This window comes from Pistacia vera, unplaced genomic scaffold, assembly GCF_008641045.1.
Source record: "Pistacia vera cultivar Batoury unplaced genomic scaffold, PisVer_v2 Contig2, whole genome shotgun sequence".
Classification (NCBI taxonomy): domain Eukaryota; kingdom Viridiplantae; phylum Streptophyta; class Magnoliopsida; order Sapindales; family Anacardiaceae; genus Pistacia; species Pistacia vera.
The window spans coordinates 485,735-547,735 of record NW_022196001.1 but is presented as its reverse complement, the minus strand read 5'-3'; the positions used below and the strand labels follow the sequence as shown (position 1 = coordinate 547,735).

The 62,001-nt window shown below is 32.8% G+C and overlaps 3 protein-coding genes across 6 annotated transcripts; 1 reads left to right on the top strand and 2 right to left on the bottom strand.

The window, feature by feature from the left end:
- Positions 1–3,347: 3,347 nt before the first annotated feature.
- LOC116128345 (ABC transporter C family member 13) lies at positions 3,348–29,656 on the bottom strand. Of its 3 annotated transcripts, XM_031414057.1 has the most exons (35): positions 29,574–29,656; positions 28,653–28,878; positions 27,230–27,385; positions 26,998–27,129; positions 26,240–26,340; positions 25,418–25,478; positions 23,779–24,027; positions 23,339–23,408; positions 22,151–22,211; positions 20,677–20,764; positions 19,917–20,035; positions 18,198–18,295; positions 17,626–17,692; positions 16,608–16,725; positions 16,384–16,500; positions 16,148–16,228; positions 15,802–16,053; positions 13,971–14,072; positions 13,816–13,883; positions 13,464–13,595; positions 13,198–13,345; positions 12,707–12,987; positions 12,425–12,581; positions 11,528–11,703; positions 11,278–11,389; positions 11,102–11,155; positions 10,102–10,224; positions 6,647–6,745; positions 6,320–6,412; positions 6,068–6,178; positions 5,838–5,999; positions 5,528–5,715; positions 5,201–5,390; positions 4,270–4,437; positions 3,350–3,704 (listed from the first exon to the last, which is right to left on the bottom strand). In XM_031414057.1, the coding sequence occupies exons 2-35, from the start codon at positions 28,869–28,871 to the stop codon at positions 3,624–3,626; spliced, it is 4,434 nt and encodes a 1,477-aa protein (XP_031269917.1). In that variant the 5' UTR covers positions 28,872–28,878; positions 29,574–29,656; the 3' UTR covers positions 3,350–3,623. The 3 variants fall into 3 exon arrangements, with proteins under 3 accessions (XP_031269918.1, XP_031269917.1, XP_031269919.1); XM_031414058.1 differs by lacking the exon at positions 6,320–6,412 and having other exon boundaries at positions 3,348–3,704; XM_031414059.1 differs by lacking the exons at positions 25,418–25,478; positions 26,998–27,129; positions 27,230–27,385; positions 28,653–28,878; positions 29,574–29,656 and having other exon boundaries at positions 3,415–3,704; positions 26,240–26,297.
- A 5,296-nt stretch (positions 29,657–34,952) lies between these two features.
- On the top strand, positions 34,953–42,163 carry LOC116128416 (protein LOW PSII ACCUMULATION 3, chloroplastic). Of its 2 annotated transcripts, none has more exons than XM_031414142.1 (12): positions 34,953–35,305; positions 36,949–36,979; positions 37,357–37,449; positions 37,530–37,592; positions 38,086–38,197; positions 38,901–38,986; positions 39,782–39,840; positions 39,944–40,046; positions 40,159–40,219; positions 40,789–40,871; positions 40,961–41,041; positions 41,873–42,163. In XM_031414142.1, the coding sequence occupies exons 1-12, from the start codon at positions 34,986–34,988 to the stop codon at positions 41,930–41,932; spliced, it is 1,152 nt and encodes a 383-aa protein (XP_031270002.1). In that variant the 5' UTR covers positions 34,953–34,985; the 3' UTR covers positions 41,933–42,163. The 2 variants fall into 2 exon arrangements, with proteins under 2 accessions (XP_031270002.1, XP_031270003.1); XM_031414143.1 differs by lacking the exon at positions 34,953–35,305 and adding an exon at positions 36,048–36,390.
- Positions 42,164–42,354: 191 nt separating this feature from the next.
- Positions 42,355–51,354, bottom strand: LOC116128395 (putative cyclic nucleotide-gated ion channel 8). Its single transcript, XM_031414105.1, has 7 exons — positions 51,205–51,354; positions 49,189–49,774; positions 47,033–47,242; positions 45,076–45,383; positions 44,442–44,553; positions 43,552–43,788; positions 42,355–43,259 (listed from the first exon to the last, which is right to left on the bottom strand). Exons 1-7 carry the CDS (start codon positions 51,261–51,263, stop codon positions 42,537–42,539), a joined length of 2,235 nt encoding a protein of 744 aa, XP_031269965.1. The 5' UTR covers positions 51,264–51,354; the 3' UTR covers positions 42,355–42,536.
- Between the last annotated feature and the right edge of the window lie 10,647 nt (positions 51,355–62,001).

The following is a 62,001-nucleotide window of genomic DNA, read 5'->3' as shown; positions in this document are numbered from 1 at the left end:
TGCTCAGAGGCTGGTGTCCACTGAGTTTTCTTGTGGTACATCCATATACTGGCAATAGAACTAAATGTAAGTAATCAGATGGGAATCATACAATGAGAATAAGATATCTCCGTACCCCAAGCATCTCTCAAATGAAACCATTTCCTTCTCTGTTTCAGTAAAAACTTGTCAAAAAACTCCCCAACAAAGAAACAATCGGTGCTGCATATGAGAGTGCCAATCCTACCTGTAAAGTAAAATAACATATAAAATCATTTGATCAGTTCAACATGTTACATTATTGATGCAATAACTCAAGTGGTATGCATATCTCAAAATGAGGACTAAACATGTAAAAAGTTAAGAAATGAGGGAAAACAAGATACCAGCCCTGGGGTACCAAAACTAATGGGCAAATTGCCACCAGATCCAATAACAGCCATTGTCGCAACAAAAGAGATGATAAATGCTGCTAATAACTGAAAGAAGATCACTAATCACTAAAAAATCACAGCAGATTACAAATATAATCATATAATATCAAATGCATTTGAAGTTAAAGCTTCAAAATGTCATAGTGAAATTGCAAATAATCCTTCAAATCAATGATAGCTTCAGTGTATTGACATCAAATGTCAGCACAAAGAGTTACTGTATCTTTTAGGATATTTATCACCTTATTATAGACAAATATTTCAGTTCTGCAATATACCTGAAGGCGCAAGGAAAGCCATAAACTTTTAAAAAAACATTTTCTTCTTCCCCTAAATAGAAATCAATATATGAGAGCGAGCTGATGGCATTAGTCTTTGCTGTGCATAAATGGACTCAGTACTTGATAGGCAAAAAATTCATCATAAAAGCTTATCAAATGAGCCTAAAGTTCTTGATGGAGCAAAAGCCAATTACATTGGAGCAACAAAATGAATTTCTAAACTATTGGGATACAAGTTAGAGATACAATATTACCCCTGAAAGCTAAAAAAAGGTGGTAGATGCACTCATGAGTGTTTTAGTGGTTCTCCTTGGGTTGGGTTGGGGGAGGGTATTGATAGAATAGCAAGATCAATTACTCAAACATTTATAAGATGAAGAAGAAAGGGTTAAGTAGTCATTAGACCTTTAGGAAGTTAGTTAGCCACCTAAAAATAACAATGAAAATAGTGTTATTGCTTGGGTATAAATCTAGGCGCATGATCTACAAAGGGTAGGAAATACCTTTAGTAGGAATTTTGGTTTGGAGGTCTCTAGCTACTCAAATTGCTAGGCTATCCATAATTTTCTTTTCGTCATCTTTTATACTTGTTCATGATTAGCTTGCTTTTCCTTTTTCACTATCAGATCAATATAAAATATATCTTAATTATTCAGTAACAGTTGTTCATTGATTTGTTTATCTGTGTTGAGTGTGTGTTAGTCCTAGGTTCTTAACTACAACAAAGACCAATGTTTTGAAACCCGACTGGTTCAACTGGTTCGATTGGAAAAACCAGGGGTGTGAGTTCACTAGGTATGACCTGCGGTTGGGCCGGGTTCACTGTAGCAAATCGCCAGTCCAACCGATTTTGGGGGCAAATCAAGTGAATCAAAATTCAAATCACTACGAATTTCAACTGGCGTTCAACGGGCAAACATGAATCGGGGTTAAGGGGTTTTGGAGGGTGGATCATGGTGAGTCGCAAGGTGGTGTCCGATTAAGTTTTAGTAGCCGAAATCGCTGAAATTTGGCCAAGAAACGGTGAAACCCTAGCTTCTGATTGTCGACGATTGCTAGGTGGAATGGCTTGGGAATTTTGTGGGTTTTGTGGGGGAGTAGTCGATGAGTCTAAGAGTGGTGCTGGTTCGAGTTGTCGTCTCTCGAAATGATCAAAAACTGATAAATGAAAATTGATTAATGCTATTGTTGTGGCCATCGATCAACGAGTGATAAGAGGGGATAAAGGGTATGGTTTTGAAGAGGAGAGGGTGGGGCTTCCAATGGTGGTGACATAAGTGATTTTGGGTGAGAAAACAACCCCAAAAAAGGGGAAGAAAAGCCGATGTCAACGTGTGCCAAAAACAGCTACCATGCTAACATGCACCGATACAAATATTTTGAAATTTTTTTATGTGACATGTAACTGGTTTGACCGGTTAAACCGGTCAACCTAGGACCCAACCACTTTGCCGGGTTTAGCCTCAAGTTATTAAAACATTGACAAAGACTACCTAGTACCATTGTCCAAGGCAATAAGCTGTCTCCTAAGTTGCTATCTTGATTCTTGAGACCAAATAATAAGAAAGGTGTTCTACCGTGAATTCAAAATTTTGAAGTATTAGGCAACGACAATTATCATCATCAAAATTAAATTTGAAATTTTACTACAACATTCAATCAAGCTTAACAACTCGTATTTTTATTGCTTAATTGGTTAGTAACACACAAAAGTTTGTCAGACAGCCAACCAATCTACTAACTACTGAAAGGGATTTCCTACTATGCTGTGAAACTTGCTTCATAACCAATAAGTAAAGGTGCATTATATGTAAAGTGCTAAGCAAGGTTGCATATATATTTGTATTGCAATAATACTAGCGTGACAAACGTCTCTCACTAATTTCTCTCACAAACTACACACCTGACACTGAGTTGACAGCTCCCACTAGAACGGTCGCAAAATGATTTCGACTACGCCTAAAAAATGGTCGTTCTTCCATAGGGAACGATTGTTATGAAATAGGAACGACCATTCCTTAGATGAGAAACAACCGTTCTTTGGATGGAACGACTGTTCCTTGGATGAGGAATGGTCGTTCTTGGTTGAGGAACGACCATTCCAAATGGGCTTATGGAACCCCCATTCATTCTTATGGAATGAGGGTTCCACATGGAACACCTGTTCTATAAGATGGAACACCCGTTCCATCTCATGGAACATCCATTCCTTACGAGAACAACTGTTCTTTATAAATGGAACGATCGTTCCTTATGAATGAACAATCGTTCATGTTTAGTCAAAGTTCGTGATTTGACGTGTAAAGCCAACTCAGTGCCACGTCGGGTGTTTGTAAGAGACGTTTGTCAGCGCAGTGTTACTCATTTTTATTGTAGCCAAACCCCTGCTAAAGATAAAAAAATAATTCAAAATGTAATTTTTGGAAGTGAGTGAAGCCACTATAATTTATTTTACTCACAAATAATACAAACACGGTTCTTTTTTATCAACAAAAAATAAAATAAAATAAAAGAATGGAAGAAAAACATGATTCAATGTATCGGCAAGGTTAGTTCACTTTCACTTCTTCCATAACTTGGATAACAATCATGATGAATATTTATTTATCTCCATCATCTTAAGTTTCCTCAAGTAATAGGTTTCATTTCATTTGAATAAAATTTTGTGGAAACAATCATATACTTTATCATCACTAGTGAAATAACATTTCAACAGCCGAAGTTAAAAATAAAAAACAAAAGTTTGAACTAGTTATACTGAATACAGATTATATCTATCACTAGTAGAATTAGCATTTTACAGTGAGCAGATTCAAGATCAGATTCAATTGCTAAAAGGGCATACTTAAGTTATTAATGATCTATAAAGTTACAACAAAAGGTCAGTTACGGCACAAACCTACTTGAGATGAATAATAAGATATCAGCATTACATCGTTGAAGCCCTAGCAAATTTTGAAAATATGGAGGATTCATCTTGCATAAGAGTTTGAGGGTTTCCTTCTTCAACCTACACAGCAGAAAGAATATTCATTCAACTCTTAGGCAATTTCAAGGGGCAATTTAGCACTTGGACCTAATTATTTTAGATCACAAAACTGAAAATTGCTTGGATGCTTAATGCTTGTTTCAAATTATGCAACCACCAAAAATATAGTGTTCCCACCAATTTACCATAAAAAACTTTCCCATTTCCATGTCAATTACTGAAAGCAGAGATACAAACTATTTACTTTTGAGGATTAAAGACTATTTTCATCCTTCACAGCAGATTTCAAAAGAGGTCTGCTATTGGCCTATCATGCCATACTCAGCAACGTAATTGGTATTATCCTACCAATCTTCTCTATGGTAAAGGAACTCACAATCCATGATTCTCCTATTCACAACCTCACAATAACCTAATTTGCTCTATTGAACAATGATCAACAGAAAGATACTATGCTTTGAGCAAATTTGTTTTAAAAAAATTACTTTTCACCTAGAGTATATTACAGTCATCAACATGTCCAAAACCTTTAAATATTTTCTCCTCCCTAAAGGCGGAAAAAAACAATGGCAATGAAGAAGCATACCAGGTTTCCATGATCAAGAATTAGGATCTTGTCCATATTCAAAATTGTCGAAATTCGATGAGCAATTGTGATAACTGTCATGCCTCTACATTCACTAGATATTGTATTTTGTAGGATTGAAGCTGTTTGAGTATCAACATTAGCTGTGCATTCATCCAAACAGAGTACCTGAAATTTTCAATATTGTGAGTACTATTTTCACTCTTTTTCATGGACACACAAACGAATAAGCATTTTCCCCTCAGAAACTGGTTTACAAAGCCAACTAAACCAACATATTTGTAGAATGTCTTTGAAACTCGTGATGAATCATGATACCCAAAACTAAACTTTCAAAAAATCACATATACAACAAAATCTCCCTTTTTCTGTTCCTTTCTTGTTTTTATCTATTATCAATTCCTTGTTTTGGTATTTTTTTTGCGAAAACCATAAGCTAATTTATAGTATAACGAAAACAGAAGGGACTAGAGGAATATAAAACAAGATTAAGCTTAATCAAGGAGATGAAATACTATCCAAATGGTGAAATGGATGACTGAGCAGTAAGCACCATTAAAATGGTTCAGGTGAATTCAAGAAAACCAACAACACCACTTGAAAATAGATAGCTTGGTGCAAGTAGAAGGTCCAAGAAGAGGGAAAGAGATGTCAAACATGCTCAAAATGCAGGTCTTGATATGGTTGCAACCCTTTTAGTTGGAATAAAAGTGATGATGTAACTTTCAGGTGAACAATCATACTACTTCAACAAACATAAAGATCATTTTCATATCAGCAAAAATGTTGTAAGTGCTTGCTAAGTAAAAAGTCAGCAATGATAAGTTTCTTTTGCACATTTGCCAAACTACATTTAATGAAAACTTATTTACATCTTTGAAAGAGTCTAGGATCATTTCAAGTTGATGCAATAAAAATATCCCTCTTTTACCTTCGATGATTTCAGAAGAGCACGTGCAAGACAAAGAAGCTGCCTTTGCCCAACAGAAAATGACATCCCAGATTCCTTCACATGAATATCCAATCCACCTGCTGCTTCAACTTCCTCCTTCACATGGCATTTCTCCAAAATATTCCAAATTTTCAAGTCATTGCACATCCGCAGTGGATCTAGGTTGTCCCTAGAAAATTACATGGCATACACACATGTATGGGATATGTTGTTCAAATGATTCTAAGCTGTAGCATCAATGTCTACCTTACACCAAAAGAAAGCACATCCACATTAAATGGAGAAAATGAAATAATGAATTTGTACCTTAATGATCCCTGAAATAAGAAGGGACTCTGAGGAACAATGGCTAAATGTGCACGAAGATCTCTCAAAGGGGCACTGTTTATGTCAAGTCCATCCACCAGAATCCGCCCACCACATATAGGGGTGAGGCGAAAAAGGGCATTCAGGACACTAGATTTTCCAGCACCCGTTCTTCCAATAATTCCAACCTAATTGAAAATAAATGTACAATGAGAAGAGCCAACTATTGAGAACTTTACTTCCAAACACAGAATTATATTACTGAATGCAAACTGTACAGTTGTGCATATCAAGTTTTATGTGTCCTGACCTGTGTTCCTCCCACTATAGTGAATGTGACATCATGCAGTGCAGCTGGTAACGAACGCTTATATCTCATGGTAACATTCTGAAACTCAATCAATCCATGAAATGGCCAATCTGTGCTCAGAGGCTGGTGTCCACTGAGTTCTTCTTGTGGTACATCCATATACTGGCAATAGAACTAAATGTAAGTAATCAGATCGGAAGCATACATACGAGAATAAGATCTCTCCGTACCTCAAGAACTCTCTCAATTGAAACCATTTCCTTCTCTGTTTCAGTAAAACTTGTCAAAAAACTCCCCAACAAAGAAACAATCGGTGCTGCATATGAGAGTGCCAATCCTACCTGTAAAGTAAAATAACATATAAAATCATTTGATCAGTTCAACATGTTATGTTATTGATGCAATAACTCAAGTGGTATGCATATCTCAAAATGAGGACTAAACATGTAAAAAGTCTAAGAAATGAGGGATAAACAAGATACCAGCCCTGGGGTACCAAAACTAATGGGCAAATTGCCACCAGATCCAATAACAGCCATTGTCGCAACAAACGAGATGATAAATGCTGCTAATAACTGAAAGAAGATCACTAATCACTAAAAAATCACAGCAGATTACAAATATAATCATATAATATCAAATGCATTTGAAGTTAAAGCTTCAAAATGTCATAGTGAAATTGCAAATAATCCTTCAAATCTAATGATAACTTCAGTGTATTGACATCAAATGTCAGCACAAAGAGTTACTGTATCTTTTAGGATATTTATCACCTTATTATAGACAAATATTTCAGTTCTGCAATATACCTGAAGGCGCAAGGAAAGCCATAAACTAGCTGTCAACTCTGAATAAGAAGTTCGCTGATACAAGGCCACATGCTCATTGAATTTGGCCAAGAAGTATTCCTGTCCACCACTTATATTTTTGTTAGCAACACATACAAATTCGATTACTTTTGGAAGCATTTAGTGTAATAATCAAATTAGTATTGAATTTCATCAAAAAATTATTGAACTAAAACTTTAATTATGATAAATCATGCAAGGTTTTATGCCTGGGCGCTTCCTTCTAGTGTGGCCAAAGGATACTGCTAGAAATTATATCATTGATATCTTAAATCACTTGAGCGTTATGCTGCACATTCTTTAAGCAATATCAGTCTCTCATGTCTTTTAGAATATTCTCAATGCTTTATATGTTTTCCTCTTACGAAAACATGTTTATATCATGCTTGACATCTCAAAGATTCAAAACTAACAATCCAGCTAGCACGCTACTTCAAAAAATTGGAATCAAAGGACTTTTGTGGTCATTATCATTTTCAAAAACAGAATTTGAAAATTTAAAATGGAGAAAACACGTTCACTAATTATAATACAAAATGAGTTATATGAAAAAAGATTATTTTTATTTTTATTTAATATGTGAAAAATAAAAATAGAACAATTTAATTTTTTAAGTTGGACCAAATTATACAAAAAATCAAATAAAAGGAATACAAATTGACTTAAAATAATCAATGAACATCTTTAATAATTTTAAAAATCAAATTAAAATTTTTATTAAGAGCATTAAAATTAAAACATAAAACATAGTATTTGATGAGAACTCACTCCCAAAACTCAACAAAACAGTAAAATAATAACAGCGAACAGCCAAGAAATAGGAAGAAAATAAATATGTGTATTGATATTCAACAAATTGATAACAATGGTAGCAAACAACAAAATATACCCAGCACATCAACCCAAAAGGACAAAATCAAACTATGAAAGGAAAAACAATGCTGGACTTCAAGGGCTAGCTCCTCCCTAATTGTTAACTTCAAGGGTTAGCTCCTCCCAAATTTCCCTATATTCTTCTCTGCCCTAATCAGCTCTCTGCCTCTCTTTTTATCCTCCAGAGCTCTCTCTCTCTCTCTCTCCCTAACTGAATTCCTTTGCTATCCTAACCCCCAATCGCCACCTGTCCTAGCGTAAACCCATGGAAGTTTCCACCCAACATCCTCTCAATCCACTACTTTGCCATCTTATTTCACTTTTCCTACACCCTCATTATCCAAGTCCCATCATTACCCTCCCCAAGCACTACCACCTTGTCCTCAAGGTGGGAAGATGGAGATTGTTTACCCGACACCATCCCGCTCCTCCACTCCTTCACCGCCCTCTTCTTCTTTACCCAACTATTCCTCATCTTCTATCGTTCGCCAGAAAGGGGTCGATTCGTTGTTGATCATGGGCATTGACCCTGAACTGGAATGATTTTCAGTGAAGCTTCGTCGAATATGAGTCTGATTTGGGAAATGGGTATTAATCTGGCTATTAGATCCGGGTGGGTCAAACTTGAATTGGGTTTTGGGCTGGTCTTCAAGCCTACAGAGACTAGAATAACTTTGCAGCCCAATTATATTTGTTTTCCCATGTTTGCTCAGCCCAAATTTTAAATCCTCCCAAGCCCAATTTTTTTCCTCTATTCTTTAGGCCAACTTAATTAATCGGACTATTGAGTTGGATTGACCCAATCTTACTTTAACCCTAATTTTAGGTTTCAGCCCAATTACAATAGCAGCCCTCAAAATTTCTTCTTTCTCTTCACTTAACAGGGCTGAAACAACCTCAAACTTACTCTGGTCTTCCTCCAACACGTCTAGGTGCTGAATAGATTCATAAGTTCCTCCTGCCTCCGTTTGATTTCCTAGATTTTGATTGTAAATAGTTCTCGATGACTATAGAACTTCCGGTGATTTCTCTCGATCTCTTCTCCTTACTTCTTCTTCATCTTTCCTTCTCATCCAAGCTCGTATTTCCATCAAACCATCCAAAACAACACCAATATCTCTCCCAAGTTTTGACACTTCCCTCTCAACATTTGATATTCTAACTTCCATTCTTGTACCAACCATCCCACAACCAAACTGCTCTAATACCAATTGATGAGAACCCAGTCCCAAAACTCAACAAAACAGTAAAATAATAGCAGCCAACATCCAAGAAATAGGAAGAAAATAGATGTGTATTGATATTCAACAAATTGATAACAATGGTAGCAAACAACAAAATATGCCCAACACATCAACCCAAAAGGACAAAATCAAACTATGAAAGGAAAAACAATGCTGGACTTCGAGGGCCAGCTCCTCCCTAATTGCTAACTTCAAGGTTTAGCTCCTCCCAAATTTCCTTATATTCTTCTCTGCCCTAATCAGCTCTCTGCCTCTCTTTTTATCCTCCAGCTCCCTCTCTCTCTCCCTAACTGAATTCCTTTGCTGTCCTAACCCCCAATCGCCACCTTTCCTAGCCTAAACCCATGGAAGTTTCCACCCAACATCCCCTCAATCCACTACTTGTTATCTTATTTCACTTTTCCTACACCCTCATTATCCAAGTCCCATCAGTATTCTTAAATACCAATTTTGAAAATTTTGTTATTTATAATACAAAAGTCTTCAATATTCCTTTCACTTTCAATACAATTTATCATATAAAATATTTTATAATTTTTTTTTTGTCTTTCATCAATTTCTAGGCATCACATTGATGCACGAAATGGTCCATTTTTGGATTTTAAGCCTTAAAGGCTGATTTCCTGAATTTTTCATTTTCAAGAACCAAATTTGGTTTTGGTTAGTGAACAAAAAATTGCACATATTACAAAGAAAAAAAACTACAAAAAAGGGAAATGAAAATGGAAATGAACGGCCCTTAACTTTCTATTCTAGACATCCTTTACAAACTATTTCAGACATGGAGCACAGTGTTAAACATAATTTTATTCAAAAAGAATTATTTTAATCGTCCGACACACTACACTTGAATGGAACTTCAAGAAACAGCAAGACAAACAAATTATATGGTGTTCAGTGATTCCTTGACCCAAAACAAGATTAAGCTAGGTAAAACTCCAACAATAGTATTCAAGCTCTAAACTCCCCCTAATGTGCAATACATTTAAATCTAATACTACCATATTCACAGCAGTTACACATAACAATAAGCAAGCATGACTACGCATGATTAAATGATGTAATGCAGGGATTCAAACAAATGACCACTTGGTTGACTTGGTTTGAACTCTATGTTAAGAAACTATCATCCCAAAAGCTAAAGTTGATGGGTAAGGTCAATAACATATTTAGGCTGTAACATATTGAAAAATTTCAAAAATTGTTTGTTTTGAAAATTCTTCCTCAAGTCTGCCAAAACAGACAAACGACTATTATCTAATGCAAGAGACCCAGAAAAATAATAATACAAACATCTACCTCAGACTTGAAAGCCCTTATAGTTGATGAACCATCAAGTGTCTCAGTAAACGATGTATATATTGGAGAACGAGAAACACTGTCCAGCCTCCGAAGTTCCCTTGATGTTGACCTGTAGAAGAACTGAAGAATTTCTAGCTAATTAGAAGGATTTGAACATGAATCTGATTCCCTTCCATTGAAACTCAATTTAAAATGAAAATTTGTCATACAATGTGCCTCAAAATTCCAGCTCAAAATAGTTGTGTTTAAAGTAAAAATCAAGTCAAACAAAAAGCTAGGAAACATATTCTTGATGGCAAATTTAAATCCTTGTACTCAGATTTTCTAGAAGTAATATTAGTTTATGATTTCAGAAGCCTTAAATCAAAGCCTAATGGGGTTGAATATATTAAAAAAAAAAAAAAAAACAAAACAAAAAATAATGCATCAGCTAACATCATAATATTGTCTAAGAAACATTGCCATAAAATCAGATTCCAAAGGTAGAAAGGCTATGGGTGATGAATTGAAAACAATGCCTGTACTGCGATTTAGGATCTAAACAAACATCTTCTATATCCTTCATAAACAGCAAAGCAGTTGTTTTCATACCTGTTTTCTCCTAGTGCTATTAAAATGAAAAGCATAAATAAGTTCTAATTGTTCAAACTTAAGCAAGTCCCTCATCTGTCAAGCATCCATTGTTCTTCAAAGGGTGTTATACAACCATTCAGAGAACACATAATTCAAGCTTTCATAGTCTATATGATGTAAATTCTGTGGAACCTCTACTAAAGATTTGAAAGGTTTTATATCCACAACTGATGTGAAAAATCTCTCTTTCTTCAGAAATGGTTGAGCCATCAGAAAACTTCACATTTTCTTCTATTCTAACTCTTCAAGAATTACACAAATGTGCACCCATATGCAGCTACAAGCACTTAACTCTTTTCAGGTATCATATTTGATCACAAAATTTAATTTTGAAACCTGAAGATTACCAAGTAAAAACAAATACCTGTAGCTTGCTATATATGTACCAAAACGGTAGAAGTAGAAGCAAGAAGAAGACCTACACATATACAACCACCCTTTAAAACAACAGTTTTTTCTCAGAATATATAGTTAAAAAGATAGATTTCTATCAGAGAATAGCATTACAGAAGAAAAAAAAGAAGGTTTTTATTACAGTACCTGCACATATGACAAAACTACTGCAATCCCCAATAGGCCAACAAAATTAGCTACGAGAATGTTGAGGATGAATGGAAGAGAATCATCAATTGTGTAGAGATCTGAAGAAAATCTACAAAATGCAAAAATGCAGGGTAAATATACTACAGAATCAGTGAACAGGGCACCAATAGAGGAAAAAAAACTGTTCAGTAAGAGGAGTAAGACATAACACAAGTGGCATGATCCAAAGCAATACCCCCATTCTAACCTGTTAAGTATTCGTCCACCTGGTGTCTGATCAAAGAATAGAACAGGAGCATTAATGATTTTATTAATCAGTGTGTTGTGCACCTGAACTGCAGCTTGTAAGCCACCATATGCAAATGAGAAAGCCCTCAGCAACGTAAGAAATGAATTTGCGATACAAAAGGTGCAAAGGATGACCTGCACCATCAATTAGTAAGTCCACAGAATTAGAAATAACCTCTCAAAGTCAGCAAGTTTACTGTCCCAATGTGGGATACTAGTGAAGAAATGAACATAACCACAAAACACAGAAATTCTTACAATCAAGAGCAATTTTTTCCACATGTTAAATGGAAAAGTATTAAGGCTTTGTACAGTTTAGGTGAGTTTAATATCTTCCAGAACTGAGACCATGAATTTCCAACAGAACTTTGTAGCAACTCATTTTCAGTTATTCTTTGATCTACCTAAACTATGATGAAACGGAAGTTCAAATTCATAATATAATTTTTTTTTATTTTTAAAAAAAAAAAAAAAAAAGACCTGCATAACTCAGCTTTATAACTGTAATACCCAGTATAATCTTATTATTTCACAAATGTAAAGACATTTAAACACAAAGTTGAAACAACTTATACAACCTAATAGATAGATAAGTTTGCAAAAACTTAAACTTTCATAAGTTTGCAAAAACTTAAACTTTCAACAAGATCAAACTTGTTCTACAGCTAATAGATAGCGGTTTGAAAAATATAGAAGTAAGGATCTCATCAATTCTAATCATACTGATTTTTTGTACATTTGATATTGACTCATAGCAACCCCGAAAAAAAAAATTATCTTCTAAACAAAGGTTTTAAAGGACATGTATACATGCATGCAAATTAGCATCATAGAGAAAATGAGGGAAACTAATTACCAAATAAAAGGATGTGGAGTATTGTGTCTCATTGCTCCCTGTTGTATCAACCCAATATGACAGCCACAGGTCATTTCCATTACGAGAAGCTTGCATTAATATGGCTGAGAGACATATTACAAATGTAATGACCCAGCCAGAAAATGCGGCATAATTTCTGCAAGATAACAATTAAAAAATTGTAAATGTTAACAGAAAAATGGCCTGTGACATTATAAAGTAGGGAACGCCTAGACACCTCTATTTCCAGTACTAAAATTTCCTTTACATATCATGTCTTACTTGTATACAGTAAGTTCGACTCTACCCTCTTTTCTCTGCTCAACTTCAAGTATGTCTTGAGCTCCATCTAACATAGAGACAACATCTTTCTCCTCCGGATGATTTGGTTTGTCTTGAGTGCAAGCACTTGTGCTGCATTCTTGTCTTTGCAAGTGTAATGTATCAAATTCGTTCAGTGAAGAGAAACCCGAATACATAGAAACTGCCAACTCATCTGAATTTCCCACCCACGTCACATGGCCTTTGTCCATTACAATAATCATATCAGCAGAAGATATTGCCTGTGAGGTTTAAAGGCAGATTACATCCATTTTAGAAACTGCATGACACTGGAATTTAAAATACACATAAAGCCAGGAAATTGGTCTTTAGATCTATTGCTGCACCGGTTCAATACAGAAAACTTTGAAATCAATTTAAATTTCATATGAGTATCTGAGCAAAGACATATATGGATATCTAAAGAAAACCAGAGAAACTCACGGAATTACCTGAACATTATGGGTACAAAGAATACGGGTCTTTTGAGCCATCAAAGGGCCCATAATACCATTTGATAAAATCCATCTAGCAACTTGTGCATCAACTGCACTGAGGACGTCATCAAGCATATATATGTCAGCGCCATGATAGATAGCCCTGTTAGTTACAGGCCAGTAAGCCAAGTATGAAAATTTAGGCTAATTCATTACAAAGTATGAAAATTTAGGCTAATTCATTACAAAGTAAGAAAAAATGAGCACATATATGATACAACCTTGCCAAAGCAAGACGAGCTCTCTGTCCACCAGATAAGTTAAGTCCTTTCTCTCCAATATAAGACATGTCATTTCCAATCATTAATGAGATATCAACATCAAGTGCACATGCCCTTACAACATCAGAATATCTGCTCCATATAAAATAATTTTCTACAGTTAAAAGAAGTAGGAAAATATCCTTTCAAAAGTCTTCTTAAAAAATAAATAAATAAATAAAGATCTTATGAACTAGTTGATACTAAACATATTCCACTAATGGAAAGAAATGGAGCAAAGAAGCCACGTAATACAAGAAGAAAAAAGATAAGGAATTTTTTTTTTCTTTTTATGTAGAAGATAGATTTACACCTTCCTGGATCATAATTCTTCCCAAACAATACATTATTACGTATAGTTCCTGACAAAATCCAGGGGACCTACAGTTCAGAAAATGCAAATGTATGAATATTCTGTATTCAGTGTTCTTAGACATTGCAAGCTCAATCTACAGAAAGTTTATAAACCTGTGGAACATATGCTATAGAGCCACTTGAATGTATTGATCCGCAGACGAGCAGAGTCTCTCCCAATATAGAATTTAAGAGGGATGATTTACCAGAACCAACCTGTGTACATGCAGATAGCTGAGAGAAAAATATATACAGGAAAGGAAATAAAAGCTTGCACAGAGCACAAGATTTGTACTATCAGAAATTTGATCAAATTTATATCTATTGAGAACCTGCATTCATTATTTCATAATTATAGTTTTAATTCTATGATTTCTAGATGTCACATCTAGCATTCCATAGTGTTGCCAATAAGATTCCTTTCTTGGCTGAACCAATATTAGATAAACTCTACATGGTAAAGCGAGAGACATTAATTGTCCAAAGAAAAGATTACAACGATACACACAATTTAAATTATTAGTCTCTCTCAATACAACCATTTCCATTCAAAGGATAAAAAATTAGTCAAATCCTTAAGAAATAAATCTAACAGTGAAAAAATGAAAGGGTCTATAGAGTTCAAAGAATTGAATAAAAGACCTATCCAACCCCACTCTACCCTTACACCACTTTAGCCAAACCCCAAGTATAGGATGGTAGTTTCATCACTCATGCTATAGATACACACGCACACGCACACGCGCACACACACACACATCAAAAGATCTACCTAGATTGTTTTGTATATATAAAACATTTCTACCTGAATAGAAGCTTCTAATGTAGCTTGTATTATATCAGATTATTAGAATTCATTTCTGTTTCATCATTTCCTATTGCCTTAAGCAAGGATGACGATATATTTGTTAAAAGAATTATTCACTTGCTTCATGGAAGCAAAATACCCTTCCAGAAGTCCACTCCTTGATGGGAAACTCATCTGAAAACCATTAACTAGCTCGTTCAAAATACTGAGTATGTTTTTCATTGCCATTATAGATATTGAACATTTAAGAAATCTGAAAACTAAATCATATGATCAAAGGAAAAATAGATTTGGAAAAAAAAAAAAAAACAAAGCAAAAAAAAAAAATTTAGTTGCTTGATCTGCTGACAAAAACTGACTGCTTCATCATACATTATATCCCCAATTATCCATTAATTTTTGACACAAACTAAATCATATGTTTAGTGCACCATAAATTAAATTTAATCAAAGCTGAAGACTAACCGATTGCGCGTTGGTCTTACTATATAAACATATCAACTTATATTTGCATGATACAATGTACATTATCACTTCCATGAAAATATATGATAAACATAAGTATATTCCATAAACAAGATTTTTAAGGAAATGCTAAGATCTCCATTCCCTTGCCAAGATATTTGGGATCAAGACAAGGCACTATCAGATTGAAAAAAAAAAGGTTCTTAAGTTTTATAGCACCTAACCAAATAAAATTTAGTTGCTTGATCTGCTGACACAAACTAACTGCTTCCACATACATTATAACTCTAATTATCCATTTTTTGACATAAACTAAATCATATGTTTAGTGCACTATAAATTAATTTAAACAGAGCTGAAGAGTAACCGATTGCATGTTGGTCTTACTATCTAAACATATCAACTTATATTTGCATGATACAATGGACATTATCACTTCCATGAAAATATATGATAAACATAAGTATATTCCATAAACAAAGATTTTTAAGGAAAAGCTATGGTCTCCATTCCCTTGCCAAGATATTTGGGAACTCAAGAGAAGGCACTATCAGATTTAAAAAAAAAAAAAAAATGATTCTTAAATTTTATAGCACCTAACGTACTGCAGTTGTATGTATAAAACAACAATAAATAAATAGAATAATCAAAGTTTGCAGGCAGATACTTAACCTCCCCAATAACTGCAATAAAAGAACCCTTTGGTAGGTGTAAATTGACATGATTTAGCACCAAATTTAGATCCTTTTCATCACCACTAGACCAAGAACAGGATGCGTCATGCATGATAACTGCCATATCTTCAAAGGTAGAATCATATTGGTCAGTTGATAAACATGATGGAGAATTAACTTCCAGTTCCCTTTCAGATTTGGAATCAGCACAACAGAGGAACCTGCTCAACCGTCTGGCCGATATGAAGGCCTGGGATCAAGTAAACAGAAAGAGTAGCAGCTTCATCAATAACTTTAATATGAAACGATTATAACTCAATGCTAATGGAACATGGAAAACTCACATCAATCAATCCATTAATGACCCATGGAAATGAATTGAGAGGAGAGATCAAACTATTAAACAAAGCTAGACAAGTGAAGACCTGCAATAGTGATTCTCAGAGAGATCAATTACACCAGTTAAAACAATGCTGTTGTGAGCATGCCCAAAAAAAATGGAAATTAAAGATAGGAATTGAAAAAAATAAAGAACTTTTTCCATTAAGTTCTCACAAGTAGCTTGAGAGTTTCAGCATACCGTTGCTGCATCAAGATCATACCCCATCAACACAAAGAGTCCAAATGTGAATAAAGAAAAAAGCGTTGGTGTAGTAGCCCAAAAGAATACACACCATGCATCCAAATACTTCCGAGTCTAGAAAGGAGTCAAAGATAATGGTTGAGAACTATATAAGAATTATAGAATACAAAAGATGTATCATGTTTCCTATATCATTCTTTAAAGCATTAGCAGTATCATACCGATAGGTGCTGCACTTCTGAGGATCTTGTCTCCATCAACCAGCAAGAAAATAGATGCTCCCAGCCATACATCTTTAGAGTGCGAATATGCGTCAAAATTTCTCCTGTCCTTCTAATCCTGTCGGAGAAAATTAGAATGTAAATATTTTCAAATCATAAAAAGTGCTTCACATGACATTTCTTTTACATGCAGTAACTGCTATCATATATTTATTGGAATTTTATATGAACTTCACAACCATAACAATTGGAGTTTTGAGTGTTCTCATTGTCACTGTAATTGCTACAATTTTTCCATTGAATTTCAATTAACGGCAAATACCAAGCTATCAAAATCAATGCATAAAATATAGGGCCAGGCCGTTAACCCTTTCAAAGAAAATTTACTGATGCAACGTTAACAAGGTGTCTCCCTCCTGGATCCTTATATTATTCTTCAAAATCTTTCATCAGACCTAATGGACATGTTTAAGACCAGGGATAGGGGCAAAAGCCAAGTCACCAGTAATTATCAATAACAAACCTCGAAAATTTCATCAATCTGCTGTATACTAAGTTTAATTGTAGAGCAGTTGCTCCTATTCATCCACATTAACGTGATTATCTTGCCTAAGCAGTAAATAGACCATTATATGCAGCATAATATTAAAAATTTCAGATAAAGGTAACAAAAGTAGGTTAACTATTTTGAATTAAATAAAAGTAAATAAGTATGCATGATCAAGACCCCTACAACACAATTCAAAACTGGATCAAACTGGATAGAGAGTAATTGACTGAACTAATGTTCAAATTTACATTGTTCTTGTGCAATGATATCATCTAATTTTAATGACATATCTGCCCTCCAACACTAATAATAATATATTATCTTTCAATTCCTACTTTAAGTCATCACTTATAAAGGCAAGTATACCTACTAAATCTTCAGGGAAATAGAAATAAGATCATAAACTGATTTTTCAAAGTTTATAAGGACTAAAAGGAATAAACAACCATATGGGAAACACATACGTACCTCTCATCCTTTTGCTTCATCATTTTCTCAGTCGCATTTGCAATTAATGTAGAAATCCATTTATTCACTGCAGGAAAGCAGTATCCACCATGAAAATTAGATTTGTCCTCAGCAAAATGAAACAACATGATTGTGTGACAATAGAGTGTTGATGAGCCACTATAGCAAAGAAACTATTGATTATACATGATTAACTTAAAATTATGTCAACTATCCATAAAATCAAAGGTCAACTACAAGCACACAAATAAATATAGGTCAACTAAATTATACTCTTAACTCTTTCAGATGCCAACAAAATGATAAAATATATTTAAAAAGATTTTGCATTCAATACCAATTGAGTCATTGTTCAAAAGGATTCTAAGAGTTCTTAAGTTACCACCAAATCCAAAACCTTCCACATGCAAGTCACATATCAAAAACAATCACAACCACAAATACAACCAAAACCATAATACAACGATAAACACAAACACAGGTTATTATCATTTAATTAAGGCAACAGAGAAGAAAGGGAATTCAAACTTGAGACTACTTGATTAACATAGCTCTAACAAGTTATATTATACCTGGTATGAGTAAAATGGTTATTGCAAGTCCCGAAACAAAAGCAAATTTGACTTGTGTATACAGAAGGTATAACGCTATTCCAATTTGTAAAGGGAGGCTGAAAATTCATAAAAACTTAAATGATTAAAACACTGGATACCAAGGATCAAGCCATATATGAAATTAAATCAAAATTAGATTATATGCAGAAGGCAGCAAAATATTGAAGTAAATAAGCTTAATAGTAGTGCTATTAAAAGAACAGTTCAGAAATAAATTTTGGTCGACACTTATATCTCAAAGATTGATACTTAATGACTAGTTAAACTGAAATTAAAGAGAACAAAGTGCCAATCTACTAAATTAGATGCCAAGTCAACAGGGGAAAAGGCAGAATAAAATAAAGCTTCATAACAAGCCATGATGTAGTGGTGTTATTTGAATCTTCACTAAAGTGATTTATTTCCTTTTTCTTTTTCTGATAGATTTTTGGTAAGGGCCTGAACCACATTTACTAGAAGGTCTCAACCAAAAAAGAAACATTAAGACAAAGAAGAAGAAAACTATTGGCTTTAAGAGACATCTCCAATGCAGTGAATACATTATATACCTTTGTTACTCATGTACTGACCTCTATTCATCAAGCACACTCTGCATGTTACAAGGTATCAGTGTTCCTTAGCCATTGTGTAACAACCCAATTGAGTCTGACGTTGCTAGGTTAAGGCTTGACAATTGGTCTTAAAAGCATTTGGACACCATTCCCTTAAAAGCCGGTTTTTAAGGGTATGTTCTACTCAGTGTGTACTAACAATAAGTATTAGAACATATGTAAGTGAGGAGGACCCTAATTGCAGACAGGCGGACCTGAAGTTGGGGAGAACTGCTACTTGGTCATGTGCAAGAACTACAAAGTCACGTAGGTCAGTACATGAGCCACCGCGGATTTCAGCATCAAAAGTATATGCTGAATTGTATTGCAATTGTGTTTATAAGCACTCGCACACCACTCTTTCACAAGCCGGTTTTTAACAATGACTTATAACCAATGTGTGCATAACCAATTGATTGACAAGGAGCTGTCTATTATTAATTGATGACAATTTGCATATTTTCTCTCAAAATGCAAAAAATAAATAAATAAATAAAAGTAAAGTACAGCATACAAACATAAACTCAATATTCAATAATAATTTATTATAATTTTTGCAATATATATAAGCTAGGATATTTAATGCAAACAGTAAAGGAATGTTTGGATTGTTTTTTAATTTATAACTGGGTAGTCAAAGAGTCTAGTCAAAATGCATGAAACAGAGCATTGAATTGAAAGTCAGTCTTGTCTTTAAAAGACAATATTAAATAAAGACTAGGAAAATATAAGGGCTTTAAATATATCCTAGGAAGGAATGTTCACTCATAGGGCAGATTTCAGAATATAAAACTTTAGTCTTTTCTCTATAATTTCTAATATTCAGTTGTTTTGGTCTTTTCCTTGATTTCTCCTGAAGAAATCTTGACTCCAATGGTGATTGGAGCAACTCAGTTCCTAGTCTATTAATGCTAGTAGACTATACTGTTTTCTACTTGCAACAATATTAAAAAATTTAAAAGAAAAAGGAAAGAACAAAGAAGAAGAAGAAAAACAACAAACAAACAAAAATATTGCAGTTGTTAGTACCTACTAAACAGCAGAAAATGTTATGAGTCGTAAACTTACCAAATAATTATATTATTACCTCCACATATCATGCAAACTGTGGCACAAATTCACAATTCGATCAGCATCTACAGACATGAATGTCTGTATCTCTCCACCCGAAAATTTTGCTCGCTTTGCTAAGCTAAGATATAGACACTGAGATCAAAGTATGAATGATGGTAAAGTAGACAATAAAGCAAGAGAAGATATAATATGCTGAAGGGCTAAACCAAAAGAAGAGAAAACACATTAATATTCGACTTATCTAGCTTACAAACTTCATAAACATGAAGTTTCCTGACCAAAAGATAAACTATCGATGGTATCTTGAGAAAAGTCTTAAAACATTTCCATAATAAACATAAAGATTAAATTAAACTTAGGTGGTTTCAGTTTAAACCCATTGACTCTCCTATCAATAAACTCATATAATTTTAATGCACAGTGCCAAAAACATTGACAGGAAGGACCTGGTTCACTTGGGGTGAGACTTGTTTTTTATTGTCTTTGTATAGGGTGGTCATCCCTAGTTAGGATTTTAGTTTGTAAGTTGGTCTTAGCCCATTTTTTAAACTTCATCTCAGTTTCAACTGCTAATAAAATATACTTTCTTATACATAAATACCAGAAGAAAAAAAAAAAGGAAAACGACTCCTCAGTTGGTAACTGCTATTTGTCTCAATACGCATCAATTGCAGATATCAATTGGCAAAAGTGAACATATTGTCCAATAATATCATGTCTATAACATATAAATTCATGTTTCAAAACTTAGCCAGCAACACAATTTAACATACCTTCTGATAGATAACAGTCATCATACTTGATCGTAATTTGAACTTCAGCTTTGACAGATAAAAAGTATATTGCGTATCAAGAAAGGATCTGCATCATTGGCAAAATCCTTCAATGATAATAACTTTTGCACTTTATAATAGAATGAACATAATATTTTGTTACCATGCACTGGAAATTAAGAATTGATCTTCAAGCAAACAAAGGAGGGCTAAAACAAAGAGGTTTATTCTAAAAATGTCATATTGATCATAACTGCAAGCTATATGATTGTTATCTTTAAATGTACATACTCAGCCTTCAATCATGAAATCCTGTAAGACACATGAACTAGAACATAAGAGACAACTATACATTGAGATTTGAATACTCATGGTGAAGCTAGATAGTAAATGACCACCATAGTAGAATATCTGGGTTGGATGGCAAGAGGGCCTCTATTTCTTGGTCTCAATAGGACTTCTCAAGAGCATTGTTTCTACCTACTATCGCATACAATTAATCAATTTAACAAAAACTGGACAAAAAACCAACCCTCCTATTTGAAACTACAATATCCCTTTTAAGATTAAAGAATTCTGTAGAATTGAGTATAATTATATGTAAAAATAGCATCAATTATTCCAGAAATATCAATGAACCCAATTATAACAATGTCTCAGAATACCCTTTTTTAGCTTCTAGTCACATCTAGACGTGTACTTCCTAGTTCAAACTCTGTTTACTAACTAAATCAAGGAATTAGTGAATCTGTTCCATCCCAAAAGGGATGGGTTAAGTTTATAAACTTATAACCTATAATCTGATTATTGTGTCAATTCCAGATTTTAAATTCATTCCACGATGGACTCGCTGTTTGAGCTCAAGGACTGGGACTGAAGAACTTGCAATAATGCATCACTGCATTCTTTGGAGTTTTGAGGAATAAAAACAGACCCATTAGGAGAAAGATTTATCTGAGAGAATATCTTAATGGTCAATTTATATTTCATTTTTTAATATGAAACAATAGAAAATCTTAATAGTTTGATACAATTAAAAAAACTACAGTCTAGGTTCCTTTTCATAGGGATTCACCCAACACAGTGATTCACTGAGGAGCAATAGTGGTACAGATCAACAAGTATCTTACCCATATTTCGTGACATTTAGAAGTAAAAACTATCAAACAAAGATTCTCCTAGGAGGTAAAAATTGTATCTGTTACTTAAGACTGACTTTATTTTATTTTATTTATTGGTAACCTCAACAGAACAAGGGATTTTTCTTAAGACTGACTTAAGAATGTTTATTTCACCCAAAAATAAGATAAACACTCTTTCCCCTGAACTTACTTTTGCATGTGTAGTCCTATATTGCTCAGAACTACTATAATTAAAACTTTTCAAGGAAAGCAATTACTAGAAATGCAAACTACGAGTTAAAACAAATAAGCAAAGAAAATATAAATTTATTTTTCAACAGGGTAAGATTTACTTAAAGATAGATGTGAGGCCCAAGGCTATTGCAAGAACATAACCATCCAAATTTCCAGAACCTGAAAGAAGAAACAAAGGGACAGACATTAGTCAATAAAGCTAATATCCAATTAAAACTTCATAATACAGGATTATTGAGCAGTAAACAGTAAAACAATAGGCCAGGTATTTATGTAAATCTTGAATGTTCTATTGCTAGCTAAAACATGAATTGAGAAAATGCCAAACAATGATCCAACACATTAGTTAGCAACCAAATCACTGGGGCATTCAAACAACTATAAACTAAATAGAACTACCCTGCCATAAACTAAATTGAATGCTATAACAGTAAATACAAAAAAAAAGAAAACAAAAGACTAGAAGGGAAAACTTCTGAATCATAAACCTTAAAACACCTCAAAATCAACTGAGAAGCAGTTATTACATTAGTATTTACAGCACAAATAAGAACCCAAAAGTCAGCAATTCAGTTGCCATTACATGACAATACTAAACAGCAGCACTAAGCATCACAATGCAGCCTCATTTGCTAAAGTAGAGAATCAATCTATATAAAAAAGACAAGTTATTATGATGATTACAATTAATTGTAAACAGACCACCGACAACAGATCAAATGCCAATAACTAAATCACCTCAAGAAAACACTTTCTAGTCCAGGAATAATAAAGTGCAGCAATCCATATGCCAATACATTATCATCTTTAAAATAATTTGATTAAACGGGTGAAGTACTTTGGCTATTCATGTTGCCTAAATTTCCTATAGATAGATACTCAAAAGAACTAAACAGAAGAACAGAGATAATGAGAAAAAAAGAAGTCATTAATTAACTCAATATTACATCTGAACATGATAAATACGTACATGTAACGGTGATGGGTGCTTGGGTTACTTCATCTAATTAATGAAGGCATAACTTAGTCATGCTAATATCACACATAGCATCTTAAGTGAAACTGACAACATAATCTTGCAAGCAGCCACAGCTAGGATTCTTGGAAGGTATTTTAGCCGTGATGCAGTTTTCATTTAATACAAAATCTTATAAATGCTCAAACCAAATTACAATAAAACATTCCGAAGCTGATACAAAGGAATGACAAAGTAAAAGCTGAATTCAAATTATGAAACGCACTTCAACATTTTAACAATGTAACTAAAAACTGAAATTGCCACAAACCTTGTTGAAGAAATTTAATGAGCCTATTGAGAAGCAAAGGTCCAGCAAAGCCAATGCAATCATTGAGCACCTGAAAAATATTAGTTTTAGTCATATAACAGCAATTCCCCACTAACTTATGAATGCCCTGAAATGGATTTGATCCCGGGATCCTCCAGCTGTATAGTGAACTGCTAAACAGATATGTGTACATATGCATGACACAAACTAATACAAGCACATACAAATACATACAAAGGGGGGAAAAAGGAATGACAACAATGACTCAACAAAACGGGAATGATCATGCAAATACTTTCTCCTATAAATTTTTTCAAAAATAAACCATAAATTTTAGTAGAACTCATTGATTTTGAAAGTTATCTAACATGTCTAAGATATCCTTTCATGCGTGTGTGTCTACGCATCTAGGTGGAAAGCATATGATGAAATATATATACCTTTAACAAGCCCAGACAAAGATATGGGTATCCATATGCACAACATATTGCTCTAAGTAATGACGGATTGCTGGAATTGCTACTATCCTGAGTTTCCCAGCAGCTTAACAATTTATAATGACAGGCAGAAGGATCCATATCAACAGGTAGCCCAAGCAAATCTTCAAATTCAAGTTGCTTTATCACTCCATGATTCATCATAGAATTGATAGATTCGAAGGTAGGATCCCAATAGCTTTGATTGTTTCCCTTTGACAGCCAGACAATACCAGAAAATTGCAAATAAATAGTGACTTCCAGAAAAATAAAGAGACTAATAAACAGCTTTAAGCAGGTCCAATATTGCAAACAGGCCAATCAAACAGCTCTGTTTCATCCAAAATGTATTTAGATATTCAGTCAAACAAGATTTGTTTATTCAACTACAAGTAATTCCAATCAGTTTCCAACAATAACTGCAATCAAGAATTTTTTACAGAATGGTGGATCTAGCTCATATTTACCTAGTGTATAAGACATTAAAAAATTGAGTTTCAAATCATAGGAAGACCTAGTAGAAATCACACTGCCAGAATAAGAAACTCTATGCGAATATACATATCTATATATATACAATTTTGTTTTTCTCACATCATTTATCATTAGGGTTCAGGCATTAAGCTACGTTTCAGTCGTGGATGATTATCATAAAAGATAACATAAGATTCCGGTTCTTGTTTTTATTAATGATATTTTCAACCTTATAGCATATATTAACTCATATATCCTTTTTGGTCGTTTCGATTGGGATTGGGGAATTATATATATATATAAACTTTTTTTGCCATGAATTTCTTAATTAATTCCGACGAAAAATCTCAAAGGTTCTTGAAGGAATGCTTCATAAATTGGGTATGAACTTTCCAATATGTGCTTTCCAGCTTTTTCATGGCAAGTTGAAACACATTCTGTCATGTAAAAGCTAGATCAACGTCATTTATTTATTTACATAATGCTCACTTCATGGAACACCTCAAGAAAAATTTTCTTCATGGCCAGGCAGTGAGCTAGCACCTCAGATACCTACATTCACTAATGTGCAACTAAATTTTTTGCTGAAAATTCTACAGAACATGCCTCAGAACATAATGAAGCACTAGCTTTAGATTGAAAACTGTTATGTAATTAAGATACATATATAATTAATAAACCATAATATCTCTAATAATATTGTTTCATCTTATTGGTCAAGGTCAAAATATAACTTCACATGTTTTCTAAATTTCCTCTCCAAAGGGACAGAGAAATAGTCAAGAGAGTAATTTTCTTCAATACTAGGGTTAGAAAGATCAACATGATTTAATGAGGTACTATAACAAACCAGAATTGTATTGCTGAAAAAAAAGGGGAAAAAGTTTTTGGTTCAGAGTATTTAATCATACTAAAGACAAAAGCTCTAAAAGGTTCAAACACCCAACAGCTCCCCTCTCCTCTTCATCTTTCATCTAATAAAAACTATAATCAGTCTTATGTGGACAATTTCAGGGCATACGAATTGAAAAATAACAGTATTTAATAACAGATGACATATGTTAAAAATAATGATACAACAAATCATTAAAAAGTGAATTGAAGAAAAATAAAAATGCCAAATACTTACAAAGACCTTAGAACCTTCCTCAACATCGATGTCAACAGAAAGAAGTGATTCTTCTATTGAACTACAATTCATGTTAGCATTTACCACATTTAGTGAATTCCTATAGGATGAAACTTCTAAAAAAAATTACATTTACTCATATGTAAATATTGGATCAGATAATCACACTAGTAGATGATGAATGCAAAAGTTATATGCAGATATTGAATCCGACAGTCAAACTAGTACATGATGAATGTTGTAATAACAAGATAACTTTTAACAAAAAAATGATTAATGTGAAGCCAATAAATGTCAATTCTTGAATAAAAGCAGTAAAGACAGAGGCGAGAGCCTTTTATGTCACCAAAGTAGTTCAAAAGTGAAGATCAATGTGATTGCAATGGATAAGTTTGAAAGGTAGAAAATGAGAATATTCAGACACGATGCATGCTGATCTCTGGCATGACTAATAATAATGATAATGAAAAAAAAAAAAAATACAATACGAGGTGCAGGAGGAAGTTAATTTACTCTTCATGTTTGAAAGAAAATTCCCCCTTATTTACATTTCAAAATTTTGAAGAATCATATCCAATCATGACAGGATCAAAGATTGGTATTAATGACATCATGATGCATTCTTATCTGCACATATAGTAGCATTCTTTACATGTATTTCCAAATATCCATATGCTTATTTCAATAATCAATGTCAGTGATGCAATATGACCACAATTTTCAAGTAGCTAACCAACCAGTAGGTCTACCTGATTGCCTCAAACGATTTTTTTGAACAAAGAACCAAAAGGAAATTTATCAGCATGATTGACAAAGTGATACCTTCTCTTAGAAGATGCTCGCTTTATCCTCATAATGTTAATAGAAATGGCAAATGTAATATCCAACAAAAGAATACAACTCTCTTTCAGACATTCCAAAACCTGTAACACAAACTTGAAACATATTATAATAACATCTACCACATAATTCAATTACTGAAATCTAAGTTTCATAATATGTAAATGGAAGAAATGATCAATTAGTGATTACTATAATATTTTAAGATGTACAGTGTAGCCACTCCAAGAATTACATTAAGCACAAACCTAGCTAAGAGGCCATTTTAATTTTTAGGTTTCATCTTTTGATGATTCTGTGGTGGTTAATAAACCTTAGTACCACAATATGCAGCTAGTTGGTAAATGTTCATGAAGGTTAGATCTATCAACATCCAATACAAGCTTCAATAAGAACTTTGAGTCATGAGACAAAAAAATTAAATAACTTCCCCATAATATCAGTTTTCCTGAACCCTCTTTTGTTTAATTCTTAAGTCAATCCCTCTAAATTCTCAGACTTGATGGAGAAACATAATTTATAGCATATACATACATAAATGTAATTTACATATAATTTGTATAGGTACATATAAAACATATGTATGTATTTATAGACCATTTTTATTTGAAATTATAAAATTTTAACATAAATAGACATGTTCTAACCCATTAAAAATAGAAATTTGGAAACAACATAAATCATGTAGAAATTAAACATTATAGAAAGAAGAAGCTTCAAATGGAAACAAAAAGTAGTACCTCCAACGAAAGAAAAGCAACTTGCAGATGGAGAATTCCTGTTACTGGCTTTACAATCCACCAGAAACATAGGATATGGTTGCAAAATATGTAGTGAAAAGAGGCACACGTTGAGAAGAGTATGATAATCATCTAAATATTTGTAAAGGAAAAGTGTTACAATACAAATATTAAGCTATCACAACAAAATGCATAACAGATACAGCCAACAACTGAAAATTAGCAAACTTACCCACACAGCAAACCGAGAACATCTTGAAAGCCACTCGTGATGCGAAATAAATTCTCTGTGAAGGCTTTCCTTCAGAAGCAAAATTATGTCCACAGAAGACAAACATACTCCAAGGAGAGGTAGAAAATACAAAACAACCTTTTCTATTAAGTTTACCTAAGTAATTTATGTCAAATAGTTAGTACATGTAACAATTACTTCCAAACGAAATTTGGAGGCTCTTGTTTTTCTACTGTCAATATAACTACTCAATGATAAAAATCACATAAACGGAAGAGTATCACTAGTTTTCTACTTCAAAAAATAATAGAAAAGAATTGGTATTTAAAGTATAGCTCATTCATAGACTACCACTCTACAAGCAGACCTTGTAGGAAAATAAGAAAACATACAGCATAATATCTGCAAATTACTAATATAGTCAATAGAAGCTGAGAGGAAATGAAGGAGAAAAGAAAGAAGGAAACTAGCATGTAAATTCCTTGTCATCTCTAAAAATGAGTAAACAACAAATCTAAGATAGAGAAATAATTATGGCCATCTGCCTTTCACAACAGCACAGAGTTCTTTTTTAAGTTGAGAGAAAAGAATTATTATCACATCCGAAATCAGGAGATGGTAATCTTGGGCTAGCTTATAACTCCTGGGTTACTTCAATTAAGTAGGCACATATTGAGTGAAAAAAGTTTGATTGAAGCTCAAAACTAACAACAACCACTCCATTTAGACTAATACTGGCCAACAAAAAAATTGGGGACAAATTGTTAAGAAGCAGTTAATACGGTCAATATCCGAAGAAAAAAGTTCAAAGCAATTAAATTCATGTCAGCTGGGATTAGTAAAATGAATGAGGATTTCATGATTACATCTGAATTAATATTTCACCAGCAACAATACAGGTATTTGACTGCTTGATGCTCAAGACGAGACTAAGTGGTGACAAATGTATCAAACTATAAGTTCATTCTGCTACTTCAGTTTACAACAACAAAGAGATATTCAAAGGTTCTGTGCATAGTCATGTAACATAAAGAATAAGGATCATACCATGGCCTTCTTCCATACAAGACACATAGAACTTCAAAAGGTTAATTACATCAGTAGAATTTAATGCAAAGCAATCACAATTCTCCAAATTCATGGAGAATGAGTAAAATGTTCTGGAATTATTTTTTATTTGACAATTTATAACTACAATTGTTATACAACAGGGTAAACTTTGATCCTTACAAACAATTACCAAATACTTGAGGTTAAATTTAGGAAAGAAATTCCAGATGTATTCTATTCACAAAGTACATCATTTTGGATATAAACAAACTAAGAAATAAATGGTAACAAGAGGCACCCAGATTCAACTTTCCATCACCCAGTAATTTCTGCAGCTAAATAGATCATAAATATATATTAGAAAATAACCTACCCTCCGGTTTCCTCCGGCATTCCTTTGCGTGATTCCAAGAATAGAAATCATAATAACCGTGATCACATTTGCTCCAAAGCCAAAAACCGTAAGCATTGTTAAGGGAAAATGATATACAAAAGCAATGACCGTTCTAAAGCTAAAAAGCAATTTAGAATCAAACTCTGAGTCCAGAAAAAGGATATATGTCATCAAAACACTTAGAGAATTTATTTCCATCCCATACCTGACAACCAATGAAGAATAAAATAAAAACCACAAAATTAATCACATAGAAATGTAATTAGTCAAAACCAAGTTTGTCATTACATTAAACTAATTTCACAACTTTTCATACTTAGCCAGTAAAAAGTCCCTATTTAAAAGTTCAATTAGATAAAATCTCTAACTTTTTTTCCTTCTTTTTTAATTCAAAACCAAATATGCATACTCTTTCAGAGATCAATTAACGAGAAGTCCAAGACTTTATAGCCCAACTTATGTTTGACACTTCAAACATTAACACACATTTGCAACAGCCAAACAGAATTTCAAAAAAAAACGAAATGAAATACAGAAAGAAGGAAGCAAAGAAAAGAGAACTAAAATAAAAAAAATAAAAACTGAAAAAATTATAAGCAGTTGAAAAAGGCTGAGTCAACCGAGTTACTCTACTTACAAGCAACTAACTTAACAACGCACCACCATTTGAACAAATATTAAACAAATTTAGTTAAAATCCATTTCTGCTTCTGAACATTGTACGCGCAAATCATTAGCATTGAAAAAGAAGGAAGAAAAAGTTATGAATAAGTATAAAAAACTAAAATTATTTACACATACAGAAAATTTTGAATAGAAAGACACACCCGATTGAAAATGAATATGAATTGGTATAAAAAAAAAAAATAAAAAAAAGATAAAGAATTGGAAAGGACTTACAGAGGGAGAACTAGGGCAAATAAAATCCATAAATTCGTTGGTGCTGCCGATGGAGCGAAACGATGTGAAATTTTTAAGAGGTTATGTTGTTAGCAATTGTCAATTTCATGCAGTCTAACAAGTTTCTTTTTTTAATAGTCAAGGGAAGTGGAAAAACGGTGTGCGGTTTGAGTATTGTCATGATTCCACGTGGCAATTTTGCACGTGCCTTCCAGTTCATTTTAATATAAAATTAGGTAATTTTTAATCCTGAGTTATGATAAAGTAACAAAGAAACCCCTAGGTATTGGAAGTAACAAAATTCACCTGCAGTTAAGTTTTATGTATTAAAATAAGAGGAGAGTTTATTCACTCTGTTGTTTCAGTAACTATGTCTATGTCTTGTCTTTTAAAAAATTAGGATTTACCTCTTCAAATTAATTAAAAACGTTAACATATTCGATTAATTGAGAAAAATTTATGTTTTTACAAACTTTCCATTGTCTATTTTTTCTTAGTGTTTGCTACAGTCAAGGGAGTATATCCTAATACTTTAAACTGCAGGAGTTAGTAGGCCGAAACCCTAAGACGATAAATCAATTAACTCTCAAATAAAGCTTGGGTAATTTGGTATTATTCACTAACTCATAACAATATAATTTTAAGGCTTATAATAATTCTTTGACGACAGAATTTTTTTTTTTTTTCAGAAACCTCGGGTTTCTATTATTAATCATACATAGGGATCTTGTGTCATAAAATTAGAAAAATAATATATATTGGTATTGTTTTGTATCATAAAAATTAGAAAAATAACTTTTAATAATGATGTTAAGTGTAATTTTCTTTTTTTAAGTTTAAAGCTTTCTATTAAACAAAACATGAATGATTAAAAAAGTATGCTAGTCATAATAAACTTTTAAGTCATAATATGGCAATCTACTCTAAAGTATTAAAGTGTATTAGCTTTTATTAATAATTTAATATATATAAAAAATTATAAATTATAATATAAAGTGTTTTTAACTATAGTATATATTCAACGCACATCTTTTCCCTTTTTTTTAATGTAAAAATCCCACATAATTATTTCATAAATCCAATAATTTTTATTAATAAAATAACTGATCTCCCATTTTTTTTTTCTAAATAATAAATAATATGTTATTATTTACCCTTTTATACGACCATATAAGATAGAAAAAAGTTTAAAGTATAAATTAACATGACACAAAATGAATGAGATAATGAATATAGAAAAAAGGAACATAAATAAAATAAAATAAATGTTAATGTATTTTCCTTGTAAATGGTAAAATAATGTTGTATTCTTTAGTGAAGACCCATACTTTGAAAGTTTGACATGCTCTTTATTTTATCAAAGTTGTTATAAAAGTGGAATTGCAATAAGAATCATGTAGCCCAATCTCCTTACAAAGCGGCAAGCCACCATCAAAAGAATATTCAAATAAGCTGAAGGTGAAGGTGCTTCCACATCACATTCCACTTTTTGGGATGATAAAAAGAGAGCAAAAGCTTTTAAATCTTGTCTCATTATAACATGCATGAGATGGAATCATTTTATGCTTTATTTTATGAAACTGAATGTGACACATTAGAAAATCTGGGTTATAATTGTAACCAAAAAAAAAATATTTCCCCCACTTTTTTTTTTTTTTCTTTTTGTTGAGGGAGGTGTTCGGGCCAACTTAGGTGCACCCAGTTAATCCTATAAGACCTAGAACTACTGACCAAGTAAGAGCTCTAGACTATTTGACCATTGTTGATGAAAGAATTACATCAACTAGAGTGATTGATTGAATTTGATGGAACGAAACTAATGTGTGTGTGATTAAAGATAACCAACAATGTAATGAACATAAAAATAGTAATGTAAAGAACACAAAGGGTTTTTAAAGTGGTTCGGCAAGTTGAATCTTGAGTCTAATCCAATTTTTCTATTTGCTTAGAGAGTTTACAAGAAAATGTATAATGCTTAGAAAATTTGCTAACCCCCTCCACGTTGGAAGGGGTTATATAAAGTTTTTCAAAAAAAAACAAAAAACAAAAACAAAAACAAAAATTAAAGGAATTAAAATTAAATTGAAATGCAACTCCGTATTCTCATAATTGAGCACTAAGATCACGTCTTATGTGTGTGATCTGTTCTCTTCCGAATATCTGGGATCTGAGCTTATCTGTGATTTGCTTGATAGCTGTCGAGATTGGTCACGACTAGTTATGCTGGTGAGCTATATGTTGACGAGGTATGCTGGGCGACTCGGACAAGTGTTGAGCTGAGCTGAACTAATTCTAGGTCAAACTATAACCTCATGGAACTTTGACCCTCCAGGCTTAATGGAAAAATCACACACAACAATCACCTAGAGGTAGTTTCCTTCACACTTTTATTTCAAAGCTTTGAATTATAGTTAACAAAAAAAAAAAAAAAAACAAAATTAAAACAAATTTAGGTTAACTAGAATTCATAATTTCACAAGTAAATTAAAACTTATTGTATTAACCATCAAAGTTACTTAGGGGGGTTTTGGTAGAGTATTTTGAGTAGTATTTTTTAAAAAGTTGAATGGGTTATTTTACGAGAATAGGATTTAAAAATTAACAAAGCACTCTTACATTTGTTAATTTATCAAACCCCTAACAAAATAACCCCACCCATCCATTAAATGCCAGCAATCGCCACCACCGCTGAGGGTGGTCGAAAATCACTGGAATGGCACACGATCGGCTGGATCTAGCTGATTGTGCATCGATCTGGCCAATCCGAAAAAAGGCCAGATCTATGACCAAAGATTGGTCGTTGACATCAGATCTGGCCAGATATCGTCAATGACGGCATATCTTGGTGTCGTTGAATCTGGCCAGATCGGCACACGACGGCCACATCTAGTCGTTTGTGCACAATTCTGGTAGATTCTAGCCACTTGGTGGTGAGTGACGACTGTAGGGAATATGTGGGTTGGTGGGGGTGTTTTGTAATATAAATTTTTTATAGTGGGGGTGTTTAGTTAAATTAACAAACTTAGGGGGTTAAAAAAATATATATTTTGGGTTGCATAGAAATGTTTAGATTTTAAGAATATTGAAACAAATATGTATTTGGATATGATAGGATAATTGTTAAACAAATTCAAACCATATTTACATCATTGCATTGTTTTACAACCTACTTTGTAACCTACTCCATCGTTGGAATGGGTTATATACAAGTTTTTCACAATAGAAAAGCGAAATTAAAGGATTAGAATTAAGATTGAAATGCAACTCCGATATTCTCGCGATTGCGCAGCTAAGATCGCGCCATTATTGTTGATCTAATCTCTTCCTGAATATCTGGGATCTGAGTTTATCTGTGATTTGCTTGAATAACTGTCGAGATTTGTCGTGACTAGCTATGCTAAATTGAGCTATATATCGATGAGTTTATGCTGGGTTAGACAAATATTGAGTTGAACTGATTTAGGTCGAACTATAAACTCACAGAACTTGACTCCTCGAGCTTAATGGAAATCACACACAACAACCACCAAGAGGTAGTTTTCCTCCACACTTTTATTTCAAAGCTTTGTATTTATAGTTAACAAAAAAATAAAAATTAAAACTAATTTAGGTTAATTAGAATTCATAATTTCACAAGTAAATTAAAACTTATTGTATTAATCATCAAAGTTACTTACATTTCACCTTTATTACATAACTCATTTATCTCATATCCTTCTAAATCGAACAAAACTATTGTTTAATTTTCTTTGAAGAATTCTTTATTAGTTTAGTTCTTTTTTTATTTTTATTTTTTTTTTATCCTAATTTTATAGTTTGAAGAATGTTACAAATTACATTATTTAAATGGAAAAATGATCATAAAACTGAAAATGATTGGAACTTGAATCAAAATTAATTTCTAATAATTTTTCTAAATTCTATTACACCCTTATTTAAGATAAAAGATGAGGGCTAAAAATCACTTCTCTATTATAAACAAAGTGATGCTTAGAATCTAAACTGTGATGGCCCAATATGGCCTCTTGGTAGCAATGGCCCAATGGGATCTCTTGGGTAAAAGCATGCTAGAACAATAGAAACCTCTAAAATTGATAGACAAAAATACAATTAGTTGTAACCGATGTACATTTATCATCGAGTCAAAAGTTATAACACAACCTTATTTTCTTAAAATATTAGTCATGTGCTCATGGTTCAAAGGGATTCAACCTCTTGATCATTGTCATAGACCCACAATATGATGCTAATCCACTTTGTACATTGTAACTAGTTTCTATATGTTCGTTTTACACTAATTAGTTATACATAATGGTGAAGATTATTTTGTAATTACTAAAAAGTTGTTTAAAACCATAAACGCGATACCAATGATAAACAAGTATTTCATACAAGTCTTCATTTTGTGTTATATTCCTTTTAAATGTAGATTCATAGTGCCCCAATTGATCACTTTTTAAAGTGTAGATTCACAAACATATCGCATTAGTAACAATTTTTTTTTTTTTTTTTAATAATCGGGGGTGTCTAAGCTAGTTTGTGTATACCTCAACTAATCCCTTGGAACCCTAGAACTACTGATCGGGTTAATAGTTCAAGTGATTACCTCTATTAGAGGTTGTGAGGACTCGAATTTAGGAGACTATGTTAAATCTTCTTCTTACTCTTTTGCCATAAAAAAGACTCGAATTTGAAAGATCATGTTAGATTTTCCTTTACTCTTTTACTATGAGACCAACCAGTGTAGTTTACATTAGTAACATTAAGCATACATTTGCCATTAGATGGTTGATTAGCAAAACCAAATGTAGTCATGTAGATTCACTATATAAAATATGTCATTAGTTATGCAACAAACAATTAATTGAAAGACAAAAATATATATCGTCAATGCTCGACCCATTATTTATACAAGACATTTCATATACTTAGAGAGAGAGTGATTAGTGCCACATGTATCTAGTATATTAATCATTGATATTGTAATCAAATTAGTATCGATCTTAAATAATTGATAAATAAAATAAAATTTTAATTTATTTATTGATTTAGTAACAATATTAAGTTAGTAAAATATAAACTTTATGTCCAACGAGAAAGTCTCCTTATTACGGTGATATATTATAAGCTAAAAAATGTATAATATGTATGTAATAAAATTGATATTTATCAATTACATTAAATTAAATATAAAGATGGATATAAGAAAATTCGCAAATGAGGGCCCAATCTTCCGATGCCCATCTAAGGGCTGTGAGGGACCGGTACCATTATCACTAGATGATCCCGTGGTCTACAAACTGGCACGCGTAAAATCGTGGAGTTGAAGCTCGTTATGTATTGATATGATATCCCATATCCAATACAGTTATCACTCTCCCTCTCTTCACAAAACCAACTAAACTACCTTGCATGGCCCTCTCTTCTTCTTCTTCTTCTTCTCCATTTTCTCTCTTCTCTCCCCTCTCTCTTCGCCGCCCTTCTCTTTTCCCACCTTCTTCTCCTTCTTCTCTCTACAATATCTCCCGTTCTCTACCAAAACCCGTCCCAATTCACTGCACCAAAAGTAAGAACAAACCCCTTCAAGTCACTTCAAGCACCACTAATTCCGACCCCAAAGCCGGCGTCTCAGTTTACAAGCCCAAGTCTTATGAAGTTCTCGTCACTGATGCCGCCAATTCTCTTGCTTTTGCTCTTCAAGATGGCAAAACCCGCTTGGAAATCGACTTCCCGTAATTTTTTTTTTCTCCCTTTTCTGTTTCAGCTTTTTCTTAAAGTTTGGCTTTTTAGTTGGCTTTAGTGGTACCCATTTGGTTAAATTGCCTTGCGGTAATTTTTNTGTAGTTTACATTAGTAACATTAAGCATACATTTGCAATTAGATGGTTGATTAGCAAAACTAAATGTAGTCATGTAGATTCACTATATATAATATGTCATTAGTTATGCAACAAACAATTAGTTGAAAGACAAAATTATATATCGTCAAGGCTCGTCCCATTGTTTCTAGACATTTCATATACTTAGAGAGAGAGTGATTAGTGCCACATGTATCTCGTATATTAATCATTGATATTGTAATCAAATTAGTAATGATCTTAAATAATTGATAAATAAAATAAAATTTTAAGTTATTTATTGATTTAGTAACAATATTAAGTTAGTAAAATATAAACTTTATGTCCAACGAGAAAGTCTTCTTATTACGGTGATATATTATAAGCTAAAAAATGTATAATATGTATGTAATAAAATTGATATTTATCAATTACATTAAATTAAATATAAAGATGGATATAAGAAAATTCGCAAATGAGGGCCCAATCTTCCGATGCCCATCTAAGGGCTGTGAGGGACCGGTACCATTATCACTAGATGATCCCGTGGTCTACAAACTGGCACGCGTAAAATCGTGGAGTTGAAGCTCGTTATGTATTGATATGATATCCCATATCCAATACAGTTATCACTCTCCCTCTCTTCACAAAACCAACTAAACTACCTTGCATGGCCCTCTCTTCTTCTTCTTCTCCATTTTCTCTCTTCTCTCCCCTCTCTCTTCGCCGCCCTTCTCTTTTCCCACCTTCTTCTCCTTCTCTCTACAATATCTCCCATTCTCTACCAAAACCCGTCCTAATTCACTGCACCAAAAGTAAGAACAAACCCCTTCAAGTCACTTCAAGCACCACTAATTCCGACCCCAAAGCCGGCGTCTCAGTTTACAAGCCCAAGTCTTATGAAGTTCTCGTCACTGACGCCGCCAATTCTCTTGCTTTTGCTCTTCAAGATGGCAAAACCCGCTTGGAAATCGACTTCCCGTAATTTTTTTTTTCTCCCTTTTCTGTTTCAGCTTTTTCTTAAAGTTTGGCTTTTTAGTTGGCTTTAGTGGTACCCATTTGGTTAAATTGCCTTGCGGTAATTTTTGTCTGTTTGTTATTTTAGATTGAAATTGGGTTGCTTGCTGGTAATTAGTATAGTCTTGCTTGAAGAGTTTTAGGATTTATATAGAGACGAAAGCTAAAGAATGAATTTATGGTTAGAAATTGATGAATCGCATTATCATAAAGTTATTGAGAAATTCAGAGGCTTGAAAAAACCAAATGTGATCCTAATGGAGAGGTAGCAAGCTGTGGATTGTATGTATATGAATTGAAACAGGATAATGGTGATCATATAACTTCAATTATCAATAAAAAATTTCAATATCGTGGAATATCTCCTTTTTTCTGGTGTGTGGACTCAAAAAAAAAAAAAAAAAAATAAAAAAAAAAAATGGAAGAAGAAATTTAATGTTTTTAAATGGTTGCCATTTTCTTTTCTAACTCTAGTTTCTTGTTTTTTTTCTTCTTCTTCTTCTTCTTTTCCCCCTTCTCCAGGCCATTGCCTAGTAACATGTCCTCTTACAAGGTACCTCTTTATTTATGGATTTTCCCATAAGTTTCTTGAGAAAGCTAATTGAATGATTCATAACTGATCAAATGTTAATGTTTGACGGCTTTCTCTAGTAGTCTTTAAAGTGATTCCTCGTTTGGATTTACCGTTTTCAGTTACTAATTCTAGTTCTATGTCGGGATCTTGTATTATGATTTTGAGAGTAGACGGATGTGATTCTGACTAGAGTGGTGATCATTTGATATGTTTATGAGCCTCTACCAGTGACAGTTTTGGTGTAATTTTATTGAAAATTGATTTGTTTATCCATTAGAATATTTATATAATACATCCGTTTCTCTCAAAGCAAAAGAAGATGTACTTGCTTTTCTTGAAATCTTAAATGTGTGAAGGGATCTTCAGATGAGTTCATAGATGCGAACATTCAACTTACCTTGGCTGTTGTTAGAAAGCTTCAAGAAAGGATGGATACCCGAGCTTGCATTGTAAGAAAAGAGTTCCTTTCATATGAAAATCGATTTTTCCATTTGAAAATCTGAATTTAATCAGGCGTGTTCCATCTCAGGTATTTCCTGATAAGCCAGAAAAGAGCAGGGCCTCTCGGATTTTTAAAGCAGCTCTTGACTCGGTAAAAATGCAACTTTCCAAAAACTTCTGTTTTGCTTTGATGTACTATAGCATTGAGTTAGGCTTTTTTGGTATTCTGAGTTTGTCTTTCCGGAATTTGTGGTTGCTCGAGAACCACTTCTTTCTATGGGTCTCCTTCCAGCCCATGCCTTGGTTGTGGATTGTTTGGGATGGAACAGGGTATGGGTCAAGTTGATCCATTGAAAGAACAACAAAACAGCTTATACTTACAATCAACAACATTCAGATCCTAATTACCAAAATATATAATATAGTAATGATAACAGCAATTCAGTTGTGCTATTTATACTTGTTTAGAATAGTGGTCATTAGATGTAATTTTGTCAGGCAGAGTGTACTGCATTGGTTTTCTTATGGAGTTCAGGCCTTATATCAATATGATTTGGCCTTTAAATTTCTGATTTCTTAGTAGCTTTAAGGTAGAAGTCCTTTAATTCTTAGTTGGATTTCAGTCTTTGATTCATTTCTTTCAGATTGATGGTATCACCATAGGTTCCCTGGATGATATCCCTAGCAGTGGTGTCAAAAATTTCTTTAGCTCTATAAGGAACACCCTGGATTTTGATTTTGAAGATGATAATGCAGGTTGGTTCTACAAATGCTGTCTATGATTTGGTTTTTCTTTTAGAATTTTGCCTTACACTTTTTGTAACTGCTGGTAGGTATATGTTGCTTTTACACCCTTCCAATCTGGATTTAAGGGAATGTTTATTCCTATTATATCTCTTATGTGTTTCACATTTTTTGTTCCTCACTAATTTGAAAATAGTTAATCAATTTTGTTTATAAATAAAATTTTTAAAGTAAATCTTTTCCTTCACAAAGTCAGTTATCACTTTGCAATGTAGGGGGTGAAAGTCTTTATGTGCTGATTCCATATTATGAAATTTGATCCATATATGAGTGAGCACAAACAAATTGCAGTTTAGAGTGACTGAGATAATGGTTACAACTTTTTCAGACTCTTAAATTGCGACAAAAATAACAGTGACTCAATATTATTCAAACAACAATTACTCTTTTGATTTGAATGCTTTAACAATGGTTTAGAATTTCATATACTTTCTCCAATTTGAATATGAAAATGGTGATTTTAATCTTTGATCTTGTTCTTCCCTCATTAGCACCATGGATTTTTAACATGTTTACCAAAGGAAGAAACAATTGAAAAGTCTGCATTTTCCCAAAAGCATGGTTGACTTTTTATTTTTCAAGAATGTTATCCTTTAATGTGAGATTTTAGTGATTAAATCTTTTTGTTTGAACTCAAAATCCACTATTAATGCAGGTCGTTGGCAGTCCGATGAGCCACCTACACTGTATGTGTTTATTAACTGCAGCACTCGTGAACTTTCTGTTATAGAGAAGTATGTGGTATGGTGTCTTTGCTTTTTAAGATATTAACTCATCTATTTTACGACCTTGATTGCTATCTTAAGAGTTTATTATTTTAAAGAGCTACTCAGCTCTAGGTTACAGTTAATTATTCTAATAAGTTGACAGATCCATGACTTCTGAAAATTCAACTTTTGATTTTTATCTTAAGCACTTCATTTTAGAGCAATACTTACTGCTAGGTCTTATTTGGAAGAAATCCGTAGCCTTCTGGGTAGAAATACTTTAGCCAGTAGACGTCTTTTTCTTGTTTGCCTTTGCATCTACTCTGTCTATTTGAAAGTGGGACTTATTAACGGGAGCTTTCAACTTTTGAAGCTCTTTGAAATTCGCCATTGCTTCAAAGGCCATATCTTTCACTGTGTTGTTTACTTCCATATATTTATTTTTCATATTAAGAAGATCCCCAAGAATAGAAATCAAAATTTTCCATGTATTAAAGATGAAATTACTTTAAAAAGCATCTGGCATTAATGTTTTTCAAGCTGAATCTGGTGGTGGATGGAAAAATTCTCTTCATTAGTTGATGATAGAAAACTTTAATGGTAGACCATTATTATCATGTACATCAGTACTTCAGGACAATGTAGAACCTTCACTTTTGGTGCTGACTTGATTTGTTGGCGAGAGAACCCTAGGACTTTTATGTGGCTAGCATCATAAGGCATATCATTTTGCAATTGTTTTACAACTTAGTACCATTTTATTTTCAGCTCATCCCCGTGCATTTTTTGGAATGATTATTTTTTTTGTAACTTTTTGATGGGATTACAGGAGAAGTTTGCCCCGTCAACCCCAGCACTTCTTTTCAATCTTGAACTGGATACTCTAAGGTATATATACTACCATACCTGATACTTAATTGATATACGTGATTACCTTATTTATAAATTAACTTTTTGTTTCCAAAAATAAGTAAAATGCTTGCCATTTCAGAGCTGATTTAGGCCTATTTGGATTTCCAACCAAAGATTTGCATTACCGGTTTCTTTCTCAGTTCACCCCAGTGTTTTATATCCGAATCAGAGAGTACTCAAAGGTATTTATACTTACCCACTCTTTATTATTGTTCTTTTTTGTTGGCTTTTTTTTTTTTTTTTTTTTTTTCTCAACTTCAGTTCTTGAATAATCACTTATATTTGTAATGTAAGACGGTAGCAGTGGCACCTTACGTTGTAAATTACAGTGGAGCGTTATTTCGCCAATACCCTGGTATGTAATAGATCTTTTAAGAGAGTTGTGGATTCATTTTAATTGTTTATATTTCAGTGCTTTGTTTTCTCAAAATTATGCTGTGTTGCCTCAATTTTAAGAGATATATTAATCTTTTATTTCCATTAGGTATTTGAATCTTTTAACTTAATTTTATGACTTAAATTGAAACACAAATACATGACCATTGATTTATTGCAATCTAATGGATATGGAATGAAAGTTGTAGGTGGTTATTTTAATATTTTTATTGTCATGTCATCAGCTCTTAAATCATTGGATTGTGATAGATAACGGTTAAAAATTTGTGTCAACAAAAAAGTCAAAAATTAAATTAAAGGATACCAACCCTATATATATATATATAATTAACCTGCTATTAGTATTGCTATAACTTAATAATATTATTAGCCCTCATAAGAGATAGTCTATACTTATTTTGGCACTTCTCCTTTGAAAAATTTATGTTTTCTTTAATTCAATATACTGTATTTACTTGGGCCTCATATTTGAACACTGCATTTTAACTACATGCAGTCAAGCTTCCTTACTCAACTAGATTTGTGCAGGGCCTTGGCAGGTGATGCTTAAACAAGCAGATAATTCTTATGCTTGTGTAGCGGAAAGCACAACACGGTTTACTTTGGGTGAAGTATATATCTACTTTTACTTTCCAAATCTTATTTGCTTCATATTAATATAAATATTCCACTTCTAGACTAATTATTTGCTTTGCTCTAGACCAAAGAAGAACTGTTGAGGGTCATGGGACTACAAGAAGAAGAAGGAAGTTCTTTAGAATTTCTTCGCAGAGGCTACAAGGTTTGACCTCACTACTTGAGTAGTTCCTTTCATTTGAACATGTTTTACACCATTTGAACATGTTTCACACTGCACACTGTTAGTGGCTCATTGTCTTCTACGTTCTCCCTCTCTCGCTTCCTCCCAACAATCACATTGTAGTGCTGCTATACATGTATGGCTTTCATAAGGTTTTCCTATTCTATAAAATGAAACTATCAGCTGTTGAATTCAATGAAATAATAGAACCTATAAAAATATATGAAAAAGATACCCAAGTTACTATTAACAGTTTTAAATTTGAAAGTTCATATATGAAAAAGATTCCAAGTTACTGTTAACATTTTTAATCTGAAAATTCATGAATTATAGAATGGTCTAGCTCTATTTCAGGATAAAGTAAGTACTAGAAATCACTATTAGTATGGCTTCCACTAATTGCACTGTAATTTGTGGACAGACATCATCAAGTCAGAGTTCACTTGGTGACTTAAGATTTCTTTTTCTTTCCTTTCTTTTTTGGAGTTTCTTATTTTTAGTAGTGATGGAGAATCCCAAATCAGCCTTTGGGTGGGCGAGCAAACCCTGGATCCATGTAAGACTTCAAAATCATCAAGGATTTGAAAAACTCATGGTTCACAAGAACCATGATTCCTTGTGTAGGGACCCAATAATTATATGGAGAGTCGAAACAACAAAACGTACCTGTCGTATTAAACCTGTCTAAGCAGTTTTAAAGTGTTTCATCCTGGATTTCTTTCTGTGTGAAAAGCATTAGCCACTTGATGATCAGAGCTATGCTCTAGTACCAAAAGGTGTCCTAAACTTCACCATGTTATATATTATGTGCAGACTGCTACTTGGTGGGAGGAAGATGTTGAACTGGAATTATCTTCTGCTTGGCGTAGTTAAGCAACTGTAGGAGTACTGGCCAAATGTTATTGAAAGCTATAGATAATATTCAATTGCCTCAGACCACAAAAACGCTTCAATTTTGCGAAAACACGTTATTATTTTTCATTGTTTTGACAACTCTATATTCTTTTTGGTGGAAATGATGTAATTCTAGTAGTATATGAAGGAAATCTTGTTTCATACACATTGTGGCGAGGAAATATCAGACGAGATAGAACTTCTAAGTCATTTGAATCCCAGATGAATTGAACACGTAATGGATGTTCTTTTATCATGATATAATTCCCATCAATCATATCATGAACCTTGAGAATATGTACATCTAGACACAGAAGACTAATCTGATTAATTTCGCCACCTTCATTTATCACTTATTGATATATTACATGTATCTGACTCAACCACGCAATGCTGGCACAATCAAGTTTCATAGACTATCCAATAGCATAACACCCTGCAACATATTGATTATGATACATAGATTAATCGGTAGAGCAATGTAGGATTGTAGGTTTAGTGCAGCTAAACAGTTAAAAATTGGCCAGAGAAAGTAATGTTATATTGTTTTTTGATATCTCCATCTCAAATACATACACGCTAATTAATCTGCATTGAAGTCAGGCTCTGAGGGCTTCTGCATTATCAAACCCATGGGACTTGCATCATTACTCGAAGTTCCTTGCTTCTGTCGACGAGCATTAGCTGCAAAGCGAGATGCAAATACTGTAGCACGTAGCCTGGATGGAAAATCTCCATATTCATCTGGTTGCTCGTCTAATTCTACTTGATCATCTTCCATATAGTAGTCTGCTGCCATCTCTGCATCATATTTGTCCTGACTTTCAGCAGCAGTCTTCCTCCCTTTTCTGCGGCGCCATGTGGCTTGGATAAAGGAAGCAGCCCATGTTCTCCATTGCTGTGAGTAGAAACGAAACGTATGCTGCACCTGTCGACTATGCAAGCGCCTAAACTGACTAGCTACAAACTTTAACTCTTCAGCTTTTAAGGCAAAAGCCTCCACTTCAGTTAAAGCCCTCACTGTCCGAGTAGATGATGGCAAGTTAGTAGAAGATTTAGGGTCTAGTGCCCAAGTAAGAAGCTCCTCTCCACAGAAGTCCCCTTCTTTCAGTAAACCTCTGTTGTAAAAACCAGTCCTTCCACCATCTGTAGTCACACTTTCCAACTCACCACGAATGATCAAAAGCATCTCATCAACAGGATCCCCTTCCCGAACCACACATGTCCTCTCTGTGCACAAACTTGGCTTTAGTCTCTCACATATGGCATCAAGTAACCGCTCATCCATATTGGCAAACAGCGGAACCTGTATGCATACACCATCATACAAAATTTGAGATATAGAAAACATTTCTAAGATTAAAGATCTTCAGTGTGGCAAAGAACATTGAGAGGTTCAGGTTCGATATCTATCCTGGCTACTATGAAGATATATTTTTGGCAATATTAATAAATATACACAAGGACAAATTTCACACCTATATTTAGGAAGAGCAAAATAATGGTTGAATAGAAACACTATTGAAATGCCAATATCCACCCGAAACGTAAACAAATAATAATGTTACCTGAATAAAGCAACAACTGAGAATACTTACCCGTCTCACCAAACTCAAACAGAGATGCCGCTTGATATCCCTCCTAAGATCTTTTGGAAGACTTTGGACCAAGCTCTCTTCATCTACTCCTCGCGTTTCCAACCACTTGAAATGATCATAGCGCCTAACTCGTTCCCTGAGATCTTGTGGAAGCCAGCGATGATGCATCCACTGCTCAGAGTCACGCCGTTTGATCCTCATCTCCTCAAGACGAACAGTAAGAGATTGAAGGTAGGTCTGCAACAATTATACCATAAGCTCATCACTAATGAAAAATGTAATACTGTTGACATTTGGGAATAATCACATTTACTTTCAGGTTTAAGTATAATTTAGCATGACATGTTTCTATTATATATGTAAATGCGAGAGAGGATCGAATGACACTTGATCTAAAACTTAACATACACCATTCAATATCTCTTACATTCAAATCTTCTATTTGCTGAAAGCATTTCTTATTCAGACAACAGTTGAATTTCACACTATTGCATACTTTTTGTGCTCAACTAGTTTCAAAATTACTAAAATCTTAACTATCTGATAAAAAATGAATTGAAGAAATAAAAGATATTTACAGATATTCAATATGGTGAACATAGGTGATAATTGGTTTAATATTGGCTCGTTACAGACTCAGTAAATTAATAAAATTAAATTCCAATTTAATCTAAATGAAAAAGAAAAGGCCGATGTGATAAGTTGTTTGTTCCAAGAAAGTTTTCCACTGAGGAAGAGAGTTGAAATTCCATGATAACAATTTAGATCTGCATAGTCCTTTAAAATGAAGAAAATTTTCTTCCATGCTCATTTTCAGCAAAAGAATTTAATACTCAACTGAAACAGAGAAACACTTATGAAGAAACTAAAAGATGAAGATTGTAACTTACTTGCATGTTTCCTATCAGAAGTGCAAAGAGGATAAGGCCCCCGATGCCTATGCATATTGAAAAGATAACCTCCGTTGCATGCGTACTGGTTTTGAGCCCCTGACCAAGTGTACTGCAGAAAGTGAAATGGCAATGTGCTTAAATAAAGAAACTTAATGCACTCAAATGAAATTCACCAACTTAGAATCTTAACCATATGAAACTAAAGCATGAATTTGCAAATAATAAAGCACACTTTGCAGATAACCTAAGATAGGAATAAATAAATTCATGGTACACCTAGTACAAGCTACACCAAGTAAACACATATTTCAGATCCTCATAATGGGGACGTCTGGGAAAACTGCTGAAGCATGAAAAGTCCAAATGCAACTACGCTGCTTATATTATAAAGTGACTTTACCATTGAAGCATGGTAGCAGCAAAAACTCATGCCTGCAAAATTTTGTTAATTACTCGTATATAAGAACAACCCATATTTAGGAAGATGAAAGTTGATAGCAAGGAAAATGGACAAGGAAAGTATTCATGTTTTTACTACCCTCAGCGGGACATAATATAAAATAGAGGCTCTACCATAAATTAAATGAACAATGATACTCATTTAATATAGCGGAGAAAATCAGTGATATACCTCAAATTTTGCAGGCCCCACCACAAACAATAGAAGAATTTAGCGATGAAATCGTAAGAAGTATAAAGGTTAACAGAAACAGCCTGCGAGAAGATTCCATAGTTGAAAGTTTGTTTAGTCTCATCCTCGGCATTACATGTCTTACTAAGTAGTTCCTCACTGATGCCATTCCAGTTCTCAAATTCTTCTGATCCGGGATAGCCACAGTACAAGAATCCGTGCTTACATTTCCCACTTTTTTCACAAACCATTTTCAAGCATTGCATATTACGTTCTATGCCTAGTAAGTACCACAAAGCCCCTAATATCTGTAAAAAATTCCGTCCAACCATAGTAAGATGAGATCAGCACATAATTGCACAGTATCATTATTTACTACTGTTGCTAGTTCTTGGATAAAGAAAAATGAAGGCATAAGTCGATAATCCATTCACATATTTGTACAAAATGAGAGCATGGAATCATTGATATTCATTGACATTTGTCATGTACTAAGGATTCCCAGTTATATGACTAACTTGAATCAATACATTCTGAAACAAAATGTTCATACAAAATTTACAACAGCCCTGAATGGGACAGTATGTTACGCGGAAAAGAGATGGGAGGAGACAAACTTAGATCCATCAGAAGCAAACAATTGTTTTTACAAGACAGGATTAGTGAAATATTTTGCAGTGCAATAAATTAACCATCATTTTTCTTGTAACCATGATGTAAAACAAAGTATGGTGTGAATTATGTTTAGATGATCTATTTTGCCTACAAAATGGAATCCAAGACCAATAGTCATCTTCTTATGAACTTAGGATTAATACATAGGTAACAACAGGAATCACAAATAGAATGCATATATGTAAAAAAAAAAGATAATGAAAAGGATGTAACGACCCACTTCCGTTCTAATATATTATTCCATGCCAACATTTACAAGCTAGACAAGCAAGAGTGCTCAACAACTGCTGTATAGGAAGAACACAGAAAATCAAAAGGTAAGCAAAAAGTCAGGTTGATCATTTCCCTTCGACAATCACATATTTCTTATCCATTCGAAAATTTGCAACTCTTTCAAGAGCTAAATACTGCTTTATCCTTAAAAGGTTTCTAGAGCCAAAGAGTATTCTTGATCATTTATATGTCAAACGATATATGCTCTTGATCTTAAAAGGGATCAATGCAAAACCTTTTAGCTCTATAAATGGAACTATTCGAAAGAGAAATGTAATTCAATCATACCTAATCAAGGTAGGCCACAGATTGTAAACATCTAAGTTCTTTGCAACTTTACGAGAGTGATATTCCCAATAAATTAATAACACAAGAAATGTACCTCAACCATAATTTTAATTATCCTCCCTCCAGTTTAAGAGATTATTTCCCAAAAAATAAAAAAAGAAGGAATCTAGAGCAAAAAACAATTTGTTGTTGCTGGATCCAGTGAAAAGTAGAAGTTTGAGCAATGGCCGAAGGAATTTGTTTGTTGATATGGTTCAAAACTCTACTAATATAACTGGAGGTAACCCGAACAGACATGATGAAGGTCTGCTGCAGTTATGAGGCTGCAATCAACTAGTTCATAATCCGGTTCAACATGATAAAACTCAACATGTTGAAGAGAATAGACATTTTATTAAAGAGAAATTGGAAAGTAATCAGATTTGTATGCCATTATCACCATGCAACAAAATTTGGCCGACATTTTGACTAAAAGGCTACCAGCTTGAGGGGAGTGCCAAAATTCAGAGGATCTTGCCATTTAAGTTTCTTATTTCTGTTTAATTCCTATTTTGTATATTTTCTAATTTTGTGGGATTAACTGAGTTAATTTCTGGATTGTGTATAGGGTGACTTGTAAGGAGGATTTTCCTTTTTCAGTTAGTTAGGTTGGGTACATATCGCAAAGTCCTAATTGTTATTCAATGTCAGAAATCATTCATTGTTCTCAACGAATACTTACATGACTCATAAGCAAGTACCATAGCAGATAGTATGCAGCACCAACCAAAGCACTTTCAGCAAAAACACCCGCAGTCTTCTTCAACTCCGAAATTAGAGGTAAAAAGCGAACAAATCGAGGAATATATTGGAAAAGAACAATATGTTGCAATGCCTCTTTTGTGTTAAGTACCTCTACTCCTTCTCTATTAAGAAATATCCAAACCACAATCTGCAGATAATAAATTTAATCAACGGAAAAAGTAATCCACTGCCTCTAATTCAACACTGTTAGCAGTCAACCATAATAAAAGTTATAAACCAATTCAATCACATACCAACTAAAGTGTCACATAGCACAATAATGTCTGCTATTTAGAGAGAGAGAAAAAAAAAGATAAGCCAAACATTAAGAACAGAAAGCAACAAGAAGAAAATCATTACCTTTTTAAGCAACTTAAAACAAATAATGAAGGAAAAGAGAATTGAAATATTAACTGAATTTTCCTAAGTACATATTGTGACTTTTAAATTATCATGAAGATTACTTTGCAATAATTTTCTTGGTGAGTGGTTGCCCAACAGAGTTTTGGAAGGTATGGAGGACTTTAAAAATGCAATCAGCGGCTGCTGCCCCCTATTCTCTTCACTCTTATCGCTTTGAGTAAAATAACTGGAGGGACAATTAAAGGTCATATGATTTCAGAATTCCAAGTTGAGAGTAAAGGCTAGAGACATGATCTTTTTGTGGATGATTCGAGAATTATCTACAATGAGTCTTGATGTGCTATGATTCTTGAGGTGTGTTTTCATGTGTTTTGAGTCTGTTTCATTGCTGAAAGTAAATTTGGGTTGACAAGTTTGAGGAAGTAGTCAAATCTCAAAAATACTGAGTTGTAGGGTTGTAACACTTCCTAAGACCTATTTGAGACTCCATCTGGGATCTCCTTACAAAGATGATAACTATCAAAAGAGGTACCAGAAGTTATCCGGGTGGATCAGACGGTAAGCTTATGAAAAACGATTTTCCTCAACTAACAGTAGACTATTAAGTCTTTCAACTTATTTAATGTAATCATACAGATGGAACAAGATTGATGATGCAATCAAACATTAGTTATATGTATGAAGTTTCCTTTCCTTTAAAAGTAGGGCCCTTCAGTATAAAAGGATTGGATGTGTTGTTCAAACTTTCTTAAGAAAATGGTTATGGCAATTCGCTGGTAAAAGACAGTGTATTATGGTGTGTATTGAAGGGTACCAAAATGAACCGAAAGATTTGAGAAGAAGGTTCCTTTAAGTGCAGAAATCGACAGAAGGTGGTCTTCTGGAAGGATATTCAGCATGAAGACATATTGGAAGAAGTTTCCTTCGTTTCTGGATCTTTCTTCAATTGCAGAAAATTTAGGAGCCAGAGAGGCAAACTGAACAGAGAGCTATGTCATTATTGTTTTGGAATGTGAGATTTCAAAATGCTATTGAGGATTCAATGTGTCGAACAAGAATGATAAAAGAAGAGAGGATCAGTGAGGTGCAAGAAAAGAGAAAAAAGAGGAAGGTAAGATAAAGAGAGAGTAACAACTAAAAGTTTCAAATCAGTAAAAATAAGGCAACCAGATCTTTCTTAAATATTAATAAAAGACCACACAAACGAGCAGCTCCAAGAATCTCAAAATTTAAATAACTACTAAGTCCCTCAAATAAAACTCCCTAAAAAATCAAGTACTCCAAACAAGCTTAGGAAGCCCTAGGCTCCTTTACAAGGATCTCCATCCTTTGCAAAAACTTTCATATATGTGTTTGTCATGCCTACTATTTCTGCTATAATGAATAAATAAGAACTCTTCTAAGTTATGTTTATGCAAAACTTTCAGTAAATATATTTTGCTTAGTATCTTTTTAAACAGAGGATGCATAACTGATAAATAGCTACTCAACACTCAAACACGAAGAAAAGAGAAGTCTTCTAAATAATATTTAGCTGCCATGGAAGATAGAGCTGCAAAGAAGGCATAGGAATGTTCAAACATGGTATAATTCTGATTATACCATCCAAGACATATAGATAATTGAGATATGTACCAAGAGCTTCAAAGTAATTGAATCTCATCATCTAGATATTATAAAAGGCATGAAAGTTGTTAGTAAATCAAAGAAATAAAACATGGTTTTCCAAACCTGTGGTAGAGGCAGCACAGAAAGAAGATCAACAATGAAAAAATGTCGCAAATATCTTGAAGCTATTAGTGCAGGATCTATCACAAGTTCACCTCGGCCAAAAACTCGTGATGATGGTGCAATATAAGCTGTGCGGAATTGTAATACCATGCGAATAAGGTAAAATGAATCAACTACTGTCCGCAGAGTCGTAACTGTGACTGCTAAGTCAATATCCATGCCAAGACAATTTGCCTCATCATTGAAGACAGGAAGATAAAAGAACAAAGGATCCATAGATACTCCAAGAATACATGATATGACAAAAAGCCTATTCCATAGTAGGAGGGATCTGTCTTGAGGATCATAAATTTTCTTCTCAGAAACTTTAAGATCCTCTGGAAACACTGCCTTGGATACTCCTGATCTTAATGTTTGACCAAGTTTTACTAGCTCTTTTGGCCCACTTTTAATCCCTATTCTGAAAGATTTTGATGCCTTCTTCCTTCTATGGCCAGCGAAGGGCATGCCCTCTATATTAAAACCACATTTATTCATTCCACCCTTATCAGAGGACATTGATAATGTTGAATCCAAATCATCCAACCTATAGGTACCAAGGTACACCAAAATTAGATGCTGACTTCAACTTGCACATAAAAATAAAAGAAAAGCACAGGGGAGGGGGGAGGGAGAGACAGATAAGAGAAACCATACATCATAAAAGCATGAAATTGATCATTACTAACATTCCCATTCAATTGGAAGAATGTGAAATAACAGATAACATCTTCATTTAAAAGGAACCTATTCTCGAACCTTTCAATGAAATTCTTCAGAATTCCTGGAATCCATAATGTAGAAAGCAATTTGTTGTTGGCTTGCAGTATACATAGTTACATTGGTTTATTGTGCAGACAAATTCTAACTGAAGTTGGTTCATCTGAAGACTAATGAATATTCTAATCATATACAAAGCCTAGCACATCAAAAACGTACAGTTAACTATTCATATGTGAGCCATTCGCCAATGACAAATGCTCTTCATTCTTTTCTCAATCACAATTAAATCTGAAAATATATAAGTGATCAAGGCATTATCTTTGAATAAGATAAAAGAAGAAAATTGGAGTCTACTTATATTTAATATAGCCATAGGATATCAAGAAATTATAAGAACTTCATCTTAGACTTTGTATTGTTTTATGCAATGAAAATTGAAATATACAGAATACTAGTCACAAGGCTTATTGAGAAATGAAAGTTGTTGAACTCACAGAATCCTTTAATTTTAATAACTCATCCTTTGCATCCTACACAATTTTTTATCAATAAACTTCCCTGAAAGGATTTCATGGACCTTTTCCACTATAAAGAAACTAAAAGCATATAATTCATGCTAGCATATTACATTAAAATTTAAAACACGCTTCTGACTGCCTAGCCATTCAAGAAGTCCCCATGAACAAGTTAAATTTTTGTATATCGAAATATCAAGTACTGCCTTATCTACGTAACACTGTTAGAACTTAAATGATTCCTCATATCACCAAAACAACATTTTGCATCTAGGATATGGATTTTATCAACCTTTTCCACTTCAATGCAGTTTAAGAATATACGTTGAAGATTAAATGAAAACTTGAATTCCATTAATATTATGTTATAGTATCAAGTGTTAACCAATAACCTCTATAATAGGCGATGCATACAAAATCATTTGGCACTGGTGTAATATGGTCCAATCACACCTAAAAGATGTAACTCAAAGGAAGCTCAAAACATTTAAGCAATGAAATGAAAGCTATACCAAAACAATTCTATGGAAAGGGAAACAAAAGGAAACACCGAAAGCAGTTTAGTCCTAAGCTAAAAGGCAACAAACTCCATCAACCAACTATTTGAAATGGATTTACTGATTAAAGTTCATGAATTTTCAATCTATAACCATAATGATTAAAAGAATAAAAGAGAAAGGAGAATGTGATATCAGTTGTGATATTTATATCTTAGAAAAGATATATATACAATCCATACCTTACAAACTTCTCCTTCTGGCCACCAATATACTGTGACTTGTTTCTCGGATCAAACATTCTGTACAATCAATTACATAGATGCCTATCTAAAAATCAAAAGTCACAGAAAAGCTTAAATCAAATCCCTGTCTGGAATATGAGAACACCAGAAGCTAATAAACTGCCTGCACAATCGTAAAGAAAGGAAAAGAAATGAGATGCTGCAATTTAAACAGTAAAAATAGCAGCACCTTAGGTATTCAACAAAGTATAAAATTTTCAGATTCCCAAGCCTAGCGGACCAATCAAAAGTTTTATCCAAAAGGACATTCAACAGATATAAAAGGCATTACAATATTAACAACAGAATTTTCAACAGAAAATTTAGTGAGCAGTATAAGTTCATTGAACTCATCAGCAACAGCACCATCACTGTTGGTTTACTCTTTCTAGTTATCAATTACTGGTCATGGAAATACGCTAGGTTTACTTCCAGTTTCCACTATCAAGCATCGATCCGGATTAACAAGTTTCTTAGTTTATGTAAATTGTCGAAATTCCAAGCATCCAAACTTACATGATTATGCAACTTAAAGCACCAAGAATGCCTAAAAAATGGTAAATAAATTTATCACATCATACCTAATTAAGACATAAGACTTGCAATATTTGGCACCTATCCACTAGCATGGACAATACAACAGGAGAGATCGACTAAACCTGCTCTTGAGACCAAAAAGTGTTTCACTTTCTTACAATCTTCATTTTGCTCTTGCACATGAAGCTTTTATTTAAAAAGAAAACACTTGAACTTACCTTTAGAGTTTGCGACATGCTATGCACAAGTTAACAAATCATACATACATCATCTTATCTAATGGAATCATCCCAAGTTTTCCTTAATGAACATATCAATGTGACTCCCATATCTTCTTTTTGACCTCACAAGAATTATCAATTTATCATAGCAGAAGTTGATTTCCTAAACTAATTAATCACTTTAACTCTTTAATCCATTATTCAATCATCCTTTTCATCTTCAACGCATTCATGTAATCCAAGAAGCTTCATCAGATTTTTCTTACCTCCTAGCTCTTCCTTCACATCTTTAAAACCAATACTCGCGGCTAACATATAATCGACAGAATCAAGCCCTCAAAACTACTTGGAATTTCCTGTATTAAATAAATTGCTCTCTAACACCAAAATAAGAAACCCAATAATAATTAATATATTTACCGAGTGATGTTTATCTTATTCTTCCACAATGCCTTACAATGACTAAGGAACTACTTTAATCTATCAAGAACTACGGCCGACCAAACCATGAGAATTAGATTAGTTACTTTTACTTTCAACCTACAATCTTTGCTCACAGTAAATTGTGGAACAAGATTAAAATAGATAAAATGTCATCAATTTTCTTGTTGAAAAGCACTAAAATATTCCAAATTCATTCTATTATCCGTATAATTTTCCAAAATGACATCTAAAACCCATCTTCTTATGTACCAAGATAATTACAACCGAACTCAATTCAATCATCTTTGATATGTTTGCAAAAGATTTAACTAATTTAATTCATTCGAATTCCTATACAAAAATCTCCATTCACACATACATTCAAACAATATTTATATCGATACTAAACCTCTCAATTACATGCCGAACCTTTTACTTTCAATCTACCAAACACCATTCAAACAAGACAAATTGACCCAATTCTATATATTGAACAAATCAACAACCAAACTAAAATACCCAGATGAATTATTCATAAAAACGTATCATTTCATGCATAAACTCAAAAGGGTTGATCATTTGAACAACAATGGCGTATGAAAAGTATGAAGAGAATCCATTAAGAACGTAGATAGCATTGTATTGAAAATACAGCATTAACTGAAAACGGAATGAATAAAAATAAAAAAGATTGAAAAGGAAGGACTTACAATGAAAAATGTAGAGATTTGATTGAAAAAAAATAATGGAAAGATTGAGGTTTGAGGATGACAAAGATAGAAAGAAAAGGAGGAAGAGAAACAAACAATGGGAAGAGGGTATTCTTTTAATAAAAGCTTGAGACCGTTATTTCAGTTATATGAAAGTTCAGTTGTCTCCAAATATGGAGCCAACTGATAATATATAAAACAATAATAATTAAGAGTATATCTTTATTTTATGGTTTGTAAAATGTTTTTAATAATATTTGAAATTAAAAAAGAATTAATGTTAAGGAGGACAAATAAAGTAATTTAATGTTAACTAAATCTGTGAGATTGTAAATAATTTAATATACTTATGAAAAAAGTATGGGAATGTAATCAAATCTAGAAATATAAATAAGTCTTCAAATATAAAATAACTAGTAATACTATTCATCCCAAGTATGTACTTATCCCAAATTTTACATCCTAAATGATACGACATTTAGGATATAAATTTTGGAAGAAGTTTTGAGAATATTAGTATTATTGAAATAAAAAAATAAAAAAAATTGAAAAAGAAAAGGAAATTATAAAATTTAGAAATCCATAATGAACATTATTTAAACCCATATTCTAAAATAAGAAAAATTTGAATTAGTTTTAAATTTTTTTACTAGATTTTTCATTTTGTAGCTATTGTTTGAATTTTTTTTTTTTTTTTTAGAATGAAACTTCATTCTATAACAAATGACATACATATGAGATTATATCATAATATGAAAGTCAAAAGTTAGAAACCAAGCAAATTAATTCAAACGATATTAACAGAGCTTATCTTGAAGACAAATTCTCAAAATACTCTTAGGAAAGAAGTCAATCAATTGTATGCAGAGAATCGATGCTTCAACCCCAACCTATGCCTAACAAATTAGCTTTCCTTCAAGTCCATTGAAAACCAACTGAGACAACCGTGGTAGATTGTAAATATCTCTCACAATTCATCATCTCTCAAAAACTTTTCTTCCTACAAGGCTTATAAGATCTGACAATCTGTTTTCAACAAACCTTTTTTTTTTTTTTTTTTTTTGGGTGTCATCAACTTACGCATATCTTAACTATCCATCAGTTATTGAAACATCTAAAACTCACCCATATGCAAACAAGCTATAGCTTCCCTAAAAGCAACGCCTTACTATAAGGGTGTTGTAGCAACAATTTTGATGCTTGTCCAGTTATCTTACTACAATTCTCATCGCTCCTTCAGGAGCACTCCTTAAATGCTGCATCACGTTTATTTTAATTTAATCAGCAGGGGGGTCTCCAATCATTGCAGAAGGAGGTGGAATCTGGGTGCTCAATCTGTTTAAAAGTTGGCTTTTGATTGATAAAGAGTAAAATTTTCTTTTCAATGATCTTGGGCTAAAATTAAAATAAAAAGAGCCATGGGCTAAGCCTATAAGTTTCAATTTGAGATGGGCTATCATATTATGAGAACAAGTCTTATAACTAGTCTTGATATTTGGGTCTGGGTTTGATGAAACATTTCTCTTTTGTAAGAAAATTAAATAGTTTTTTTTTTTTTCATAAAATATATAATGTTTTACTAAAAAATAAAAGTTCAAATGGGGATAGACATAACAACTTTATGGTAAAGTTGGTACCACAATTTTCTCTAAACCGCAAGTTCACTATAGTTAGCTTTAAATAGGTAATAATGTTTCTTTATCATCAATCACTATTAATTCACTTTTTAAATATATAATATATAGTATTATGGATGGTAATTACTTTAATCTTTCTAGCTCCCAAAAAAAAAAAAAAAAAAAAAAAAGTTTGTCAAAGTAACATGTTTAAAACATAGTAGAAGAATTTTGTCAAAAAGCCATTTGTAGGTTGTGTATATATCAAAGTCATTCTATGCAGCTTTTAATTTCAACATAACACATGAAACTTTATCTAGTGGACAAAGAAAGCTACAAACTTTGGGCTCCATTTCACTTCTTTTTAAAATAAAAATTATTTGTTTTTCATAGTATGATTTTGAATCCGGATTATGCTCCTAATAAAACATTAGACTTATAAAATTGACATTAATTTATTATAAAATATTTATATGACTTTGTTTCATATTAGAAAGATGAAATTTAATATTAAAATTATCTATATTCAAATAACATTCTCTCATCCATGGTGGAAGTTAATTTGAAGAACTAAATTTCATGATTTGATTACTCTTAGGAAAAACATGAGAATTATAGATGATGAAATCTACTCGGAATTATTGCTAGGATGTTGAGACACTGGCAATCTCAAATTCTTGTAGAGAGACGCAAAAACCGTATGTGAAGTACTTGGGGACACTTGTGTGGTATCTGCTACGATGCTCAAATCAGCAAGGTTATGACAGAAAACTGAGCGGAAATAAAGGTAAGGATGGTTACTGTGTTTCGCACCTAAAGCGAATTGACTTCACTATAAAAGGGTCGAAACTTGATTCTACGACAAAGGACGACTAAAGGTGAGAGAATTATATGAGGATTGCGTATAAAATGCTTGGATTCTAGACTATTGGCTAAATAAGTACGTAAAAGAAAAATGAACCCTGTCAAGAAGGCATACCTCTACTTTTATAGCAAGTCCTAAAGGTTTAAGTCTTAGTAAAACTAGGAGTTCTTTGGCTTGTTTGTTTAGGAAGAAAGCTGTTGTAAGACTTTAAACCGCCAAGATTTATGAGAATCCTAGTAGGACTAGGAGTCCGAGGGTGTTAGAGTTTGTATGGGACTTTAGGACTCGTTAAGTGTTCGAGATTGTCTAAGACTACGAGTCTTAGAGCGCCAAACTCTTTACAGAGTTAGGAGTCCACATCGAGCTAGTATTTACATGGAGCTTAGAACTCTTAAGGTGTCAGGATCTTTGTGGAGTTCGAAGTTAGATGAGCTCGGGACCATTGGCCAGCTCATCTTGCACTTGAGCCCAACTCGTCAGAGAGATCCAACTTGCAAGTGACCCAGATCGTGAAGTGGCTTCGTAGAGTAACCCAACTTATGGAGTGTGGATAGCCTCGTAGAAGGGACCAACTTGTAGATCGGATCAGCTCATGGAGTGAACCTTCTTAGAAAAGGACTTCAGTGCAAGACCAACCATATTCAGGTCGCGGCTGTTTTGCAAGAGCAACCAGGGTTGATCCAAGTCAATTGCGATGTCGGCCAATCGAAGTCGAGCCAAGGTATTGGGTCGTATAATTGTTATAATGCTACTAGGCCATCAGGGGTCCAATATGATTTTTTACCTGTACAAGAATAAAATCAATGAATTCCAAGAAAAAAAAAATTCTAAAATAAGACATGTATATGCAATAGCCAAAGAGGTAGGAAGAACAATTCAAGCAATTAAAATAGTAACAATCCTTGCAATGATTCAATGAAATACATATCTATCTTGTTCACTAGGATTGCCATTTGATAACCCATCAATACTTACATAAATTCATGGATAAGGAGGGAGCTTCACACAAAGAATTANAAGTCGAGCCAAGGTATTGGGTCGTATAATTGTTATAATGCTACTAGGCCATCAGGGGTCCAATATGATTTTTTACCTGTACAAGAATAAAATCAATGAATTCCAAGAAAAAAAAAATTCTAAAATAAGACATGTATATGCAATAGCCAAAGAGGTAGGAAGAACAATTCAAGCAATTAAAATAGTAACAATCCTTGCAATGATTCAATGAAATACATATCTATCTTATTCACTAGGATTGCCATTTGATAACCCATCAATACTTACATAAATTCATGGATAAGGAGGGAGCTTCACACAAAGAATTAAAAACTATAATCTCAAAAAATAATTAATCGTCAAATCTCTTAAATTTATATTATTGGAGTAAGATTATGTTTATTGTAATATTGAAATTAATATACCAGTTGAGATGGATATAGTTACTATTCAAGTCTCCTTTAACATGGTCCCAATAATTCGTTGAAGTTGTTCAAACTGTTTGGAGATACCATACATCAAGAATGATACAAATTTGCAGGCATGCAGCAGCCAAAGAAAAGAAAAAAAATGATGACAGAAGACAAAGAATGACAAAGTTCATGCGCAACAACCAACAGAAAAGAAAAGACAGAGAGAAAGACAAAGTAAAAAATGATTTACAGTCCTGGTAGTTGAGTAGTGCACATACGGTGTACCCAAAATGAGTAAACCACTTTTTCCCACCCAAGGTTGCCTTAATGACTTTTTCACCCAAAAAGTTTCAAAATACCGCTTTGCCATCCAAAGTTAATATTCCGTTAATATCTAAAGCCGATTGTGATGGCGAAATTTTTCTTCGTCACCACTATTTGAATCTCCGATCTCCTCTCTATAAAACTCCTTTCACTCCAACATTTGATTTCCCGTCGATTGTCGACCACAGCAAAACTAGGGTTTTTTGTTCTTAACTAATTTTCGGCGACAATTATTCTGTCGATCTCCACCATTAGATCCACCAGCCTCTACCTTATAAAAACTCTCTTATTCTGGCTCTTGGTAACTTGTTGAACGCCGACTGAGAAAATAAAATGTATTTTGGATATTAACAAAATATAAACTTTAGGTGAGAAAGTATTATTTTGAAACTTTCTGGATGAGAAAGTGTCATTAAAGCAAACCTTAGGTGGGAAAAAGTCGTTTACTCTACTCTAAATTGCCAAAAGGGCTCCCTTACTAGTAAATATATGACTTGTTTTAAAACAAAATTGTGATTTCAAATTCTTAATATTGAAGATAGTTAAATGTGAATAGATTGAAAAATTTTTGGTGAATAAGTCAAGTTTTCATACTTAAATCTTCAAAATTCAGTAAAATATTAATGACACACTTCAAGAAGTCTAAAAATATGAACAACATTTTCCATTTAATAATTGACTTATTTGATCAAATAAAATTCTAAGAATATCTCTAATCTTCTAGAAGTTGAAAATGAAATATGAAATATGATAATTTTTTTATTAGGTTTTTTTTTTTTTTGTAAATGGGCATTGATATAACAACTTTATGGTAAAGTTGGTACCATAATTCTTCCAAACACAGTTCACTATAATTAACTTAAATAGGTAATAATGTTTCTTTACATCAATCACGATTAATTCACTTTTAAAATATATATAGTATATAATGGTCATACTTTAATCTTTTTAACTCCAAAAAAAAAATAAAAAAAATAAAAAAAAACTTTATTAAAGCTAACTGTTTAAACAATAGAAGTAAAACTTTGTCAACAAGACTATGTAGGTTTACAATATCAAAGTCATGCTTGCAGCTTTTTTTAATTTGAACTACACATGAATGAACTTTATCTAGTGGAGAAAACAAAAATTCATGGGCTCCATAAACTTAAAATCTCTTATATTTTTCAATAATATGATTTGAATCCCTATAAGGCCATAACATACAATTGGGTTTGTGATGGAAAATATCACATTTGAGTTCAGTTTGAGTCCCCATAACTATTAATTAGGGTGGTTATTGGAGCTCTATACGAACCGATAATTTCAGGGTCTTAAAAGTAATTGAAATACATGCACATTGGCCCACATCCTTCATAAAAAAAAAAAATATCACATTCAAAATCTACAACATCCGACTTGAAGTATGTTATTTTAAAGTGAAATAAAATTATATTTTATTACTAAGTATGAATAGGATTTGAAATATAAATTGGTTGAGTAAATATGAGAATAGAATAAAGTTATATAAAAAGGTTTACGAGGTCAATCCCATAATAGTACGTAATTGAAATTCATATACCATAAGAAATTTTATTGCAAAAATATGAGGAGAGAATCAATGAATTCCAACAAAAAAATAAGACAAGTATATGCGGTAGGAAAAGGAATATGTAGAAAGAAGAATTCAAGCAATTAAAAAACAAAAATAGAATCACTTTCAAGCCTTGCAATAATTCAATCACAGTGATCATGGCAGGCAAACAATTCAAATTCTGCCTAAAACCTGTGAATTCCTTTGTTTATAAATAATTCTCTCACCTCGTTCTTTCTTTCTACTCGATCAAAGTTTGAAATGAAAATTTGGATGAGATGTCATTTATCATATATCTTTCATTATTTTTTTACCATCAGGCCACCCAGTGATAGTTATAAAGAAGGAGTTTTCGGCAAAGAACTAAAATCATAATCTCATAAAATAGTTGTTTATATATAATTTGTTTCAAGTCTCTTAAACATATATTAAAAAGAATGATTATATTATCTTTATTTGAATAGTTTAAATTGATAGGACAGTTGAGATAGATAATGATACTAAAGTATCTTTTTAATAAAAATCAAAATCAAAATCAAAATCAAACAGGCTCTTATCGTCTTCTTGTTCAGATTGTTTAAAAATACAACACATGAAGAATGACAGAAATATGCAGGCACATGCAGCAACCAAGAGTGAAAAGAACAGAGAGAAAAAAAAAAAGGATCAGAAAACAGAAGACAAATAATGAGAAAGCAGTCCAAAGGGGAGAATATTTTGTGAAATCTCAATACTGCAATTTGGTGGACATGTCCCACACCCTCTATCATTCATGTTCTAATGTTCACTCTCGTCTAAACACACCAAATCAAATAAGGATGGACTGCACACTATATCTATCCTCAATATAGCAGCATTCCACCTATAAAATAACCACTTTTTTTTTGTTCTTTATTCATATGATATAGTATGGTTTGTGTTTAAATTATAGAGTACTATAATAGGAATATATTTATTTGGATTTTAAGTTTAGTTGAAATTGGTAACATTTAATTTCTTAGTTTTGTAATAATTTTTTTGGAACATTAATAAAACCATCTATTTTTCTTTTAGGATGATGGGATATTTTAACATAATTCATATAAGGATTATTGGGTCTAACTAATAGAGGCTACCTTTTAGAATTTAATATTAAGAACCATGTTAATTTTCAAATTGGAGATTATATTATAAAATATGATTAAAAAGATCAATTAAGATAGATTAAAAAAACACAAAGACTTTTTGAAATATAAAGATAATTACCTTTGACAAATGTTGACATGTGAATATGGAATGAGAATATGCGACATTTTTCTCATTCCTATTGAATACAATTATGTCCTCTTTCAAATTTATCTCTCATGTATATTCCGACTCTCTTCAGTTGTCTCTTTTGTCTTTTCAAAAATATCTTTCGAACATAGTCCGACTCTTTTTAATTACTCTCTTGCCTTCTCAATTCTAACAAGAAGCACTTAAAGATGTGTATTTTGAAAATGTTTTAGGCATTGTTAAAAACATGTTAATGTAGTGAAAAACAATTTCAAATAGTATTTCTCTATTATAACCTATAAAGTGTATGAAAAATTCATAAATAATTTAAAGAAATGGTTCTGAGTTTGTATAATGGATTTGTATTCAAAACATTCCAGAAATATACTTTGTATTCAAGAACAAAAATCTAGAATACGATGAATATATTTCATTGAGTATATAGTAGAGTCAATATATTTCATTGATGATGGTAAGCATATTAGCTTGTGATTCCTGTGGTTTCCAAAACTCTATCAAACAAATTAAAGCAAAACCAAGGAGCAAGAAACAAAGAAAACAAAAAAACNGAAAACAGAAGACAAATAATGAGAAAGCAGTCCAAAGGGGAGAATATTTTGTGAAATCTGAATACTGCAATTTGGTGGACATGTCCCACATCCTCTATCATTCATGTTCTAATGTTCACTCTCGTCTAAACACACCAAATCAAATAAGGATGGACTGCACACTATATCTATCCTCAATATAGCAGCATTCCACCTATAAAATAACCACTTTTTTTTTGTTCTTTATTCATATGATATAGTATGGTTTGTGTTTAAATTATAGAGTACTATAATAGGAATATATTTATTTGGATTTTAAGTTTAGTTGAAATTGGTAACATTTAATTTCTTAGTTTTGTAATAATTTTTTTGGAACAGTAATAAAACCATCTATTTTTCTTTTAGGATGATGGGATATTAGAACATAATTCATATAAGGATTATTGGGACTAACTAATAGACGCTACCTTTTAGAATTTAATATTAAGAACCATGTTAATTTTCAAATTGGAGATTATATTATAAAATATGATTAAAAAGATCAATTAAGATAGATTAAAAAAACACAAACACTTTTTGAAATATAAAGATGATTACCTTTGACAAGTGTTGACATGTGAATATGGAACAAGAATATATCATGTATATTCCGACTTTCTTTAATTGTCTCTTTTGTCCTCTCAAAGTTATCTCTCGAACATATTTCGATTCTTTTTAACTACTTCTTTTGTTCTCTCAATTCTAATAACAAGCACTTAAAGATGTGTATTTTGAAAATGTTTTAAGCACTGTTAAAAACATTTTAATGTAGTGAAAAACAATTTCAAATAGTATTTCTCTATTATAACCTATAAAGTGTATGAAAAATTCATAAATAATTTAAAGAAATGGTTCTGAGTTTGTATAATGGATTTGTATTCAAAACATTCCAGAAATATACTTTGTATTCAAGAACAAAAATCTAGAATACGATGAATATATTTCATTGAGTATATAGTAGAGTCAATATATTTCATTGATGATGGTAAGCATATTAGCTTGTGATTCCTGTGGTTTCCAAAACTCTATCAAACAAATTAAAGCAAAACCAAGGAGCAAGAAACAAAGAAAACAAAAACAAAACACACGAGCATGCATGAACTAGAGAGTGGTCATGGCAATGGCCCCAAAACTTGGACATTGAACATGGTGATAAAGCGACATTCCAATATGGCTCTACTCTCTCTTTTTTTTTTTTTTTTTTTTTTTTGGTCAAGGATAACTATGATTTATCAC

What these genes read in the sequence shown, in the direction of transcription:
- LOC116128345 (XM_031414057.1), bottom strand. Translation starts at nt 28,871, where the DNA reads ATGGAAATAAATTCTCTAAGTGTTTTGATGACATATATCCTTTTTCTG. An exon ending in TTTGTCTGGGCTTGTTAAAG is followed by an intron (nt 23,409 to 23,778) that starts GTATATATATTT and finishes AATATTTTTCAG; the next exon opens with GTGCTCAATGATTGCATTGG. An exon ending in TGACTGTTATCTATCAGAAG is followed by an intron (nt 20,036 to 20,676) that starts GTATGTTAAATT and finishes CTTTGATCTCAG; the next exon opens with TGTCTATATCTTAGCTTAGC.
- LOC116128416 (XM_031414142.1), top strand. Translation starts at nt 34,986, where the DNA reads ATGGCCCTCTCTTCTTCTTCTTCTTCTTCTCCATTTTCTCTCTTCTCT. An exon ending in TTAAAGCAGCTCTTGACTCG is followed by an intron (nt 37,593 to 38,085) that starts GTAAAAATGCAA and finishes CATTTCTTTCAG; the next exon opens with ATTGATGGTATCACCATAGG. An exon ending in TTCTTCGCAGAGGCTACAAG is followed by an intron (nt 41,042 to 41,872) that starts GTTTGACCTCAC and finishes TATTATGTGCAG; the next exon opens with ACTGCTACTTGGTGGGAGGA.
- LOC116128395 (XM_031414105.1), bottom strand. Translation starts at nt 51,263, where the DNA reads ATGTTTGATCCGAGAAACAAGTCACAGTATATTGGTGGCCAGAAGGAG. An exon ending in TTCTGATAGGAAACATGCAA is followed by an intron (nt 43,789 to 44,441) that starts GTAAGTTACAAT and finishes TAATTGTTGCAG; the next exon opens with ACCTACCTTCAATCTCTTAC. An exon ending in GTTTGAGTTTGGTGAGACGG is followed by an intron (nt 43,260 to 43,551) that starts GTAAGTATTCTC and finishes GTATGCATACAG; the next exon opens with GTTCCGCTGTTTGCCAATAT.